This window comes from Mesitornis unicolor, unplaced genomic scaffold (assembly GCF_000695765.1).
Source record: "Mesitornis unicolor isolate BGI_N332 unplaced genomic scaffold, ASM69576v1 scaffold26663, whole genome shotgun sequence".
NCBI classification, from domain to species: domain Eukaryota; kingdom Metazoa; phylum Chordata; class Aves; order Mesitornithiformes; family Mesitornithidae; genus Mesitornis; species Mesitornis unicolor.
Genome location: NW_010175961.1, coordinates 1 through 58,457, shown reverse-complemented (window position 1 = coordinate 58,457; position 58,457 = coordinate 1). Strand labels below are relative to the sequence as shown.

At 39.8% G+C, this 58,457-nt stretch overlaps 2 protein-coding genes across 2 annotated transcripts; one reads left to right on the top strand and one right to left on the bottom strand.

The window, feature by feature from the left end:
- Positions 1 to 3,719: 3,719 nt before the first annotated feature.
- TMEM60 (transmembrane protein 60) lies at positions 3,720 to 4,157 on the top strand. Its single transcript, XM_010181604.1, has one exon. It carries the CDS (start codon positions 3,753 to 3,755, stop codon positions 4,155 to 4,157), a length of 405 nt encoding a protein of 134 aa, XP_010179906.1. The 5' UTR covers positions 3,720 to 3,752.
- A 9,070-nt stretch (positions 4,158 to 13,227) lies between these two features.
- On the bottom strand, positions 13,228 to 46,367 carry RSBN1L (round spermatid basic protein 1-like; the record flags this gene model as incomplete). Its single annotated transcript, XM_010181603.1, is given in 8 exon segments — positions 13,228 to 14,067; positions 14,070 to 14,420; positions 14,520 to 14,628; positions 16,143 to 16,310; positions 19,495 to 19,637; positions 19,818 to 19,955; positions 29,633 to 30,276; positions 46,262 to 46,367. Coding segments are annotated over 8 exon segments (1,953 nt in total), but the record flags the coding sequence as incomplete, so codon positions are not given.
- Between the last annotated feature and the right edge of the window lie 12,090 nt (positions 46,368 to 58,457).

The window sequence follows — 58,457 nt, the reverse complement described above, 5'->3', positions numbered from 1 at the left end:
TAGCCACAGGGGAGGGCCGGTTCGGGGGAGGGAGCGAGCGAGGAAGGTGGTGGGCCGGTGAGGAAGGCTGAAGCGGGGATGCCGAGGAGACTGGGCGGCCTGGGGTCAGCCGGTCCGCACCGGACCGGTAAACGGGGACAAGGAGGAGCGGGAGAACTGGGCGGCCTCGGAGAGTCCGGACTTGGCCCTGCCCTGCTCTGCTCCTCCGACAGCTGCTTGAGCCACAGCCCCCCGGGCACTGGGCGCTCCTCGCCGCCTCCGGGTGCGTTGGGCTGAGGTGGTTGAGGACAGCAACCGTGCCCGCCGGGACTAGGCCGGCCTATGCTGGGGCAGTTGGGCTGTTTCAGAGGCTGTTGAATTGCTGTCACAGGCTTTGCTTAGCCCGGCGCCCTTGAGTGCTTTGCCGGTTTCCTCGTTCGGTTCCTCTGAATAGTTTCTGATTATTTTTTTTCGTTCCCCAGCCAAATTCAGTGCTCGGCAGTCTCAAAGACACTTAAAATTACTCTTTTGCTGAAAAACAGTAGAACAAGCACTCCAGTAAAGGGGATGTTGTAGTTTTACTTTATACTTTTAAATCTACATAGATTATCTGAACTAAGAAGGCACCAGCTGCAAGGAGAACTTGTGAATACAGAACCTCTATTTGCATCAGACTAGTTTAAATGTGCTATTTACATGAGGCTACTGAAATGTTTCTTTTTAGGTGTTAAATTACTCATACCTACTGAATCAGCATTAAAATGTCATTTAATCGAGACAGAGTTCTATTTAATTTGGTTGCAGTATAATATAATTTCCTGAACTTTGTTAAATTTAAACCTTGAAGATTACTTAAATTTAGAGATCTATATTCTCATTAATTCTGAGCAGAATCTTATATGTGAGCCTCCCTCCTGTTTTTTCCTTCTAAACAGCATATAATTAGCTATCACAATATTCTCATTATGTAGATCATCCCACTAAGTTCAGTAATGCTACTCACATAGTGCTTCTCATCACTGAAAATTTTCACTTCCTACTAATTACCTGAGTCTTATAGAAGTCGAGAGCCTTTTTTTAATTTTTGCACTCTTTGACATTCCTTTAGTGTTTTCTAAAGTTCAGACTTTACCACATCTGCATCCTTTTCCCAGTGTTAACCATCCTGTGATAGCTGGCCTCTGAGATTCTGCCAATAATCTTTCTTACCTAATGAGTGATGGTCAAGTGCTCCATGTAATCAAGCCCTTCATCATTGTCAGCTGTATCCCCAGCTGTCAATCTTTAAAATTTGGTAGCTTCCTTTACTTGGACTGTAGGACTATAAGATCTCAAAAGTACACTTGGATTTTCTTGAGTTTTCATCCCAAAAAAAGCCTCTAAAATTGAGTGGAGCCTTGCAGTCCTGCCCAATCTTGCAGTTACATCTCTTGATTACGTTGAAGAAAGGCAGTTTAATGTCCCATGCTGAGTTTTCTGCCTGTGCTCTTTAACATTGTCACGAAGTGGTTCTGAACACGAAAACTGAAAAACTTTTCAAGTGAGCAACCTTCAAATTGAGTAGCCCTATCTAATGCATCTTCTGTAGCTATTTCCTCCAGAGACAGTAGCTAGCACCTTCTGTGAGTATCTAATATAACCTGATACTTCAAACAGCATCTAATACCTTTTTTCCTGTCAGGCCCAAGTTTCCAGTCTGTTTCTGTGGTTTTCACTATCTCCAGTTTGCTAATGACAGACTGTCCTTCCTGTTGTCTCTGTAGCATTGATTTCTAGAACTAGTTTTCAAAAACATCTTATGAAAGGGATGTTGAAACTTTGTTTCGGGTCATCAGTCTCTTCACTTTAGCTGCAGACTTGCACTTGAGAATACTGGGATGTTTTCAAAATACTGGCAATACTTCAAGCAGGTCACAGTGATTGTTCTGTAGTCCTCTGCACCTGCCAGCTGGTTGAGGTATGTTCCTATAGCAAGCAAAAAAGCAATGCTGTCTAAACCTCCTCCAATTCTGTCTGCTTAGCAATTAACTCCTACGTTGCCATCACTGCTAAGCGTTCTCTAAGGAGGGGGTCTCGGTTCCACCCTGCCAGTAACTGGCTTTCACCAATCCCTTTGGTGATCGGAGCAGAACTGAGACAGCAAAAAGCAAATGACAGAAATCCTATTTTAAACTTTTTTTTTTTCCTAGTTCAGCTCAAGGAACTGGCCTGCTCTGCGTCACACAAATGTCACACAAGAGAGGGGATGCACTCACAGTAACTCCAATTTAGATTATTTTAGGCTAAACTGGATCTTTTCCTTAAGAGAAATCATACTGCTATCAACTAAATCAAAATCCATTGGAACTTCAAACCCAAACTGAACAAAAAAGTAGATCTGTGTATCAGAACTGTGTATCAGCACACAGATTTAAATGGTAGGGTAATTTTAGTGGTATACAGAATGGCTATCCCCTAGCTCTCATGTGGCAGCTCATCTCACCAGTTAAGCTAGCAGCTTTTACTTCCCTCCTGGCTCCAGTGCTGATCCGAGCACTAAGGTGGTTCAGTTTGCTAATCTGGCAAAAAACTAACCCAGTTTAAAAAGGTACTAGTAGATTTCTATTTGTTTGAGGAGTTTAATAGGCTGAATTGGGTGATCTTGTGAGCATCAGTAATACCAGAGAGGAACCACCAGCCTGTGGCCAGGGGCACTGAGGAGACAGAGGAGAAGCAGGTCCTGTCCTTCCTTCGCAGCAGCATCTGGTGATGAGGATGCTTCAGAACACATCATTGCACTTGCAGTAATTTAAATATTTTTGTAATCTGGAACAAATCAAAGCTCAGTTTCTTATTTCAACTGAAGGAATATTGCTGTTCTAAAGGGAATTACCCAATTTCTATAAATCTCAATTTTTTTAAAATAAGAAGCCTGTTAACTATCCATCTTTGTAGCATGAAATCTTCAGAAAGATCACAGTTCTTCTCATCCCTGTTTTTTGTGCTTGCATTGAAAAGCTTCTGGCAGATGCAGTGGTAAAAGCCCTTCAGTTAGTAATATAAAAACTAGTTTTTATTACTGTAGTGCACTTGTCCTTGTTTTTCTTTCATCATGACTACATAGAAATTTAAATATATTACCAAGCTAATAAATTCTGGTGTTCCTGGCAGCCAGTGTCCACACACTTCAGATACTTGCCAGAAAGTAAATGTTATCTGTAGTTTTTAATAGTTGCTTGATAGAAAGTGGTAGTAGTACTCTCTTGCTCATTTCTAGCTTGGGTCATTTCAGCTGCAGCTCTACAGACTGGGGGATCTTCTAGGTGGTTTCTTACTTGTAGTTGGCTTACATTTCACTATGATTATTTGTTACAGAGAGAGAATTGTTAGCTTCATTTTCAAGCGTTAACTGTGAGAACCTCAGTATTGGAGGGAAACAGATCTAAACATTCTTAGCATACAAAAAATCTCTAAATGAGTCTGACAAGCTTGTTTTGGATTAAAGCATAGTTTGTTTTACAGGACAAATCTAGATTAAGGCAGTTTACACAGCTGCCTTAAGGCACTTGGATGGTGGACAGGGTGAAAAGACTGTCACTGAGGGTGGTAATGGGGAAATGGTAGGAAGCTTTAAGTAGGTGAGGTTAGATGGGGTGGGAAAGCAAGAACAAGAAATGGGTCTCACTTAAGAAATGTACCTAATAGTTGTGTAGTGACACCTCTTGATGCCTCCCCCCTCTTTTGTTTTGTAGGTTGTTGCTGGCAGTGCAAGACTTTCTCTCAAAGCTGTTTAAATGAGAATGTCCCTGGCCCAAAGAGTACTACTGACATGGCTTTTTACATTACTCTTCTTGATTATGCTGGTGCTAAAGTTGGATGAGAAAGCACCATGGAACTGGTTCCTTATTTTTATTCCAGTCTGGATATTTGATACTATTCTTCTAGTTATGTTAATTGTAAAAATGGCTGGACGCTGCAAGTCTGGCTTCGACCCTCGCAACGGCTCCCAAAACATCAAGAAAAAAGCCTGGTATCTCATTGCAATGCTACTTAAGTTAGCCTTCTGCCTCACCCTCTGTGCTAAACTGCAGCGATTTACTACGATGAAACTGGTCTATGTATTTATCCCTTTGTGGGCTTTGCTTATTGGGGGTATGATTGAACTTGGATATAATATCTTCTGTGTACGAAGGGACTAAGCTGTACTCTGTGGGTTTCAGCACTGAGATTGGTACCAAGTTACTGGATTATTATAGTTTTGCCACAAACTTGATCTCCCACTGAGAGCACCAAATTAAAAAAATCAAGCTGGAGACTTTACCTAAACCAGGCTGAAGACTGAAAGTAGACTTGTTCCATTTTTTTATTTTAAAACTGTCACATATGCTCTTGTAAATAAAAGTATTTGCTCAACATAAGCTGTACTAATATGATTATTGTTACAAGGAGTAACATACAGGCTCTTCACATGCAGGTAGATCTTAAGGGAACCACCAATGTTCTACTGCAGAGCATTTAGCACATTGGGTAATCCTTGCAGAGAGGACTTGAGTTTTCTACTACTTACACTGTTACTCAAGAAAGAACCAGTTAACAGTCATTTCTATAATGTGCTAAAGTTGCTTTAACAATCAGTAACAATTGATAGCTGCCAAATATGAGCAAAAAAGGAATGAAGTGACTTGGTGTTTTCTTTTTTGACTGAGAATCCACTTTCAGTCCAAAAGACTAAAAATAAGCACTTTTTTAAGCTGCTGAAACAGACAGTAGCAGTAAGTTTACCTAGCAGGGGGAAAAAGTGAGTAGCTGAACTGTGCCAGCAGTCCATCATCCAGAGAAGAGAGAGCCAATGGCAATTACCTTTCTGATTGAGACGTTACCAGTGCAGTAATAGACTGAAACAATGGAGCAGGTTCTGTAATGCCTTTGTACCTTTATGGAAGATGGTTTTTATACACCCCAGTACATTAAATCTCTGGAGGTGAAGCCTTGGCTTCATGGAATAGTGGCAAACTCAGATATAAGTAAACAAATGGGACTTCTGGGAAGAGCTGAGAACCAGGAGCATACCCTGTGGAGTGAAAGTGCTCTTCCAGGAGCTACAGTAACACCAAATTGAAGTGTATGAATGATCCAGGATATTGTTAACGTGCGTGCCAAAGATACCAATACACATTTTCTAGGTACAAAATAATGTCTAATGAACGACCAGAGCCCAGGAGAAACTCTAAGATAACAGGAGGTGACTGAAGTGTCTCTCAAATAAAATTTTAATTATGTTCTTTCAACTGTACTTGTCCTTCAAAAAAAGTCTTCCTAAAGTGCTTGGATTTTCTGTTTGCATTTCAACCATGCAGCTGTGGGCATAAATACACAGGAATCATGTTGTCAGAGACTGCTGAAAAGGCTTTAAGAAAAAACCTATTCCATTCTAAGGCAATGGCTCTTAATTCACATCATCAGGTAACAAATTATCTTTAGAAAGAATTTAAGCCATGTTTGCTTACAAGTGATTGACTCTACCTTGCTAAAGGAGAAACCAAGGAATGACAAAGACAGAAGTCATTAGCTGCTGTTAAAAAAATGCAAAATATAACCCTGTTATTTTAACATGTCAACTTTTACTAAGCAAATCCATGTACTCACCCCCAGTTTACGAGCATCGCTGGATTTATGGAGAGCTGAAACTACCATTTAGAAACTTCTCCTGGGCCCTACTTGGTTCCGACAAGTATTTTACAGAAGGACACTGCTCTATGTTTGAGAGGCTTTTTGCCCACTCATATGAGGTTCCTGGGAAAAACTGGTTTCCTTCACTGTCTGTGATTTTTCAAGTTAAAATGGCACTTGTGTTTAGGATTAACTGAGGGGATGTGGGAAAGAGTGCCCATCTCTGTACCTGCTCTTGGGCCTGCTGAATATAGCAGATTCCAGTGAGCACACACATAAATACATGCTATGTGTAGATATGCATGTATGAATGTATACAGATGGCACAAAGAATATGCCTAATTTGTACATCCCATTTAGCCCTCCAAGCAGTTCTGTCAAATGGAAACTAGGGGCACTGAGCTTCCCAGGATGCAACAGCACAGGCATGGCCCAGGGCAGGCAAGCTGGACCTCATGTGGAGCTTTTACTGGATGCTTTAAAAATTTATGGAGAAGAAAAAAGGGTGTCTGAAGACCTACCCCCCAAACTTTTATGACCCACTTAACAAACGTTGCTGCAAATACGTAACAAGCATTTAAGCACTTTAGACAAGACTACACACGCACACTCATCTGTTTGGTATGTTATGGCACCAAGCATAAAACCGAGTACCTCTTGTCTTTCTGCATCTGCGTGTTATCACAGAGTAAAAAGCAAAAAAGCCCTGTTCACACACTGCCATAAAACCCCACACTGCTCCAAAGAGCAGAGCTGCTTTCCTCAGCCAAATGATGATGGTAACAGATCCTTCTAACCGAAACCAACAAGTGATGGAAGAATAAGGACAAGCCTCATTAGGACTTGGTGTATTATTAGCAAGATGGGCCACAAATGGTGACTCTGCCTCTTTAATAAGCCCCTTCTATTCCACAGATGTAACAATTATTTGGAAGTTTGGCATCTCTAAATCTAGAATTGAACACAGTTGTTCCAAATTTCCTTTTAATTGCTGCCTCTAATTCAACAGAAAAAGACCAACAATTGCAGTGTTTTGATTGTAGTTTGGCACTCTTTTTCCCTCCTTCTCTAAAGGTTTACAAACCTTGAAATAAATGACAGTGATTTTGAAAGCTGAAGCAGACATTTCTTTCTGGTGTCCTACAGCAGTCACACAAATGGATTCCCTTTAGTACAAGATAATTTTAAGACACAGCTATTTGGGAGTGCTCAGCTTTGTTTGGTAGTTCCCAGTCCTTTCAGAGACTTTGATAAGAAGAATGTCACTTTTGACTTAATATCTTGTATCCGACAAACTGTGCTGACACTCTTGTACCTGCACTCTCACTTTTTTTGTGATATCAGAACTTCATTCAAAAGGATTTATGATCCAAAGTACACTGGAGTCCACTGTGACCTTTCCAGAAGCTGTTGCAGGAATTACAGCTACTTGTAGTCACCCTGTGCTCAAAGGCACTGCTCACAGCTTTGCAATGGAACCAGTTCTCCTAACGCTTTTTGTTAAATTTTCACACTGATCTTCATTAACTAGAACAAAAGCAGAGAAAAGCACATTTGAGGAAGCGGGCAGGGAAAGGGGAAGCTGATGCTGAGATGGCTCACACAGATTTGCAAGGAAGGGGCAGAAGGAAAGGGGTGCTCCAAGGCCCAGCCCACTGGAGGAGACCTTGTCTGGGCTGGCTGCAGCACCCAACACAGGGCACGGAAGAGAGAACTTTGCCTTCAGCGGTTTTGTTCTAAAACACAATTCAATGCTTCTTGTTCTGAAATGAAACTGGAAGTATTCCTCATATGTTGATGACATACATACATGATATGTTGATGACATTTTGTATATGGAAAGATGTTCTACATAATTTATTTTTCTTCAGATCATGTATAGGCACTGTAGGTGAGAACTACTTTTGTCTGATTAAGGAAAATACTCAATGCCCATGTGTGAAATGTCACCAAAAAAATTTTCAATTACTTATTCATACTGCTATTCTTGATTTGTCACCACTTAGACTAGTATGCGGCTGTTATACTTTAAAAACACAGTTGTGTGACATACACATCCCCACCTTCAACAAGCTTTAACCTCAATGCTCTAAGAATCTGTGTACGTGCGCCCAAGATGCATTGCTGGGCATGGGTGACAATACTAAAAATTAACCTAGCACAGGACTAAGTGACAATGATTTAAGAGATGAAAGCAGCATTATTTTCTGGCATATGGGCATTGCAGTGCAGAAACAAAATCTTAAGAGTAACCTCATGGAAATTTTCACACTTGCCCAGTTTAAAAGTTGGGTGATACAAGATACTGATGAAAGTGAAATTTATGAGACTCCCAGAAACTTAGAATTCTAAGAACATTAGATGTCACCTATTTTAACGCCACCACATTTTGGGAACAAGTAACACTGCTTTTCAGTAACACAGCTCCTGAATAACTGCATCCTCAGAAATAAGTTCTTTGAATTTATTACCGTGGAAAGCATAGCACTTTCACACAACACATCACACTTTTTAAAAAAATTAAGATTGAGGTAAAAAGAACTATGCAGAGTTGGAAAAGAGTGTTTGTACCCTTCTGTTGTACCTTCATTGTTTTAAGGTCTGGATGCAGTCAGGCCCCTGTATGAGCCTTTTAGAGCTGAGCAGGCCTGGGTATCCACTCACTGCACCAAAGCATCAGCCTTTGCAGCCTCAAGCAATTTAAGGAATGGCTGCAGTTGGACCACTCAAGTACTATTCAATATTAATTCAACATTTTCTCCTTGTACTGAAGTTGGATGAAGAGTAGAAAAAGCTGCAGCTCAGTAATGCCATCTCTTTCCATCTGCCTTTTCCAACAAAACCAACATCACGAGCAGGCAAATGTAGGAGTCCTCATACAGCACAGAGTGACAGCGTAAGAGCAAGAAAGAGGGAAGAAATGAGAACTCAAGCTTAGTTTATCTGTGTTAGTTTTTATCTCAGCATTCCTTTTCGAAGCTTATAAAGAAGTCACCGCTAAAAGATGGTTTTTGGTCTAAAAATTTCATTTCTGAGATTAGCAAACACTCTAAACTGCATTCATTAGACAGATGAGTACCTGAGCGTTACTGCATGCTTAGGACACAGCTTTAGCAGTCTTAACGTATGTTACATTAGTCTCACACGAACAGGTCTAACTCTCAAGGTTTTCTTTTTGAGACACTTAGGGAATGGCTTTCTCAGCTAACTGCCCTGCTTTGTCTCAATACAACGAGATTTAAAAACCTGCCATAAAAAGCACAGTCCTTAAAACACAGGCCTAAGCACTAACAGACACTGCACTTCCATTTGGGTGGACTGGAAATTATTTGGTAAAAGAAACATAGTATCAAATAGTTATTGAAAAAATCAAACTTGATAAAATAGAAGTTTAAACTGCTGTTTTAATCGATGTTTGTATCAGATTATCATAACTGTACACCAAATACTAAAGGACTACTCAGGACTAACACCCTCATCGGTAGGCTCAGCTGTCAGCGTGACCAGAACATGAGAAGATCAGTGTCCAGCTGGCACTCGAGTACAGCACAGCTCTGAAGCAGAGGAAACAGCGTCACAGCACAGAGAAAAACAGTGGTTAGAATATAATACACTAAGTTTGCAAAGCCAGTATCCCTGATTCTAATAGAAACAGCAACCTAAATACCGTGAAGTTAATCACTGCTTCTGAACAGAAAACAACGATTTGCATTTCTAAGTGAAATGAGTGACTGATAGGAACCAAAGTTTCTCAAATTTTCCCATGACCGCTGCAAAAATCAGTGGGATCTGCACAAAATACCAGTATCGCCTATTATACAGTTTTTAAAGTGCATTTCATCCATTTGAGAAAGTAATAAAATACCAGTTGAACACAGCGACTCACAATCAAAGAAAACACTGTCAACAGTGCCATTCACAGCAAAGCACAGATCAGTGAGAATTTGTCCTTTCCATTTTTCCACTCACAGGCAGGTAAAAGGCGCTGGCCTGGCCAAGGACAAGGTTCTCTCAACAGCCAATCACCAGAAAAAATGAGTAAAACTACACTGGAGAAGCCTGTGAAGTTCTTTTCTCTCTCGAACAGAATTAGTACAGTTTTCATCCCAGTAGGGGACAGAAGGAGTCTAATACCTCACAACAGTTTATTTTGCCAGTGAGCACGGAGAAAACAGATTTATTTCAATCAATTCAGCATCCTTATTCACATGCAGGTAGTAGAAAACAGTCATTTTGATCAATGAATAGCAGTCCTGTGTTTCTTGGAAGACTTATTCAATTTTCCAAATCTGTAACGTTCGGATCTGTTTCACAGCATTCTACTATTTTATGTTTAATTTGCAATGCCAACTTATTTACTGTGCACATGTGTATCTGCTTAAAAATCACTTTTATTTATCACCAAGGAATTCTTTCACAGATGAATACTTAAATCACCCTCTGAAATAATACTTTATTTCTAACACTAGATAGAATTAATATTTCAGTTAAAGTAGTATTGAAATATCCACTATAGTAACAAGAAAGGGAAAAATCTGCATGCCAGCAGTACCTGTAATGAAAATACTGTTTCAGAGTCAATTTGCAGGCATTTGGAGGGCTGGGGGATGACACAACACTGAGTAACACTTGTATGTAACACATGAAGTCAGTCGCCAGTGAAATGCAAAGGATTCGGTAATTTCTAAAAAACAAAAGTAGCTACCATCTCGAAAGCTACTGGTAGTGACAGTAACAATGCAATTCTTTGCTACCCACAAATATGGTACCAATATCTAGGAAAACATGTCTAAATTTCTGCACATCATGTCACTAACTGGAACACCACTGCAAACGCACAGATGTCAATACCATTGCAGCACAGGCAACAGCCCTTACGCAGATTTTTCCAACCTGCAGAAGAACAAGGGCCAAGAGAGACAACCAAAACACTGGAGATTTTTAGAAGAAATAACAGCAAGATTTTTATATAAAACTGAAATCCAGGAAGGCAGAAAAAGCAACGAGCAAAGACTAGTTTCAGTACATCAGAAGGCATGAAGATTTATTGCTGAAGCAAAAGTCTGAGGATGAAGTCGTGTGCGGCAGGAATAAAGTCATAGCACAGGAGCGCTGGCAAGCGAAGCAAGACCTTTGTCAGACTGATGAACAATTCGGGAGCTGAAATTCTCAGAAAAAGTACTCCCCTCTTAAGAAGCAACCACATCAGAACAAATACACCACAGGCAGAGGACAACTGGATTTTTGTCTTTTTAAAAGCAGAGTCAGGAGTACACACAACACAGCCAGCCAACCCAGGCTGGTCACACCCTTCAGTACAAAGGGAGTGCTGGCAGCCGCTGGCAATCCCGGTGGTGTTCATATTTGTCCGCAAGGAATTGTGTCTAAAACTGAGACACTAATCTGTCTCAAAAATCAAAAAAGTAAGGGATGCATAAAAATTGCAAAAACTAACATTTTTTAATATCTTAAAATTCTGAAAGTGATTAAAGGAAAAAAAAAAAGGGTTGAAGATGTAGGCAGTTTAGAAGCAAAATTCCAGAACCAAGACATACCTGAGCAAAAGTCTGAGGCCGTATCAGCCAAGACCACTAAGCAGATCTTCAAAAGGAAACAAAGTTCTACTCTTCAGTGTAAAGTCATGTTTGCTAAAACATTTTCAAAGACTTATTTCTTCAGTCTGGACAGGGCCTGTGACACAAAGTTGTTTGCTGTCACGGGGGATGTATACGCTTTACTAAAATCTGACCAGTTAAAAAAGAATACTTGAATCAGAGTGAATGATCAGCATACGGATCACCAGCATACAAGTTGTTGGTTTTTATAATTAATAAACTAAACAGGCTGGTTTGGGTTGTGTTATTAAAGAAAAGCAGTATCTGGCAAGGCAAGTTTTGCTAGCAGACCCACTTGGGAAGCTGCGTGCATGGTGCAAACCACAACCTGCAGCTCCTCCCTCTGACCGTTCTCCACCAGCGGGCACAGAGGACGGGAGTGGGAGGCTACGTCACTGTGTACAGACATTCATCAGCCAAAGGGATTACGGGTGGAAGTTTCCAGATAATCCAGAAAACACAAAGGGAGCTGAGACCACATTTCTATCAGGAAGGCTCAAATTCTTATATGAACCAATTAGTTTTTGAATCAGAATCTGCCAGAGTAATAACTTACCATGCCACACGTGAATCATTTGCTCATGGCGTGAAGGGAAAGCAAGAAGATCCCTGAGGCTGCAAAACTGGTAGTAATCTCTTAGCCAGCATTAAAGAAAATAGCAGTAAGGACGTATTGGCCACATCCAAGAGATTCTCGCTTCTATTGCTTCTCTAATACGTTAATTATGGCTACACAGGAGTAATGTTTAGCAATTCAAATACTGATTTAATTAATAATTCCTTGACAGACCTATCAGGGCACTCATCCATTAAATGGATTATTTTAGTGCCGAGTGTAAGTATGCACTAACATTTTGAATTTTAACAACTATCAGCAAAAAAATGTTTGCAACAAAAGGGCCTCAGGTAGTTGAATTAGACATCACCTGGAAATCTCATTGTTCTATTGCTACAAATGAAGCCAAAATGATCACTAAGTGCATCAAAGGTCCTAACTGGGTAGGTAAGGATGTACAACTTTCAGGAAGTTATAAGGAAAAATTAAAAAAAAAAAAAATCAGAGATACAGAGAGATTTAGAAATAACAGGCCTAGGATCTTAAGCTTTAAATACTTAGTTGAAAGACAGGCTGTAGGGCAGTTTACTGCTCTTTGTAGCTACCTGAAAAAGATAGATCATTCAGATGTGTTTGAACTATACAGTAATACATTACACAAAGAATTAAATAAGTTAAACGGCAGAGTTTTTGCCATTACCACATCAGATGCTAGCTAGCCTTGAAACCCTCTTCCCTCAGAACACAGCTCAAGAGAGTTCAAGCGTTCCCTAGGCAGGGAGAGAGGAGCACAGTTAACCTGGGTGCCAATTATTACTTTCCTACTGAAACCACTCTTGCTTCCAAACTGGGACTCATGAGGAATCTTCCTACTGGACACATTGGCGAGTGTCTTTATTGCCTGGCGCTACCAGTACAGGGAGCAATTCAAATCCAAATAGGTCTCTGTTAATTACAGACTACTGCTAAAGTTGAGGCCCTTATAGCTTAATAAGTAACTAATAAAATATTTTTGTTTTCATTTTAGGCAGATAACTGATTTAAGTTGAGAGGAGGGGGTGGTTGGTTTGTTGGTTGGTTGATTTTTAACGTGAAACAGAACTGCTTTAACCGTGGCTTGAGCAGGGAAGAGGTAAGCAGAGAAGGGAGCTCACTGCCTCGCACCAGCTCACCTAGAGATGTGCAGTTACTGGCAGCGCTCCCAGAGCCCAGGAGGTGCCTGGCTGTCCCCCACAGTAGGGGAGGGTCTGCCTCTGTTCCACCTTAGCATCTGACAGCAGGAGTTTGGGGAGTGCCTTTAGCGAGCAACTGTAAGGAATCCTGGAAGGGAGAACTGATTCTGCATCCTGACTGGTCTCCATTTACAAAGAATGCCTCAGCTCTGCCTCAGTTTGCTACAGCTCCTCAGCACACAGCAGCCTAAGGGCATCCTATGCATTAGTGCAGGTAGAAACATAATCATTTAGAGAGGCAGTTTAACTGAATTATTTTTTGCAGACCCAAAAATAAAACCAATCTGTTATTATGAACCTTTATTAAGCGGCTCACATTTCAGTATAAATCACACTAAAAAGATTTTTAAAAAAGATATTTACACTACAGTGCTGACACATTTAAAATGAAAAAATTGGTATAAATAAGCTCTATGGAAAAGCCTGGAATTGTCAAAAAGAATTCTGGCTCATCTTACAAAAAATATATATGTTAAATGTCAGCTCTACTCTAAAACCTACAACTCAAAATTATTTAAAGACTTCTTTATGTTAAACCTGCAGTGTTTACAGTGCATCTGGCCCTAAGTGCTTTGATACTTCACAGTTATGGACAGGCACTGAGGAATGTTACAAAGCTACATAACTATTTTCTGTAACAGATGCGAAGGCAAGTCACAAACTCGCCTCACCAAATTTATGAATCTTTACATTATTACATCATTAAGTTTAAAAAGGAATTTAAAACCATATATATACAAATTTAGCACAAAAAATCATCCTCTCTTTGTCCATGCAGTTTTGGATATGATGAACTGTGTTGTCTTGTATCGTCTGGATGGACGTGACCTCCAGGGCATAACTTGCCTTGTAAGTCCTTGTTGCCAGGTTCAAATTTAGAATCCATTTCCAACTTAAACGCTGTCAACTCGACATGCTCCAACCTAGTCTGAACATTCGGGCCCCTGACGTCGTTAGGTGCCACCGTCTTTTCAGCAAGATCAACATTCACGGGTTCGTCTTTTATTCGGTGAGATGCAATAGGTTCATGTTTTATTCCTGCTGCAGATACTTGGTCTGCAGAACATCTGAAAATTTGGTGTCTTCGGAGGTATTTTTGCTTATCGTACAAACTCTGCTGTCAGTCTGAAGTCCAATAACCGAAGACTTGGGGTCTGCAGAGGTCCCTGCTTCAACAGTACTTGTATTTTGAGAAAGTTCTTCCTCTGAATGATACAGCTTGAGCCGGATATGCCAAGCCAAACTGCACACAGCTGAAACTGTTTTGAACTGGTGCACGACATTCCTTGGGATAAAATAGATGTCATTATCGAATAACTGAATTCTGGCGTATCGAATGCCTTCCCTTCGCAGTTGATTAAGTTTTGCATCATCAACCCACTGGACACACTGGAGGAAAAAAAAGGGGGGAAAAAAAGGGGGAAGGGGAGGTGAAAACTCTGATTTAGGACTCAGAGGACACGCTCATACAGCTCATAGTGTGCTTACCTGTGAGAGTGGAGGCTCATGCAAATCTAATTGCATTCGCTGAACTACCTCTAAGAAGTCTTCAGCATGAAAACAAATTACATCTTTGGTTATACGAGGCTGCTCAGACCTACAGGAGAATGAGATTTGCACACTCAGAGGCTGAAACGAACATGCTACAGAAACTAATTTTAAAATCTGCAAGTAAGAATAAAGCAAGTGCTCAAAAAGCCCCCAGCAATACAACAATTCTAGCGTGACCTACGTTTTGAAGAAAAAAAGTTTGACTAAAATGGCTAATTCTCAAACACAACATTAAACTGGTTAAATTAGACAATTTCTTTACAAGTGACAGTAAAAGCAGCAATGACAGGTCAACAAAGCTCACTGTTTCTTGATTTATTTTTAATTGACGTCTGTCTGCCTTGATGGTGAAAGACAGATGCCCCAGATACGCTGGGCTTACTCTGCCAACGCTCTGCCATGATACGCCCATCAGGTACCAGGTTTGGATTTCCTGGGGCCTGCGGGAGGAGGGGATAGCAAAACAGTTTGATACACTTCAGAATTCATTTTGTGGATGTTCAAGAACTCTTTTTAAAAAAAAAACCCAAGACAATAATAAATTTTTATCTATATGGTGTTAACATTCTAAGAAGCTGGCAATGACGTACAGTTTATTGGGCTTTTTAAACTGAGGACACATGTTTATTTTATTTGGGTCACGACCTCAATAAAGCAAAAATAACCAGTTTGAAGCTATTTTCAGGGGAAAAAATCCCAGATCAATTACTGAAATTATGCTAGGGAGAACTCTCAGACCATGCATTTTACTTTCAATTTTACAAAGATTAAAATGTCTCTGTATTTTGGTCTATATACTCCTTCAGAGGAGTTAAGAACTGAAAGCAAAAAGCTGACAGAAACACCTCTAATCTGTACCATAAAAAATACTAGCTACATTAGTCTACTTTTTATAATGTAGTTCTGTTTTTTTATTTTTTTTTAAGAATATGTATGTGCATCTGGAGCCAATATTTGTAAAGGAAGTTAGGAAATAAAATGCATACAAATAATATTTGCATACTAAAAGAAATTCAAACCAAAACAACGTTTTCACAGCCGAGTCTACTCTGTGTTTTATGCATTATACAAGGCAAAAAATATAGCTCTTTCTTTTGAAACCATTCCTTTTCTCAGTCCCTATACATATGTGCATCAGCATGCGGCACCAACTCTGTGCTACAATCCCGTCACAAAACATGACATTCCTTTTGCAAACACGGAAAAATATTGCCAGATAATTTTTAATTTAATAAATAACTTAATATGCATTATTTAAAGCAGAACAGTGTAAACTTTTCACATCTGACATTAACTCAGTTGCAGCAACTCAATTACGGCTATTGCAAGGCACCTTTCTAGTTTTAACCACAAAACAAAACTGTACCCAATTGAGCAAAGGGCAGACAAACACATCTAGCGCACAGATATAGAAGAAAAAAAATAAGCCCGGTATTTACTAAGTCTTCAGCAAATTGCTAATACTAAATTAACCTATTGTGTACTCCCTCTACCAACAATCAATGGAAATTCAGGCAAATGTTTTTCAAACAGCTCGGTGAGTAAGTCAGTAACACGTACCACTCTCCACAGTGCACAGCCTTCAATACTCCCACAGCAGCTGTAGTCTGTCGTTCAAAACCTTGTCCTATGTGATCTGCATGGGCTCTTGTCCGGTCTTCAAATAGCATTTCACGGGGTTCACTGGTTCGAGGTAGGTACTGCAAGTTTTTTATTTCATTGGTAGTTCTGTACAAGAACAACAGTATTAGTGATACAGAAATGTCTCTTAACTACCTGATTTCCACTCATAGCTACAAGGACTGTTTTTCTTTCTTCAGTGAGAACATACAGTCAAATGTGAAAAACAGTAACACTTGGGACAAATTAAAAATGTAACAAACTACGCAAAAAATCAGAACCCTACACAATTAAAAAAAACCCACACCACAGTGTCAGGCCAAGTGCACTAAGAGGCCCTAACGACTGAGCAGCCTCACCTGCAGTCTCCATCCACAAACCCAAAGAGGCCAGGAGCTCTATTTCAGCTCAGGCCTGGGCCTCCAGTCCCAATCTGAGCCATGCTGCAGGGGCAGTGGTCTTCACACCAGCAGAGGTATCCTGGGCCACAGACTTGCTTCCCAGCTTGACCTCAGGACAGCTTTGTCATGATGGACCTGATCCTCACTGGCAGACTGACTTCTCAGCTTGAACTTGGACCTGCCCCATCACCACACACTTGCCTGATGCACCAGAGTCTGGGCTGAATCTGGTCCCCAAACCCAGGTCTGGCCTACCTGCCTCCTTCAGGCATTGTGAGACTGGGCCCCACCATGATCAGCCCCTGGCAGGGCACTACCAGCCGTTGCTGCTTCCCGACTATTAGAAATAGATTCAATTGTCCGTGAAGTCAATTTTCATCATTCACGTTTCTATCAAACTACTGGGAAATGTGTTGTGTCTATTTAGTTCCATGTTGTAGAACTGGGAATGAGAAGCAGCTGAAGATTATTTCTCCAGGGTTTAATAAAAGTGAAGGAAACACTGCAGAGCAGGAACAGAGCCACACCACCATTTTCTTGGCCATCTCAAGCCAACATCGTGTGTCACATTTTTTCAAGAGCTCATCTAATTATAGGATAGTAAGGGTTGGAAGGGACATCTGCAGGTTGTGCAATCGAACTTCACCCACCCAACTAAAGCAAGTTGCTCAGGACTGCGCCCAGCTAAGTTTTGAGCGACTCCAAAGATGGAGACTATGCAAGCTCTCTGGGCAACCTATCCTAGCATTCAGCCATCCGTACAGTAAATTTTTTTTCTTTATTTTAAATGGAGAATCTTGTAATTCAGCTTGTGTCCATTACCTCTGGTCACATCACTAGGCACTGCTGCAAACAGTTCTTCCTACAACCTCCAGTCAATGCTCATACACACTGATACGATCCCACTGAGCTTTCTTTTCTCAAAGGTAAATCCCACTTCTCCCTAATGCCCACCTTTTTCCTGTCATCAGACTTGCTCCAGTACGTCAATGTCTGTCTTGGCCTGGCAAGCCCAGAACTGGAAATGTTACTCCAGATGCATCTCACCAGTGATCAGCAGAGGGGAAGAATCCCCTCCGTCAGCCTGCTGGCAGTGCTCTTCCTAATCCTGTCCAGGAGGCTGCTGGCCTGATTCACCACAAAGGCACACTGAGGACCTACGGTCAACCTGACTTCCAGCAGGACCCCCAGATCCACCCCTGCTGGGCTGCTGTCCAGCCAGCTGGTCCCCAGCCTGTGCTGCTGGTGCACAGGGTCACTCCTCCCAGGTGCAGGGCCCCAGTGTTAACTTCATGAGACTTCTGCTGGCCCATTTCTACAGCCTCTCTCAAGCTCCTTTTCACTGGCAGCAAAACACTGTGGTGCATCAACCACTCCCAGTTCTGTATCACCTCCAAACTTACTGAGGGTGTGCTCTGTATTGGCTGAACAGGATTGGCCCACGGTATCAATGTCTGGGTTACTCCAATAGAGACCGTTTTCCAGCTGAACTTTATGCTGCTGATCACAACCCTTTGAGCACAGCAGCTAAGCCAGTTACTGAACCACTTCACTGTCCATCAGTCTAGTTTGTCCTTCATTAATAGGGTGTTATGGGAGCCAAGTGTCTAGCATGGAAAGCTTTGCTGAACTCAAGATAAACACCACCCCTGACACTCCCCTCATCCTCTGAGCCAGTCACTTTGTTGCAGAATTCTATCAGAGCATAAAACATGATTTCCTCCTTCATAAACCACTGCTAGCTACTCCCAACGATCACCTTGACCCTCGTGTTTGAAATGGCATCCTTCCAAGGATGAAGGTGAGGCTGACTGGCCTGTACTTCCCCAGGTCCTGCCTCTTACCCTTCTAAATGACTAGAGTGACATTTGCCTTCCTCAATTGCCATGATCTTTCAAAAGTGATCAAGAGTGGCCTTGCAATGATACTGGCCAGCCTCCACTCCACCTGTGGGTACACCCCATCAGGTCCCATGGGCTTGTGTCTAATTTGTATGTCCAATACATTCTTTAACCCGATTCTCCTCTACTGAAGGGAAAGTAAGTCCTTGCTCCAGACTTTCCCATTATCTCCAGGACCTGGCATTCCTGAAGGTAAATCTAACCAGTAAAGACAAGGGCAAAAAAAGCACCTCATCCTCTTCCATGTTTTTTGTCTCCAGGCCCTTTGCCCTGTTCAGCAGATAACTTCCACTTTCCCCAGGCTTTCTTTTGCTGTCCTGTAGAAATCCTTCTTACTGCCCTCCAGGTGGTCTTTGGCTTTAACTGCATCCCCTTCATGGTCAGACAGTGTCTCTATCCTCCTTCTGAGGCATCTAACCCTGCTTCCACTTTCTGTATGCTCCCTCTTTGTGTCTGAATTTTGAATAAGAGAACTCCAAAGACATAACTTCTTATGACATACAGTATTAAAGTTCCGCAAGGACATTTCTACTCTTAAGCTAGTACTTATACACAGTACCACAGCAAAGCTTAAAGGTGTCATTTAATATTGGAGGTGCCACCTTTCAGATGAGAGAGAAGCCTTTTTCCCTTGAGGTCTTTAAACATCCATTCACATTCAAGAACGGAGGCATTCATTTCAGTCTCCTGGCATACATCAGTACTTGTATGTCTGTGCACATTTCCCTGCAATTTTCACCTTAAATTCCTACTAAAGCTCCAAAATGCACCAGCACCTTACTTAGCCAGACAGTAAACAATTTATTAAAAAAAAACCTCAAACAAAAAGACCCACACCACATCCTTACAAAAAAACAACTTAAAAGTGTATTTTGAGATTAAGATTTACATAAACTTATACTAAGATACAGTATCAACCAGTAAAAGGTTTGAGATAAAATAAATTTGTGAAGATACCAGACACTCATAAAGCAAAATAGTTTAACATACCTCTTCCTTTTGAAAGGTGACTTTGGCATGTCAGCCACAGGGATCATCTGTTCTCCTGGACGTACCCACATAATGGGACCATCATCACTGTCTTTACGACTCTCTAATTTTAAACTAGAAAGTGTTCCCCATGGCAGTGTACACTAATGGGAAATACAAGCCACAATTTTGCAGTGAGTTACTTTAGAAAGAAAAAGCAGCCTTTATCTGTCACAATGAAAACATTTATTAGATCCCTCAATTATCTTAGCAAGTATCACATACACTCACTTTACAACAGTACTAGACAGCAAATCCTCCAACCCATTCCCTCCTGTCCTTACTTTTAAGAAGGGTGATTCTTCCAACATATCAAGGAATTCAGGGAAGTAATCCCCCACTTCCTCATCAACTGCTCCAACCAGGCTGATCTGTCTCATTGGGCCAGCTCTATACGTACCATGAGAGTATGTTCTTTTTACCTACAAGTAGAATATGACAGCAAAAGTTATACCAAGTCCACTACTGCTCAAAGCCTACATTCAATAAACACCTTCAACCTCTATGCTTATTTTCTGATTCATTAGTCCTAGTCTTCAGTATACTTAAGATTATTATGAAGCCAACTACTACGAAGTCATCAAAGACAGAAGTTCTAATTAAAGATACATAACAACTTGTATTTTATTTCTTTTCAAGTCTGAAGGTAAGACTGTGTAACTCTTTATTGGCTTTCAAGAAAATAAATAACATTCCAAAGCAGTAACTGAAAAGCTATTATCCTATATTCTGTTCAATAACTAATAAGAATTCTTCTCTGGATTTGTCAAGTCTAGCTGAACTTTCACCTTTTTCCTGTAACAGTTAGGTAGAACCCAGAGTTACAACTAATTAAACTCTAAACATTTCCTCCGCTAATCATCCTCTCCAGTGACCTCCGTGCCAGCCCATTAACCAGAGTTAATTTTCACAGCGAAGACAAGGCTCATGGAGTTACTACAGGAGAGAGAGAATAGCTGTCATTCCTTCATTTCTCCTGTGCTGTGCTAACACATCTTGTGCTCTCTTAAAACTTGAAAGGCTGTAATGTTCAGCCCTCGTGAAAAATCTTTTATTTTGAACTTGAACAGAAACACATACTGTTATAAAGGTTTTTTCAATTATCTGATCTGTTGTGTTACATCAACAAAATCCTTAGGCATGAGATTGATGAGGATCACTTCCCCTTCAGCTTCCGATCTCCTATTTAACAGGCTGAAAGACAGTGGCATTATTAGATGACATATGACCAGAACAGAACAGAGGGAAGAGCAGATGGATTTCTGGACAAACCAAGTAAGACTCTTGCACTGCATCTCTAGACATTCTGCATCCAAAGCAAGAAAAGGAAAAAAAAGGTTCAAGTTAATGAAGTGCTGCTTAGCTATGGTCCTCACTCAAACCCACCATTAAAACTACTAGTAATTATGGGGGTGCAGAGGAGAATTAGCAGCAGTTCCTGAAAATAAGGACGAATCATACCACATGGAACAATGTTGCACCCTGCTGAGAAGCCAGACTGATGTCACCAGGTTCATCCCAGAAATACAGAACCAAATACTTCAGATCATCTCAGTCATCACACAGCCAGGAAGCAGAGGACTGACTAAAAGCAGGATTTTACAAGTGTCTGAGCTAATGTAATGGCAAGCCATCCAGCTGTAGTGAAAAGAGTAATACTGCTAGACAGTACTATTCCCCTGTTCCCCAAATCCCTAGTCATACATTCCTGCAGCTTTTTTTTTTTTTTGCACTGACACCTGATGATTTTGTGATAAAACATCAGAGAACACTGATTTCTGCTGAATCTGCATCAGCTCAGTCCTCAGCTGTACCTGCACTGGCACAAAACATCAGAAGCTCACACAACTGAAGCACTGGGACAAGGAAGGGACACTCACTTGTCATTACTGGCTTACCAGAGAGACCAATTCCACAGCACCCTGTCTGAGGCTACAGAAAATCCTAAGTCTGTTACTCGCGGTTTACTGATAAACCTAACATGCAAAAGGATGGTTCTTCCACTGGCATAAGCAGCCTAGTACTGCACCCTTCCAGGCCAGCAGCTGTCTTCATCCACAGCCCTGATTCAAGTGAACCATTTTTCTGCCTTCATCCTCACTTCCTTCTGCTACACGACCATTCCCATAGCGTATGTGGAACTACTATAACTCCCCCAAAAATAACAACTGAAGTGAAGTTAGCAGAGGCTGTGAAGCTTTCACCTGATCAACTGTGTAATGGAAAACTGCAAGAGTAAAACCACCACCAAATTCAGAATTAGTAAAGCTTGGGAAATACCTGTCTCTATGACTAGGATGGCATCAGCTGATTTTTTTTTTAAGTGTAGCTTAACTTGCTCACTTTAAACTAAGGAGTTTTAAAAAGCAAGTATTTTGGAATAAATATCTTAGTGTCTAAAAGAATCTGAAGACTAAATGTGAATACATATATAATGCTGACAACAATGTATTTGAGCATTATCACCATATAAACAGGAAGCCTTTTAGACACTACATTTTAAAGATGTTTTCCGTTTCTGTTTGAAACAAAAACACAAACTGAAAGGAACAGTCCAGAGAAACCAAGCATTTCAAGACCTTAACTTCGAAAATGTGAACTTGGGCAAGTCACAACTGAATTCCTATTTTTAATAGAATAGGGTTGGTTTTATTTTGTTGGGGGTTTTTTGGGGTTTGTTTTTTTTGGTTGTGTTTGTGGGGTTTTTGTTTTGTTTTGTTTTTTTCAGTTGAGGTTCTAACATTTTCCTGGAAGAATTTTAAAGGTTTAAATTTTTTCAGTTATCCAGCTTGAAAATCAGGAGGTCTGAAAAAAAAAAAATCCAAATCCAAACCCACCAAACCCAAGAAACGCACAAAGACCAACAAAACCACTAAACATCCATAAAGATACACTGAGATCAGAAGGAACAGTGGGTTTCCATTTCACCACACAAGTGCACAAGCAATGCACTTACACATCTCTGTCTTAGAACTGAGAACATCCAGCTTCGCATTCACCGTTATTCCTCCAAATCTGTTACGTCAAATGCCACGAAGGGGCAATGTAGCGTTCTTTCTTATTTGGTACATTTTGAAAGAGCGCCCAAGAGGCTTTCTGTTCTTTGCCAGCTCTCCTCAAACCCTTAAAAATTGACATATCTTCAGTTCCAAATGGCAACTAATACAGAAGTACAAAAAACCCACTGAACGAATATTCATGTTCATACTACCTTTTTTTTTTAAGTTAGGGTTTTAGTATCAGAATCAAATGCCTAGACAGTTCAACCGTTATTCAAAGGGGATCCATTATAATTAAAGCTTTAATTTTAACAAATATACCATTTCCCTACTGGAACTTTCCAGAAATGTAATCCCAAGTATTTTTTGCTGCAGTAGAGTTCTACCAGTGTCCTTTTACCACTGCAGTCTGTGCACCACTTCATGTTTCACCTTGTAGATGAAATCCTCAAATAATATGATGGATGATGGACAGACATTTTCAAAAGCAAGACGACCCATTATTCTGAATCCTTGTGCCACAAAAACTGTGAAGCAGTCAATAAACAAAAAAGTTAAAAACAATTTAATAACTTCAATTAGATACCTTCATGGAAAACAGTTTTGTGAAAGCAGAGTAGCTGTTGTGCTCCCATAACTCAGGAAGATCTGTCTCAAGGTTCAGTCTCAGGCCCTGTCCAAGCTGTCAGCACAAACCTCTAGGGTTTTGTTTAGGTTTGTTTTTTCTTAATACAAAATATGACCAACACACAACTGTCATTTCATACAGTTGGCTGAGTTTCAACATTTCATACAGTTTCTTATTAGCTGAGACTGTCAAGAAGCAATCTGGAAAGGTAACTGTTTTCTAAGGGGAAAACAAATGATAATGAGTTACAAATTTCTAATGTCATTCCACGTGAACTGATGCTTTGTTCAATGCTATTCAATAAGTGGTTTTTTTTTTCTTTTTCTTGGAAGACAATAGGTTCCCATCATCTATCAAAACTCTCTTACAGACTTATGGATAATTTGATAAATAATGAACATGGTAACATATGCGCTTCAGAGTTAAAATTCAATTTTTCATCATCCACAAGGAAAAAAGAAGATAGAAGCTATACTTCTAAGAAACTTGTGTTACAGCAAGCAGTTGCCAAAAAATATTAAAACTTTTTAATAACTAACCAAACATTCAAAGATCTTAAAAGCAAGAAGCTAATTCTATTGAAAGCAAAATTCTTCTGAAAGCTACTGAAACCACTGAAGAGACACAGTTCCAACAGAAACAATTCTTTCCAGAACACAGGAAAACACCACAATGTGTGGAAATAGACACTACAAGAAAACAAAACACTATTTCAGATTTTCTTTAAATAGAAATATTTTCAGCAATTCCCCTCAAACACTAGAAGAATGAATATTTTCAAGCAGGATTTCACAAATTAGAAAAGGAGCAAACAGCAAAAGCTGCTCTGAGTTTAAGAGCTTAACAAGGAAGACAGTAAAGAGAAGATAATATCTAAAGGGGTCAAAAGAACCAGAATGAAAAGCTCCAAGGCCAGAACTTAAGTAGGGAGGACAGCCACAACATAAACATGAATTACCATTATTGTTGCATTTCTTCCCCCAAAATATTTATGTTATTCTTTATCTGAATATCCAGTCTCCATCACAGCTAACAAAGGCAACATTGAATTTTTGTTGTGGTTTTTCCCTGTCTAAAGTAATTTATTCCTTCTCTGAAGATGCAAACTGCCTGTGGCTATGGTCTGGGGCTGGTTGTGCAGTCACACACACATCCTTCAGCTACCTCTAACATAGTCAAGTAATATAATTTGCTAACCCAGCAATAAAACCAGTCCCTCAGTAACAGGTGAAGTTTTCTGCTGGATTATCAAAACAACCTGGCTTACCAGCTCAAGCACCACCAGGGCTTGGCACAAGAACATGCGGCTGGGAGGAAAGCAGCAAGGAGGACGTGCAGGTTCCAGCAACAGGTGCTGGGGTGGCTCTGACAATTTCTCTGCACACTGAGCAGCGGGTGACTCCTAAACTGAACAGGCCCAATGATGAGTGTCCTCACATACCCTAGAGTGCAAAAGCAGAAGCCACACAGAAACAAAGCTTTAATAAATCAATGAGAACTCCAAACAGATTCTTCAAAGTTGGAAGAGGATAACCATGCCATCTTAAAAAAATAGGTGACAGGAGAAGCACAAGACCGAAGACTTAGAGACTATTTAGTCTAGTTTCCATTTCCAGAGAAAAGTTAGCTGGATACTCCTCTCTCAACCACTTAGAAAATAAAATGGTAAAAGCTAATAAATATGGACATGCAAAAAAAAAAAACCCCTCAAAACAGAAAAGAATAACCACAAAAACCCATGCATAGAACACAATCACACCAAATAAACCTTCCTTTCTAGAACAGGATAGGCTTTTTCAGGGAACCAGTACACACCTTGACATTTGCATTATGTCTTCAAAACTGCTACAGAAACACGGTCAGGTAACAGCAAGCAGTGGGCAGTTTTCATTTGTCTGTGTTCACATAACTTCCCATATGAAAGGATGAATTTTGTGGTACGTAGCAAGAAGCTTTCCTTTGAACACAACCTATGCTTCTGAAACCCCCAGGTAACACAAAGCTGCAAACCCACTACAGGAAAGGATCAAAAGAAGCAAGGTCTTTGATAAACTGGAAAAGGGATCTGCATTCACAGGATATAATTCAGTTTGAATAAAAGTACAGAAGTACATGCAGATATATATAACTGCATAAACATGAAAAGGAGAGTGACTCACTTAGCAGGAGCTGCTGCAAAAGCAGACCACAAACTGCTCTGAAAAAGACAGGAATAGATAACAAGGAACAATCATTTGCTTCAATTTGCAATTGCAGCAATCTTCTCATACTCCTTGACGACAATACACCAGGCATGAACTGTCCATTTTCAGTACTGAATTTTAAGAAAAATAAGAATGACTAAAGAGAGCATAAAGGGGGAGCAGTAAGAGCAATAAGAACATAGTATACTATGGTAGACTGAAATAATTCAACTTACTTCATCTAGAGAGGGGAAAAAATGAGCTGTTAAGCCATCTTCAAACACAGAGAACAGTGACAGAAAAGCATAAACTTCCTTGTCCACTAAGGAACAAAATAAAATGACTGGCAAGAGGATTAAGGTAAGAGCAGAAGCAAGGAAAAAAAAAAAAAGACTGCTCAACAGATTTCTTTGGGAAGTGTGGAATCACCTAAAGATCTCCAGCAAACAGATCAGGACAAGCATTTATTAAGATAAGACTTAAAAATTGTCAACTTTGTCTTGAAGCACAGAAATTGTTGTGTTTTGGACAGCATTTTACTTCACTTGTACTAAGAAGTTGCTTCTGGGCCAAGCCTGAAGCACAGTAAAATCAATGCACTAAGCACTGTTCTGGTTAAACATGAAGCGCGTGTGCTGAGGTTTCAGCACAGCAACACAAATTTACACTTGCCTAGCAAGAAGACACAGTAATGGGTTGAAAATGTTAGAGGCACTTGCCTTAACAGCACCAAATACCTTAACAGAAGTGATGTAAGCAGCAAGTAGGTAGCAGAAGTTGATTATTTACATTCTTTGAAGTCACTGTGAGAGCATACCAAGTAAATTCACAGCTATCAGGTAACTGATGCAGCTGCTGCCACCAGCACAAGTGATGGAGCCCAGAGATGTCCCTGCAGCACACTCTTCTGCCACATGAAAGACTGACTTGTGGCTACAAGGATACCCAGACTGACTCCATTTTGCCCAATTATAGAAACAGCATGATTAGACCTTGCAGACAGTTCACTGAAACAGAGCTGTTCCACTAACCTAAAAAATGTAAAGAATTAAGGAATATTTAAACACAGGTCCAAGGTAGGTGGTGACAAGTTCCCCAATTCTTCTCCCTTTGAAGTTTAAAAGCTGATTCTGATGAGACAGAACCAGGTCCAACACAAACTCCTCTGCTGTAACTACTCTCACAAGCTTCTACTCACTTCTGATCTCCTAACAAGTGAAACAGTATTTCTTCTGTCTGACACAGACATTGGGAAGCTGAGAGGAGTTCATTTTCAACTCTACAGTTGTGAAAACTAACTTACTAAAATTACTTGAGAGATGCAGGCTTTCCAGGCAGACTTAGGATGACTCCAACAGTTTTGATCGCACCAACAGACTTTACTGTGGATTCTGTCTCTTACCACAGAACTCAGTGACTTGAAAATGTGCATTACTTAAAACAAAAAAAAAAACAAACCCCTCATCTACCACAAAAAAGGAGGTGGCAGCTTATTGAGTAGTACTGAAAGAATCGACTTTAAAAAACCCTCTGATAAAATACTCTATAATACTTCCCATTTCACACTCAGTTTATCCTCCTTTTGATTTTTATACTTTTTAAGATTTCTTTCAATACCTATATTTGTCAAACTTGTGCTACAATGAGTTCTCAAAACAAAGAACCTCATGTACTGATGTGAGCCACCTTTCAGTGTCTCAGTTGAAGACAGCAAAGCAATACCCAGGTTTCTTAAGGCTAAAGAAAGTTGAAATAGCTTTATCAAATCGGCTTTGAGTATCTAAGTTGCTACCCAGACAACAGAAAACAACTCGCATCTCAACTGAGACAATGCGACAACTGCTTGACATTGCTTAGGACAACAGAGAACACAGCAGCACAGACCTTTTGCAATGTAGGAACAGAAAACTACATTTAAAATCTCATCACAATATACTGGAACAGTCCATTAGAGTCGCTTTAAGATTCACAAAAAACTCAATGAGACAGAATAATACTATCAATCTGCACAAAACATAAGTTAACCAATCATTCAGTATCTGTTATAAATGAGAGGCAGGAAACTGAAAAAAGAGGTAACTGACACTAATGAATCAAATTTACACGCACACAAAATACAGCTGAAGGTTAAAACCACAACATTCACAACTCTCGTATTCAAAAAGTGCTCACATCCCTGGAGGATGAGCACTCTAACACAGTATCACTGTGACTATCACTCTCCTCCTTGGGCATCTTTGTTACTGGCCCCAGTCAGAAAAGGGGAATATGAAACTAACAAAATCTTTCAACTGCAGCAGATGACCTGATTAAGACAAAATAAGCAGCCAGAATACGACAAAAATTAATGAAATAATAAGGAAAAAATTAATCAGTAGCTAGGCAACCAAGGTAACTGACTTAAATATTCTGGAAAACAGCAATGCTGCACCAAAGATTATATGAATAAGTCTGGTGTACACTCATATACATTATTTATACACATTACACACTTTATGCTAGCAAAAACACAAGGAGCCAAGCATTTTCTATCAAATAACTGAACTGACAAGTGATAAAATGCTATGAAACTAAACTGAAAATCAGAGAAAACAAATGAAAAGAAAATACCAGAACTAAACCTCCAACCAAGTAAAACACAGGTTAGAAGACTGACTATGGAGTTGGCCAGCTGGATGCTATAGTAATACAGTCTGGCTTCTTTCACCTACTACATTCTTCCTTCACTTACAGAAAAAAAGGAAATTATGATCTCAACCCCTTGACCAGAGGACTGATTTAACTACAGCTATTGATGATACCATTGTAATACAAGTTAATCCATCCTTTCAGTAAAATAATTCCATTACAATTCACAAAAGCAAAATTTGGGCCTTTCTTAACTATTTCTGTAGGGTAGATACTAGCACACAGCTATGCGTGCATTAATGCTGCCCAAGACAACAGGCTGGACTTAAAGTATACACTTACAAGAACAGACCCAGCTTTTTTATCTAAGACCACTTAACACAGAGCACTATGGGCAGGTACCCAGAGCTAAGTCCTGCGATTTCTACTATGAAAGTAATGATTCAGTTTACATACTGAAAAAACAATTCAGTATTTTTCACAGAATATTCCATGGTAGGGGATGTTTTCCTCACCAGCACTGTAAATGTTCTCTTGCAGCAACATTTCAGTTCTGGATAGCCTTGTTGATAACACACCTGAGACTTATCAATTAATGCAGTAGTGTTCCATGCAAATGTTTATGTAGTCAAAGAAAAAAAAAAAACGTGTTTTTCATGAAAAAGATGACAGTATAACTTGTACTTGAACTCTTCATAACTGTCTAAAAAGCAAACACTAAAAGAGTTTAAAGGTGTTCCATACAGCATCTAAACTCACAAACAGGGAGTCAAACAGGCAATTGGGAGCTAAAGCTGATATAATGAAAAACAGGATTGAGTTTCTTGATAAATTGTTCCAGAGTGCATGGGCTTTACATAATACCCTCATCACCAAAGTGTCAACCTAAGAAAGCTAGACTGTTTTCCCCCCGAACTTAAAAAGACCTGAAACACAAATAGCTTACATTAGCAGTAATGTATCTGCTACAGAAAGTTGATAAATAGCAAAGATTATGTTTTATCAGCAGCTGTTGTTAAGAGTACACAGTCATTTCATTCCAAATTAATTAAATAAATAAAGATTAAAAAAATAAATCAAAGCTGCCTACCATTTTGCCACAAAACAGCCTTCAATAGGATACAACTAAATGGAGGGAAATGCAAGGGGGTAAGAATCAAATTCGCAGGTACATTAACCACCAACCATTAAGTTCTTCAAGGATGGATTTAGAAGCCTCAGACTACAAATGCAACAAATTAACTGTGCCCATATGTATGGGTTTATGTACAGCATTGTTCTAATGTATTTAAAGCATTTCAGTTTTATGAAGAAGTTCATACAGATAGACTACAGTCCAGATGGCCAGAAAGCCACAGCTAAATCATTTTAACCCTCCAAAACCTCATGGTTAAGCTTCAGCTCCAGAAACAAACCCAAAGAAACCTACACACAAACATGCATGCAAACACTGCCCCTCCCCCATAAAATCCAACTTGATGTCTCAGTTAATAGGCTCCTTATCTTTAATACTGTAGAACTAACTTAGTCCTTAAAGAATTCCCTTGTTTTCAGTCTTCTGTGTCACAGCTAATCATAACTGTATTAAAATAAACAAAACCCATTTACAGTTGTTTGAAACCATTACATGACTTTAGAAAGTAAAATGTATAACCTCTTACCTGAGCATGAAAATTTGACATAGTCGTTGTCTCTATATCTTTCTTTCCCAAAATCTCCATTTTCACTGGTGAATTGGGAAAATTAAACGAAAAGTAGTCTAAAAAGTCAGGTAAATAAGTAGCTGCCCCATGAACAATACCCATTACATAGTAAGCTGCACAGTTTTCATTTTCACTAAAAACCAGACCCACAAACTCTTCTGCAAATCTCTCCATCTCCACAGGAGACAAGTGGGAGAGTTCATTACTGTAGGCATGGATAACTGATGCACCTCCGTTAGGCTGGTGCTCAATATGAATCAGCTGTTTGAACTCCAATGTGTCCAACCTTTTGAGTTTATTTTGAACCCGTGGCTCCTTTAACGAGACAAATGGAAACTCACTGTTCTCTGGTATCTTGGACTCACAGTCCTTCTTGGGATCCATATTTTTCCCATTGAAATCCTTAAGATGATCATCTAAGATGCCTTTGGCTTCCTGATCCTCAATATCAGAAACCAATCCTGAGCAGATGGTCTGAATGGATTTGCTGTACATTTTTGGACGCTTCCTCTTCTCATTCTCTTTATGTTTCTTTTTCTTTTTCTTCTTAACTTTTTTAATCTGTAGCTCCTCCGCATTGGTTTTTGGTTTCTCCTTCCCAGCTGTTGAGAGACAAAAAAAATCTCTTAACTATTTTCACACACAAAATACATATTCAAAGATCAGGATTCAAAGTGACCAAAACCCTCACTGTGGCACACAAAGATCAGAAGCCAATGAGGGTTACACTGTGTATCTTACTGAAGAATGCCGTAAGAGGCACCTGCCATGTTCGTATTATGACTGACAAGTAAGATGGGGGAGGAAAGAAAAAAAGCAAGTTTCCCAAGGCTGCTTCCAGGATGAGTCCCTTTTAACCGCTCATCAGTAATTGCTACACCAGAAAGTTCAGAGACTTTATACAACATACGACAACTGTCAAACATTGCAAAACAAGGGCTTTACAAACAGTCAATGAACACCAACCACCATCAGCAAGATGTTCACAAGGTGCCACTGCCAGAACCTACCTTGTCAGATGGCTTTACATGGTCGTTCTTCCAGAGCTAAATAACATTTGTTGAAATACAGGTGGAAAGATCAAAAAACTGACCTCACACTTCTTCAAAGAAATTACAATAATAATCTAAACGAAAGCAAAAACCACAAATCCAAACAAGAACAAAAAAACCCCAAACAACCAACCACCAAAACAATCAATCTCACAAACCAGAAACCAGCTTCAAGTTCATAATAAGCAAGCTGAACTGAAAACAAACTGCAATGGCCTAAAGCCAGAAGAACTCATCTGGGGAAAACTTGTTCAAGTGATTCCCAAGGGTAACATTCTCCCTTGTTTGCAAGTGCTTTCGGGTTGGTTTTTTAATGTTTTGCAAGTAATAAATGCAGTAGCCAAAAAACCTTCTGTCACTATACTGCCCCACTGTCTCGCAGCTGAAGTCATTTCATGATTTGACAAATCAAATTACTGAGCATATGTTACAGCACGAAATTATACCCACAACAAGCGGTTCCAGATGAGTAGGTTCAGACACAGACGTTTAGTCTTGCAATGAAACACAATTTCCAAGTAATCTCAAATTCACAAAAGTTAGCCAGTATCTACTACTACACTGTAGTAACTATTTTCAGCTTGCAATCCTCAACCCAAGCAATTCACAAGAGTCCTTAACAAAACAAAACAAACAAAAAAAAGAAAAGATCAGAAGTGTTAGTGTATGAATTACACATTCTTGCTGATGAGATTTGGATATGGAAGGTGCAGATCCTGGAAAGGAGAACAAGCAGTTAAGCCGCTGCCTCTGGGCCCCTTGAGGCTTGTGCCAGCCGGTGCATACCTCTGGGATTGCTCAAGTGGAGGCAGGAGAGCTACTTATCTCTTGAGCTTCTATTGTCTCATCTTGTAAGGGGGAAGAAATGCCCTGAGGTCACTCATTTCTTACTTAGTCCAAACAAGAAAGTGGGCTCTAGGATTTCTTAACCTCATCAACACAGTTAAGAGCTACAGAGACTCCCTTCACTCTAAATCAGATTTAACATAACATCCTCTAAGAGCACAATTTCACTTTTAGCTAACCAAGTTCAGCTGACAAAAGGCATGGAAATCTGTCCTTTCATAAGGCTAAATTTAACGTAAAATGGGCCTCCGAAACAGGACTCCTTCATCTGGTAGCTGCAATATTCACCACTTCTGCATTAATATCTTCCATCTACCACAAGAGGCCTCAAATCCAGTGAGCATGGAAAGAGCAGCAACAGTTGACGTACAACCAACTACCTGAACCTTAGAAGAGTCCTGAGAATAGTTCATTGGTGGTGCCAGGGTACTTGAGTGAAATGTCATCACCAGACAGAAACCACCTACAGCTCACATTCTACAGTGCACCATTACAGCACCAGTTCTGGCTGGGGGTAAAATGAAAGCAAGTTTTAAAAAGAGATTGTTTATGTCAGTTCCATATTATAGGCTTAGAAATCTCAATCCAAATCTCAAAATAAGGATACAGAATAGGCAATTTTTTCCCTCCTCCTGACTGCAGGAATACAGAACTAGACAGCATCCAAGGGTTTACAACTATTTCAAACTCTTAAAAATGCTTTAACTTACCATTTTAAACTTATTTCACTCTACGCAAGAAAAGTAACTGCTATAATGATAAACAAGTCTAACATTTCCAGATACTATATTAGTTTGAGTATAGAGAATATGGAATTATAGCACTGAACGCTGCAGCAAGGTGAGGCAGGGGAAAGCAGGGATTCCCTGTCAACCCACTTCACAGTGCTCAAATAGAGCTCAGATTTTTGTAGGGACCCGTCACTCAGATCTGGGACCTCATGCATGGCAGGGAAAGGATGGAAATTTATATTCCCCGGGGTACAATCAGCAGCGATATAACTGGCAACAAATACAGCAACGTCCAAGTTTAAAGCAAGAAGCTATTTGCTATGGCAAGAGCCCAACTGCTCTCTCATACTTCAGAATGTCTATAAGCACCAAAGAAAACCTTAAGACTGATGATCAGCATCCGGATGTCCTTGCTGAACATCCAGCTGTTAAATTACATGCCATTATTACCTATCAAAATGTAAAGTACTTACATAAAAGTTTGGTATGAACCTGTATCTGTGCAAAACTACCTCAAAAATTGTTGGCTTCATTTCTACAGTACAAGAAGGAAGATAATCTAATACCCCCTTTCAATCTGTCCCATTCCCTGTCTTTGATTGTATCTCCAAGAAGTTTTGCTGACCAACACTCAATTTCATCCGACAGCTGCAGGCCACAGTGGCAAGCAGCCTGTCAGTGCAATGTCCTTAACAAGGTGCTTTAACTTCTGGTCAGCCCTGAAGTGCTCAGGCAGCTGGACCCAACGACCATTGTTGGTCCCCTCCACCTGAATAGTTCGTTCTATTCTAATCATCAGTAAACAGAACTCAAAAGAGCAAAGCCATGGTCTCAAAAGCCATGGTGCTTTTAAGACAGAAACAACAATAAAAATGACAAACCCAATGTAGCAATTAAAATCAGATCGAACATAAATCAGTGTCAAATTATACAAAGTTCACATAAACATATGCAAGGTTTGCACTCAAAATCAGTTGTAAAAATAAGTTTTAGTTAACTTGATATACACCTATGTAAGTACTCAAAACCTTCTTAAGAGGGATGACAACACTACGACATTTTTAAAGTGAAGAACATTTATCATTCTCTGTATTTGTTTTCACACCATCTCCACAAAACCTTCATAAAGGGAAAAAAAAGCTCTGAATCACAGGATAAAAATAACTCTTGGTATCCAACACAGTCCTCTGTCCAGCTTGAAAATAAATTTTCTGTTCAGCTTTAAATACAGAATCACAGAATGGCAGGGGCTGGAAGGGACCTCTGAAGATCATTTAGTACAACCACCTGCTAGAGCAGGATCACCCAGAGAAGATCACATGGGATCCCATCCAGGTAGGTTTTGAATGTCTCCAGAGGAGGAGACTCCACAGCCTCTCTGGGCAGCCTGTTCAGTGCTCTGTCACCCTCACAGTATCGCTTTTCCTTACATTTAGGTTGAACCTCCTGTGTTCCAGTTTGTGACCACTGCCCCTTGTCCTGTCACTGGGCACAACCAAGAAGAGTCTGGTCCCACTCTCCCAACACTCACCCTTTAGATATTTATAAGCACTAATAAGATGCCCTCTCAGGCTTGTCCAGGCTGAACAGACCCAGCTCTCAGCCTTCCCCCATATGGGAGACGCTCCAGTCCCCTCACCATCTTAGTGGCTCTACACTGGACTCTCCAGTTGTTCCTTGTCCTTCTTGAACAGGGGAGCCCAGAACTGGACACAGTATTCCAGCTGTGGCCTCCCCACAGCTTGATCTCTTGACCCACTGGCCACAATCTTCTTAACACACCTCAGGATGCATTGGCCTTCTTGGCTGCAAAAGCACATTGCTGGTTGGTCCATGGTCATCCTGCTGCCCACCATGACTCCCAGGTCCTTTTCCCCTGCACTGCTCTCCAGCAGGTCAACCCCCATCCTGAACTGATCCATGGAGCTGATATTCTCCAGATGCAGGACCCTACACTTGCCCTTGTTGAGTTTCATTAAGTCTCTTCCTTCCAACTCTTCACCCTGTCCAAGCCACACTTAATGGCAGCACAGCCTTCTGGAGCGTCAGCCACTCCTCCCAGCTTTGTATCATCAGCCAAACTACCAAGGGTATGCTCTGTCTCACAGTCCAGGTCATTGATAAACGTACTGAACAGAGCTGGACCCAGAACCAGCCCCTCAGGCCTCCAATTAACTAGACTCTGCCCCACTGACCACAACTCTAAGTTCTGCCCTTCAGCCAGTTCCCAATCCACCTCAAAAATTCAACTATTTTAATAATATTAACTGGTTTTACTTTAATCACAGACTACAAGGGTTATGCCATTTACAAATAAAGTAATAAAGTTCATCAGTATGCACTTTCCCAAATCATGAGAAGTTGCAATCATGAGATGGTGCGTACAGCTTGGAACCAAGTATTTGCTAGCATCTTTCTTCTCTACAGAATGTTTTGAATCTCTATATACAAAAAAAAGTATTGAAATGAAGCCATGGTTAATTCTGAAACACCTGGAAACCAAGAGAGCAACAACCACTGAAGGAATAAAAGGCTGTATAACAAAAAAACACCTGAAGATCTACAACAGGACACAGCAGAGACCCCTGAACTGCCATTTGCAACTGGGCAGAGACAGAAACATTAAAATTAGGGTGTCTATCCTTGGGAGACAAAATATGGATCTGTTCTTCAAGGGTCTGAGCTACTGATCACAGAATCACAAAATGTTAGGAGTTGGAAGGGACCTTGAAAGCTCATCTAGTCCAACCCTCCTGCTAGAGCAGGATCACCTAGACCAGGTCACACAGGAACGCATCCAGGCGGGTTTTGAATGTCTCCAGAGAAGGAGACTCCACAACCTCTCTGGGCAGCCTGTCCAGTGCTCTGTCACCCTCACAGTGAAAAAGTTTTTCCTCACGTTCAGATTGAATCTCCTATGCTCCAGCTAGCTCCCATTTCCCCTTGTCCTGTCATTGGCTGTCACTGAGAAGAGCCTGGCTCCTTCCTCCTGACACTCGCCCTTTACAAATTTATAAACATTAATGAGGTCACCCCTCAGTCTCCACTTCTACTGATGCCACTGGAGAGGAAAAAAGCCTTAAAACACACAAGTCAGAAGAGAAAGGGGAGTCTAAATGGGATAAAAAAAAAAAACCCAAATGTTACTACAATTTAAGATTTACCAAAAAAATTACATACCAACAAAAAGTTAAATTTACTTCTTTAAAAGCAGTTCAAGCAGAAACTGAAAGACAATGACTTCAAGAACCAATAGCTGTTTCAAGCCTTTTTCAAATTCACACAAGCTTATGCTACTGCATAAACACAACAAATTCTGTCAAGAACTCTACTTCATTTTCACACTAGGAGCAAGTGACATACACACTTCAGAAAAGTTATTTTTAGACACTTAGGACACCGCATTTTATAAAGAAAATTATATTTCTAATACAATATTGAAATTGAACACTGAAAGACTGGGAAAATGTTAGATTTGTAATTATTTGTGAAGCCTTCAAATGTGGATACACGATACAGCTGAGCAACCTCAGAGCTCATTGCCAGAGATGGGCAGAGGCCAGCTCCCCACTCCTCTGCCCCTGCCCTGGCACACAGCCCTGCACCATTTCTGTGCTGACTGGTGCTCATCTGATTGCACAGTAAATTGATTTCAGCAGAAACTTTTCTGCTAGATCAGTGAACGGAATTGATTCACAGCATCCGACAGGAACTAAAGCATGGAGACCAAGAGCAGACAATGAGGAGGAGGAGAACCCACCCGTCACCAGTGGCAGAAATCCACTTCATGTGCGCAGCTACACTGCCCACCCCAAGCACTGAACAAGGCGGAATTTTTAAAGGTAAAAAAGTCTCCCCAACCACACACAACGCTAACTTAAGTAGTAGTATGAGGTTGTAAGCTCCTAGCAAACCTTAATAGAAAGTTTCTTAATCCAAAAGCTTGAATTTTTAAATGTAATAGTTAAAAAATTATTTTAAAGGTAACATTCTCTAGTACCCTTAACTGTAATACAGACCAGACTACATTTTTTCCCTCTGACCTTTATTACAGCGAGTGGTGCTGTACAGTGCTTGTTCCCAATGCTGCCTTGACCTTAACAGCAATATATGCCCAGCTTTAGCATACAGCCAAAGTTTTCCTGAGGAATAAAAACATGAAATGGAAAACTGCTTTCTAGAAGTAGCATTTCTCAAAGCTTGAACAGAATTTCACAGAATGAGGAGGCACAATTCTAGCCTAAGGCTTCTGCTCTGCTAGATTTCAAAAATCAACTCTGAAGTAGGTGTTTAAAGCTGCTCAGAAGTTGCAAAGACTTCAACAGCAAAAGGAATTAGTTTACTTTATTGGGCATTGCTCATAGCAATCTCAGTATTTCAGCACTTTCATCCTATTCTTGTTTTGCATTGCTGCAGAGGAGCAGAAACAGACTCATTCAGTCATTCATTCCTCTGCTGCATACATCTAAATACTTTAAAAAAATGTGCTGCTTCTTCCAAAACCAATGCTGCTGCTTTGACACTTGGCTAGCAGACACCAATGAAGAACGGCTGCCTGCAGGGTCTCCTCAGGGCAGTCACCAAATTGCCTCACAGCAGACAGAGAATTTGGGAAAGATGTAAGAAAGGGATCCAAAAGACTAAAGATCCAAACATTAAGACTGAGATATCCAAACTGACTTTGTTTTAAGCAAGATTTGGCAGCAGCAGCGCAGTGCATGATGCAAGCCAACCGACTTCACCTCTGAAATAGTTACTATTGAGGCACACACTCGCAACCCAAAATCTTCAAGACAGGTGTTTGTCTTCACCAGCACTCATAATAAAGGTGCACGCATGCATTCACATACGTACTGGAATTCAACCCAACTTCAGCCAAGACTAACCATTTTGAAGTGCAGGGCATCTTCGGTCTCTATGTGTTCCAAGATACATTTAGACAAGCACAGCTACTGAAACAACTATAAATAATACAAAACACATTCCACTGTGCGATTCAGAAGCATGAGACAGAAGTAAGAATTTTCACTTGTATTAAACACATCTTTTAGTTAAGGCAAGTCAGAGAACGGCTTTGAGACTCAAAGAACAGGGGCAGAGGGTGGGGAGAAAAACCCTCAGCAGCTGTAGGTATTTACAGGACCTTTCTCCTTGATCTGATGTTAAAAAGCAAACTGAGCTCACACTTTACCGGAGTCTACAAGATCAAAAACCAGCAAAATGTTAGTGTTGCTTCTGCTCTTATTTGGCTAGCAGTATCTGCACAAGGATACAGAGTTATAAAACTTGCACTGTATTTTTAAAGACATTAGAAGAATGCAAATCCATGTTCATTCTGTTCACGCATGCACATACTCAGCAACATCAGAACTACCTCTAAACAACTTTTAACCACCTTCTAGGCAAGCCAGGCTTTATGGACCACAAGTACTTCAGCCACTGCATACATTTACGCGATGTGTAGATCCTTCAAGGTAACTCAGTAAATTTATTTATTGTGGTGCCACAATATCCCTGTCACTCACAGCAGAGGACCTATTACCAAGGATCGAGATTCAGAACTGTTTGAATTTTATTCCAAGAAGCCAATGCTCTGTTATTACTAGATGATACATACTTGTAATTTAAATTGATGCTAGACAACCTGAACTACAGATTCCTTCCAAATGTGAGTTTTTATACGAAGAAAACTCTGAATTACCTGAAGTTTATTTTATGTTGTGTTTTGTTCATGAGATCATTTCATCTAAAATTTTAAGTAAGCAGAGGCCACAAGGCTTTTAGTTCATTCAGTTGTTTTAACCAGAGCAGTGTTTCTCAACTTTGAGTTCAGAGCCCCCAAAGCTATTTGGGGGAATTTAGAAAGTTTAAAAAATAAAATTCTTAACAATCCTAAATTATTCTTTTCCCACAGCTTTCTAGCTGGCAGCTTGCAGCAGGAAGATGCAGTAAAGAGTAACTTCCCATGATCTTCACTTTCCTCCCATAGTCCCACAGGCCAGACATATGACTCAAGCATTTTCTAGCATTCTCACTGCAATTCAAACTAAAGCTACTGACTTATTAAAAATCGATGATGACTCAGCTCTGCTACAGCTCTTCAGGCCGAGTCTTGAAGAAGTCAACACAGAAATCCTAGTTCAAACCACAGAAGTGTCCCCCTGGATCTTCCAGTGAGTTTCAAGTTCATAACCACAAACAACTGAAAACCAGCTCAGAACAGGAGCAGCCAAAACATCATCCATCAACCAGTAAAGAAATAAAATAACGCAGTCACAGAGTACAAAGTGTTCTTGGAGGCACTGTCACCTACAGTAGAGGAAAAAAAAACACACACAAGAAAAAAACATGAGAAGCTTTTTAGATCCTAAAAACCTCTCAAGTTTGTACCAGCCAGATAGTTAAATAATAACTGACAGAATTTTATATTTTGATTTTTACATAACTATCATTATGTATTACAAATTTATTTTTCTATAACACAGTAAATGTAATTTTAAATAATAATTTGATGGGTTAATAAAAAACATCACAAAATAGTTCAAAAGGACTAGAACAACTGACTTCCTAATAGAGTCAAAACATGCACAAGGAATTCTGAACAGACACAAAACGAACAGTCACCCCGCAGTTAAGGAGAACAAGCAAGATCAACTGCTGACAGGTTGAAAAGCTAACAGACCTTGTGCTGAAACAAACCTAACTTCAGGGTGTCTCAGTACACAGCTCAGAAACAAATTGAACAGCAGGAGTACGACTGAGAACTGACAGCTAACTTGTTCTATTTATAGGCTTGAAAGCTGGAATATTAAACGTCAGAAGAGTCAAGTCTGAAATATATCAAATAATCCTATTTTATGTTGTCTCAGCTCTCCTGAAAGTTGAACAGTCACAAGCACCTTGAGAACAGCAATAGTATGTAACACAGGCATACAAACACAGGATATGATAAGTTGCTACACGGATATACATTGACTTCTACTATGTTTAGCTCATTACGATAAATCTTATCCATCAGAGCCACACAGGAAGATCCTAACATGCTTCCTGCTATATCCTTCCCAACAACTGCACTTACCATGAAAGCTTCAACGGGAAGTTGTAAGATAAGCAGAGATTTATGAAGTGATTAATACAATATATAAAGCTCTGAAGTATTTTCAGTTAATTCTTCTACAACAGCCTGAAAATACAAAGTTTGCAAACAGTCTCTGGAGTCTGGTCACCTGAGTTGCCACATTAAATATATAAACCTAAAATTAGAGACTAACTGTTTTAGGGATTTTTTTTAAGTACTTACAAAGCAGCAAACTATTATTCCTTCCATACTTCTAAATCTCTACTCTAAATAAATCAATAGCCAAAGTAAAAATCGTAAGAGTAATCCCACATAGACTGAAAGCAAGGATAGAAACTCGTGGAGGGGAAAGGTGCAATGGAAGACTTCTGTTCAAAATTATTGGTCTGCATATGAGAGGAAGAATCTGGAACAGGAGTCACGAAGGACACAATTTGTGTGTAATTCCACAGGCCTAGTCCTTAAAAGTGCCAATCTCATCATCTTAATTCAGTGAAGTTTACCACTTCAAGCAGCAAATGCTCTCCTCTACCAGCATTTTTCACCCTGCTATGGAAGAGCTTTAAAGATAGCAGAGTAACCCACACAGAACCAGACCTCTTTTCTGAACTGACCATCACAGTACTGTGATTAATCTGTGGCATGGAAATTAGCACTGAAGCCCACTTCACATATACAGTACAATCACAGGGCGAGGAAAAAAAAATATTTCGCATGCACCCAGCATAGCTACTTATCCAAAGACTTTTACTAGCAATAAGCCAGAGGTCGAAACACTGCTCTCAAAGGAAGAGCTCCTATAAATGTGAACACATTGTAATTCTCTCTGAAGTCTTATCTTTGAAATAAAGTAATTAAAAATATACAATTATTTCCACAGTCTGAATTCACCATAAAAAGAAGTGTCAAATAATGTTTGTGTATATGCTACACACAGCCTATCATAATTTTTACCCACAGCCTTCAAATCTCTTCCAACAACAACAACAAAAAAATCATCTGGAAATAATTTAACCTGCACAGATTTTGCTGGCAGTGGTAGAGAAAGACTTGATGTTCACTCTTCACTGACGTACCACTTTGTTTGAAGCTGCAGACCCCCACCTCCAGCAAGACACACTTCAAAGCCGTTACAGCACAGCTCTTCCTCCACTGCCACCTACACCATCCCAAAGCAGCATGTGATGGCAGTGTCTCAGCCTGCCCGAACAACAGCAGAAACTGCTTAAGTCCAGCTCTGTTGGTTCCTTTTAGGTTCTCAGAGATTTGTGTAGCTGGATGCATGAGCTGAACAGGAGTAATGGAGGCAGCAGCAACTTAAGGGGCAAAAATCAATCAGTAAAGCGATGGGAAGAAACCAAGAGCAAGCAGCGGCAAAGATGTCTCCAGAAAACTTGGAAGAGTGATCCACCAGCTACACAAAATACAAGCAAATGATTTAAAGCCTTCTTTCTGAAAAATGTTTGAGGCTCACTGGTACTGAGAAGAGCTTTGCTCTCAGTGATCTCAGCGCATGTATCCTACCTGCATTTTACATCTGTCTTTCACCTTGTACTCACATATTTTATTGGTAAAAGTTGTTAACTCGGTGCATAGGGACTGTGAACCAAAGTCAGCATCACAGGCAAATTAGTGTGAAGGACTGTGTGCCCTGCACTCTTACCCTCAGTCTTTCCCATGCCCTCAGTGTCCCCATCAACTAAAGCACATTGCATACAAATCCTTCAACATCTTCCCTGAAGACACACAGACAAAAAATAATGGATGGGAAAAAAGCATGTGGTATTACTCAGTGGTAGGCGTCATCTTAAATATACCAATTTTTCATTACTTCTGTGCAAAACCCGTCTATAAAAAGTTTTAGAAGTTAGTAAGTATGTACAATTAAAATAAATGTCCTTTCTCCCAGAAGAGTTTAAAAAAGCTTTGAAAACAATTTGTACTTACAGATGTACATACCAACACGATGAAGTTGTTCATTCTCCCTTCTTTCCTGCATTTTGGCATTCCATAAACTAAGCCATTTAATCTTTCATAAACACATACTAAGAATTTCTCCTACTGCATTTTTAGAAATTGCTGTGCTCTCATATAAATAATGAGAAAAACAGGACTTTTCTTTTTTAAAGGGAAAACAAAATGGGACTGTTTTCAAATAACCCTATTAATCCTTTTTCTTTTTGCAAGACCTCCAGTAACCCTCAGTCATGTCACACTGCTGTGATTTTTTTTTTGTATGAAACTTTCCATTTCTAAAAGGTAACTTTATCATGATCTTTAAAAGCAAGTTTAAATCACTTACATTTCCTGAATTTTTAACAGCACACATGCATCAAGAAGCTTTTTTCTAAGAACTGAGCTCTTCCTTCCACGTAACAGATTGAGAAAAAAGAAGCAATTATATAGCCTTATTCTACAGAGAATACATCTGCAAGTGTGTAAGGAGAACAAAAAACCTTTTTACTCTAGATGCATAAGAAAAGTCATCAGGCTTTCTGAAAAAGCTAAACAAAAATTTCCTTTAGCAGCCTCAGAAACTGCAAAAATACCCTTTTTAGGAGTTGCCCTTCTCCAACGTGGGCAAGTTTTATCATTGCTTTCAACACAACAGCAACCCATGGTTTAGGCAGATGAACAGCTTACAACCCTGAGCTTTCTAATATAAGTAAACTTCCACATTTAGCTCAAAGCACCAAAATCAGGCTTATACACCAACTCTCCCTCAAAAGGCATCAGTCCCCCAGTACTGACCTCTTCTTCTGTAACTAGCTACCTTTCATCTTGGTACTTTAACTGCCTGAAGTCAGGCAGGTCATTACCTCCACCCCTTCAATGAAAGTCACAAACAGAAGAAAAAACACCAAAAATTAAAAACCAAACCACTAACAATGTTCACTAACAATGTTCTCAGCACAAGAAGAAAAGCATTCAACAGGCGTTCAGAGTAACATTTGTAAGGATTGTCTGGCTCATAGTTTAAACAGGTTTCAGTAACGTCCAGTACAAGAGGTGACTCATGGGACGGTTGGCAAGAGCAACTCAGCCTTGGATTGCCTTGAGGCCCTGTGTCTGCAGAGAGGGGAGCTGTATAGATAGCTCAGCCCTGAGTTGTCTGGTAAGCACAAAACTAAACAAGGCAGTGCTGCATCATTCAAAGAAACCAAACCTGAGTTGAGCCTTGAAATCTCCCAACAAATAATATGCCCAGAGTTCCAATCAAACCGCCATTCAGTTATCGAAAAGTAAGACAACGCTAAGCTGGAGGGTTTCCTTTTGGTTTCAACTGACCCAGACAATACAGAGATATGGAAGAGATGAAGCATACAGAAGGGAATATCACCCATGAATAAATAAAGGTAAGGGGAAACACTGCTAAAGACAAACACTCCAAGTGGTGTAATCCACTCAGCTACACTCCTGCCCACTGTCAAGTAGATCACAAAGTAAAAACTCTAAGATTCAGGCTGGAAATTGGGAGTTACTTCTCTATGATGCAGCGGCATGTGATGAGATCCATCCCCCTTGGTCAGGATGCTGGCCAAGGTAACTTACGTGGCAGTCCTTACCTGAAGGGGTAAGTAAATATTAGGGCAGGCTTTAAATTTGTAGTCGCAGGTGACTGACTAACACAAGTGTAGTGTTTTGAACTGTTTAAGTTGTGATAGCGTGTTCCACAAACCGTCCGAGTTGTAACAGTGAATTCTGTGAGTTACCTCTGAGTTGTTGTGAACTGCATACAGGCAGGGAGTTTTGTGCGTGGTCTGCGGGCTGTCATGAATTGTCTATGGGCTGTAATAGCGCATTTTGTGACTCTGTTGTAGCTGCAATAGTGCATTTCGTGAATCTCTTGTGGTTGTAATAGAGTAGTCTTGCTTTTAAAACTGCAATAGGGCATTTCTCCATTGTATCCGTAAAACCTGCAATAGTGACGTATTGGATCTGCACGTGTTGTTCAAATAAATTCTGACTTTGAACCCGGCAGTCAAGTCTCTTTTTGTCACAACATTTTACAACAGCATAAAGATCTAATGCCCAGAAGGAGGAAATACGCAGTCTTAGAGACCAGCACTGTAGCCTCTTAAGACACACACACAAAACAACCACAAAACCAAAAACCCAAAGAAAAGGAAAGTAGATTAGTCCCAAACCTTTGTTCTTAAACTCACACAGTGAATTCTGAGCTCAGAATAAAAGGACTTGGATCTTAACATTTGTTTCACAGGAAGATATCCTTAAATGAAGAGTTAATGTCTGAGAAGGTCACAGAGGGATTGACCACTGACACATACAAGAAGTTGTATCTTAAAGCACTTTTGCCTTTGCTCTCTTGCCCTAAGCACCCAGGATGTAAAGCCAGATCAGACGGGATCAGGAAATGTTATACAAACTTCACAGCACATACAAGTACATCGAGCCAGACTTTGGAGGTCTGGAGAAGACATCCAGAGCTGCTGTTCCGAACATGGTAAATTCAGTGAAGAGGATCTGACTCCTCTCAATAACAGTTCTGCTGACATGCTCCCCTCTTTCTCTGAAATAGGAGTCAATTTTGCAGGATACTGGTAAACCAAACATAACCTCTACAAAACACTTCCCAGTAACATCTTAAAGAAAACCTATAACGTGACACTAGACTGATAACATATCAGATCTATGAAATAGAGATAAGGCACCTACTGCACTTGTACTGCTCTTCTCGGTAAGAATAACCCAGCCTGCTACTCAACTAGCTCAGTAAAGCAGAGGTGTTCTAACACAGCTTCTGTGCATATGCTTTTTTCACATTGACTTTAAAATAAAGCACCACTTGAAGCCAAATACCCTCATTAGGAATCATTTATTAGCTCTCTGTAATAAGATTTGCTGCCTTTGCAGCTTCCACCTCAACTGCTGAACAGCAACAGGAATAGGACACACGGTAAAAAAAAAGGCTGGTATACAAAAAAACCTGAAGAACTTCACTGTTGAGGCAGTTAAGCGTTGCCCAGTATCTCAACCACCAACTTCCTTTCATGCTTGACAAAGACAAGCCACATCTGTTCTTTTCATAGGAAGTCACCAGCTTACACACTCCTCATGGTCTAAGCTGATACCTTGAGATCAGATCAACACAGGTTTTAAGCTGTCAGAGTTGCTAATACAGTTACTTGGAGCTGTACACAGAGTATAATACGTGACATAGTAATTGCAGGGTTCTGTGTCCCTCTGACCTCATATGAACATGCTGACGATAATTTTTTGGTTTGCAGGGTTCAGGTTTTTAGTTTGTAAATGAAATCCTACAGCAGATAAAGTAGTAGAGAAATATATCAGGAATTGATTCCTAACTTCAAAAGTAGAGTCTGAAAATAACAGGGAAAGAAACATTTGGTTTACTTAAATAAGCAACATCACAGAAAAAGTGATGACCTAGATAAGTGCTGAGTGAGGTGGATCAAGAACTGACTTAACTGCCATGCTCAGAGGGTTGTGATCAGCAGCACAAAGCCCAGCTGGAAAACAGTCACTACTGGAATAACACAGACATTGATACCTTGAGCCAATCCTGTTCAATATCTTCATTAACGGCTGGGATGAGGGGACAGAGCACACCCTCAGCAAGTTTGTAGGTGATAGAAAACTAGGAGTGGTTTTGCTGCCACTGAGAGAGACCTTGAGAGGTTGTAGAAATGGGCTATCAGAAGTCTCATGAAGTTAACACAGGGATGTGCAAAGCCCTGCACCTGGGAGGAGTGACCCTGTGCACCAGCAGCACAGGCTGGGGACCAACTGGCTGGACAGCAGCCCAACAGGGTAGGACTTGGGGTGCTGCTGGAAGTCAGGTTGACCACAGGTCCTCAGTGTGCCTTTGTGGTGAATCAGGCCAGCAGAAGGATCAGCTCCCTCGAACTGCTGGTAATGCTCTTCCTAGAGCGGCCCAGGATACCATTAGCCCTTTTTTTGCCACGAAGGTGCACTTCTGGCTCACGGCCAGCTTGTTCTCTGCCACAGCCCAAAGGTCCTTCTCAGCAAGGCTGCTTTGCTGCTGATCAGCCCTCAGTACATACCAGTGCTTGGGGTCATTCTTCCCCAGATGCAGGACTATTCTCAGAAGTACCCAGTGACAGGACATGAGGGAAAGGGTACAAATTGAAAAATAAATTCCTTTTAAACATAAGACAACACTTTTTTTTACTGCAAGAGTCACCAGATACTGATACTGGTTGTCCAGAGAGACTGGGGAGCCTCCACCCTTGAAGATACAGAGAGTCTGATAATCCTGGGCAGCCTCCTTTAGTTGACCCTACTTGGAGTAGCAGCATTGGCCTAGGTCTCTGCCAACCTCAACTACTGTACAACTCTAAGATTCAGTGGATGTACAAGCAAGTGTGAGAACGCAATCTTAATTACGTTCCATTACAGTGAATGAAGTTGAAGAAATTAGCCAAAATTAAGACTGCCCACTGCACATAATTTTTCAGTACTTGACAAAGTTTCTGAATTATAACTCCTTAGTTACTCAGTTTTGTGCATTTAATATTGGATATAGAATGTGACATGAATTTGGATTTCTTATCCACAATATATAAAATAACCTTCTTCAGTAACTGCAGAGAAGATGTAGGCAGCACCAATATTATTCCTCTATGTACTAATCTTTACTACTACTGTATAAGCAACATTGTGGTGACAGTTATATTTTTAATCTCCAGTACCCAACACTGTTGACAGAAAAAACAACATTTATAGTTAAGTTTGAATTTGCAACTCTCGTACCAACTAATCAGTGAAAATGTAATTTAGGTTAAATGAAAAACATAGCATTAAAACTCACCATCCACTCCAACGACAAAGATTTTAAAGCATTAGAATGAAATACCACCAGAGAGTTTGAACCTACCTTTCTGCAGTAATTTGACCTCTCCATTTTCTTTCTTGATTTCATTCATTATTTTGTGCTTCTTCTTCTCTTTTTGCTTCTTTTCCCTTTCTTTAATTTTGTATTTGATTTGAGCTGAAATGCAAATATTTTACAATTAAGTTGGAGCAGAAAACTAATTGCTGCATGCATGTTCATGTTACTCTTATGTAAGCTCTATGAAGAGGATAAAAGGAGGAGTTACACGGAAATCACAGTACTTATAAAATGAAAAGCTAATATTTATCTATTGCATAATCCAGCATAAGCTTATTTAACTCAGATGAATTTTGTTGCTATTATATTAGAACTGTATGCAACAACTCAGTATATTAACTGCATATAAGTAACAATTTTTACTTACTCTTATTACCCTCTGCTCTTATTTTACATCTGTAATCGGCTCTTATTTCTTGAAATTCAAGTTACATGCATTAGATAAGAAATAGGGAAAAAGAGCAGGGTTTGTATTTTCCTGAGTGTGCATATACACTAGAAACCTCACATAACTATCGCTACATAGTCTGAAGTTAAAGGCTTTTGCAAGTAGCTTGGAATGAAGACTTAATTTGTCAGCTGCAAAATCTTTCACATTAAGGTCACAGGCTACACTAATGCACTAACAGCAGTAAGATGATATTAACATAGGCACATGAAGTGTGCTGTACTTGCACCGCAGGTACAATGCATTAGTGCTTCCCTTGCTTACCTACCATCAGCAACAGCTTATCTAAGCAGTCTCATTCATCTACTTTCTTGTCACTCCAGGTTTTTAAATCGTTGCCATACAAAAGCAGAGCCTTTAGGCATGCTTTCTACATAACACTAGACCCAGAGGAGTTCATACTTTCAAGGAGTAATCCTTGAAGCCGAGTTTAGATTTACTTTTGAGGCCAAGCATTTAGAGAAGTCAGATTTTACCAGGCTTAGATGCACTGCAGCCAGCACTTCACGCCTAGTTTCTTGGCCTGAAGCCCAGTACTGCTCCAACAGATTACTGGGCTTTTTAACCTCTGCAGGGAAAGAAGAGATCTGACTTCAAGCTTCTGCATAATGTTATGCTTCAGAATGCTTTCTCAGTAACACAGCTGAGAGACAATCCTGATGTTTTATTGATGGTACTTGCATTATAAACCCCATGTGGAAGCAAAGAGAAATCCAATTACGTTTCCTCAAACATTCACATAAAGCAGTGCAGATACCTGTTTCTTCCAATAACAGATCAGAAATACTTATCAGAACCAAACCAATTCTTTAGTTCTAGAAGGCAATATGGAGTGTCCCATAACCAATTTATGAAGCATGTTAATAGTTAAACAAAAGGCACAAAGGGTTAACAGCAATCCACATAAATGAATACTGCAGTAATGTCTCCACAGCATCCACATCTTTCTTTTAAGGAGTTTTCTAGTGAGGTTCAGAAATCGAACCCTAGCAAAATTGTTAAGATGAAGAATGCATTTTAGGAAAAGCCTAAGAAAGAAAATAAAACCCAAAAGAGATGGCAACTGAGATGCATCTGTTGTCTATCCACAGATAAGCACTGGGGAGAGAACAGAAACTGTGCTCGCACAAAAATAATAAGGAATAAGGTAGCTGTGCTTAAAACTGTCTGTAAGTCTTAGTTCCAAGCGACTGAAACAACCACGTTCAAGAACAGCCCTCTAACAGCTCATGGGGAAGGGATGACAAAGCAGATTCATCTGTGTAATACACCATGGAATCCAAACAAGTTTTCTTAAGCAACACAAACCTGTACTTTCTAGGAATAGGTCGAGCAAAAAAAATCTTCCTTTCCAGCCTGCTTCTCACACAAAAAACACAAATTGTAAATCCTCTGCAACTTAAAAGAGTATGAAGTAGGAAATTATATAACGGGAGTTTAAGGAACACTCCACAAGCAGTAACACCAGGCTTGATTTGTAACCTCCACTTAATGTTCAACTAAGCCAGGATAATAATTATCAGGGGAAGACCTAGATTTTATCTCAGTATCTGCACACTGTTAAGAGGCACACTTGACTTCTGCTATCATTAGGAATCAAAGACAGACTGAAGAGCATATACAAATGCTGAGCCTTGTTGAAAGAGGATGAGAGGAAGACTGAAAGAATCCTTTTTGCAGGCTCATGAATAGCATCGAAGGCCAATGAATCTTCCCGTTTTGTCAGCAGCAAGACATAAGAAAGGACAGAAGACAAGCTGAAACCTTTCAAAGAGCCTCTCGTTTATTCTCACATCTAGAAAGCAATTAGCAGAGTCAATGGGGAGACAAAAGAAACAATGGAAGAGTCCTGTGACCTCCTCCAGCAACACCACAAGCAAATCCTACCTGAAGCGACTGCAAATACAATGTAAATGGAGCTTAGGGAGGTTCAAAATAAATTAAACTTAACTCTTGCCCTTTTAGAAATCACAGTACTGTAACAGAACCAGTGTACAGCCTGAGGCAAGTTAAGAACAGTAGAGAATCCCAATTTAAATGTACAAGTTCTCAGGTTCCCTCCCTCAAATCCCACAGAATAGATAAGCAATAGATGGTAGAGTTCTCCTTAAAAAAAACCCATAAGTATTGATAAAAGGACAAAACATAAAATAATTTTTTTAAATAATCTGTCAAAGTGAGAACCATTCCATGGATTAACACCTGATCTTAATTCTCTGTTCAAGTGTCATCAGTTCATGAGTAAAAGTAAGTATTTTCTAGTCTGACTGGCAGAACTCAAACACAACTCTCAAACCAAATTCTGCAGATGATTCTCCTCAGTGACAGATACTCAATTTCACAGCTACCAATGGGATGCAGAGATAAAAATCAACCAGATTAAAGATTTAGTTTACTACAAAACCTATTGCAATTTAGCTATGCTGACTCTGCAAAGGCAGGTATGGCACAAGGGTGGGCAACTGCCAATCTCAAAGTACAGTCTCCACGCTAACTGCTGCCACCACATGATGCTGCCCAAAAACGTTGACACAGTTCAATACAGGCTAGAGCTCCTCGGGACTTTGCAAAATGCCACTGACCAGTACCTCCAAGTGTCTTTTCTAATATAAAGGTGTATCAAGCTCCTCTAGCCATACATCATTACAGTCCAAATCTCATTTTCTCCACCAAGAAACATGAAAATTCTTCACAAAAAATCCTGCTTTAAAATGAATGCCTCTAACATTAAGCAATTTACAATCTCCATGTCATTGAATAAACAACCAGTAAGCAAGGCTGGCAGCTGAAAACAAGACAAAACTTGTTCTGTCGAACGAGTTAAGAAAACTTGGAATGCTCTTGCACAGCTTTCTTGAGGTTTACCAGTAGCAGCTGCTACTGATCCAAAACCTTAGATGTCTGCCTCATTTGTAGGGCAACAGTATCCCAAAGTAGTAAAAAGACAGAGATGTTTACAATAACCTTTCTACAGCCACAGAATATTCTGCAATTAGCTTTCACCAATAGTACTCCTAAAAAAATAATTAAAAAATAAATTAAAAAAATAAATTAAAAAGCTTGAGCTGCTGAGGGAAGAGGATGAAATGAGTCCCCAGGGAAATAATGTAATCCAAACTGTCAGCAAGCAAGCCATCAGGACAAGAGAACATCAAGTAATGAGAGCATTTACCTCTGTATGTGGTAGCACTGCAATAGCCCCTGGAATAGTTTCAATTTTCACAATTATCAAAACCTGATGCTTCAGAAAAGCAATTAACAAATTTAAGTTTCATATGCTAATGAGAAGATAATTTGAGTTCAAAGTAAGGTGAAGGGGCAATATGACTTGAACAGAGAATACAAGTTTTATTTAAAAGGTTATCATTCTAAAAAACCAACATAAAACTATTGATTAAAAGCAAAAGTCTGACATCCTTAGTCCATAAATGATTTTTTTTTTTTGTAAATAGAGGCAAAAGTTAGTCACAAGAACAACTTAAAAAGTTGTGGTTCATTATTGGGACATTTTCCACTAGAGTCTGGTTATTTTGTTTCAGTGGCTGTTTGTTTGGTGGTAGCTTTGGAGCTTTGGGTTTGATTAGTTTGTTTGGGTATTTGTTTGGGTTTGGTGGTTTGTTTGGGTTTTTTTGTTGTTTGGGTTTTGGTTTTTTTTTTTGGGGGGGGGGGTGGTGTTTAAAAACGTCCTGCTCTAATTAAAAAGAACAAGCACAATGTAAGTTCTGCAGGAAATCACAAAAACATATATAATAACCCTTTCGAAATTCATCAACATTATACAATATTTTTAAGTGATTTTACATTTCAACAGCTATTTTTCCATTTTAGTAGATACTAAAAAACAGCATTCCAGCAACATAAGCATCAGTTTTCTTTCTATCTGCTCTCTCCCTTTTAACAAAGTTGTTCTGGTAAGGGATAAAAGACTAATCAGGTACTGAATATGAGGATCTGTCTAACTTTTCTTCTGTTTGTTGGGGGGGCTGTGGGTGAATTTTTAAAATTATTATTGGATCGAAACAGACAAAAAAAATTCTGTTATGTCTGCTCTCCTTTGAAAAGGGTGAAAATACTAGTATCCTGACAGAGGGAGAAAAAGTCAATCATGATGCCATGAAGCACACCAAAAGTGACAGAAGACTTAATAGCCACATATGTTACCAACAAAAATGCAACAGAACAAGTCTCTCAAGTAAAATGCCAGTTCCTCTAATACGGACTTAAATTAACACTTGGTTTTATCAGCACATTGCTCACACCAAAATCCTTAACGTTAAAATCACCCAAAACCCTAGGGCAATGCACTAACTCTCAACCTGGCCAGAACTGGGATGGCTGCTGTCTTTCCCCACTCACTGCACTGTACTCAGACGACAGCCACTTTTCCTTAGCCCAATGCTTACCACTGCGGCAACAGTTTCCTTGTGACACTCAACACCCAAACAAGTCAGTGCTCCTCAAAACGTGATCTTACTGTTCATTTGTTGAATTTTAGGGACAGAGTACATGATATATTCAGGTCTGTCCACATTAACGCTTATTTTCCTTTTTTTTTTTTTTAACTACTACGCTAGGGACAATTATGACTAAACCACAGTAATTATTAGATACAAACTTTTCCTGCATACATACAAACATTACTGTAGCAGAGTAACCCTTAGAGTATTCTTCCATCGTTTTTCATTGCACTACACACTCGTCCTGCACACACACAGACTTCCTACTCTTTTACATACCTCTAAATTTACTATAACTAGAAGCCAGAAGTTCCAAGTAATTTGTATTCGTGGGAAGACTGAAGAAGCATCTTTTAATTAAGTTTTCCCCTATCAAAATGCACTTTCACTTCATTTACTTGTGACAGAGCAGGAAAATAGCTCAGGAAATAGCTGGTCACAGACTAAACAGATCTTGTAAATACTGCCCATTAGGGTTAAAAACAAAACAAAACAAAACAAATTCAAAGCACAGCAGGAACCAGCTCTGGAAGGCCCAGTAAGTTAGGCTTGCTCCTTAGCTTTCAAGCTCTGCTGCCTGAAGAAAAACAGTCTCTATTATTATAGAGTTATTTTTTTACTCTACTAAATAAGCCAATGTCATGCATAAACTTCTTAAAAGACAGAGTTCTGTAGGACAAGCATCCCTGCCTGAAGGAAATACAGTACCCGGGGAATGAAAAAGACTTATAGATGCCTCACTGAGGTTCACAATGTGAGCGTCACCACAAACTCCATATTCTTTGGTTTTAATGTCATAGAAACAGTACACCCATGAACGAAATACAGCAACAACAGTATATTAAAAAAGAGTGCTACATACAGATAGCAAGAATTCTGTGATGAATTTCCACCTCACCTTCCTAACTGTCATCTGAAGAATGTTTCCACTTTACAGTGAATCCACACGATTAACTTAATTTATTTAGAGTGATATGCATACTTCCTCCTCAAATCTAAAAGCTTTCTGGATGTTAGCCTAAGTACACAAATAAAGAAATTAAACATATACTGTATTTATAAGGTAAACAGCCATTTACAACTAAAGGCTACAGAATAGTGGGTTTTTTTCCTGTTTCCTAACCAGGCAGGATACTTTCTCATGCTTGCAGTTATTTCCTAAGCACCAAATAAAGAAACACAAATCAGAGAACTCACCATCTGGATTTCAGAAATTTAACCAGATCTTTGCCTCTACTTCAAGCTTTGTACACACAAAAAGGTAAATCAAGTACACAGAGAATGAGTTAAGGGGAAATGCTGTAATCTGTAATGGATTACATGCAACATGGTTGCTGCCACATTGTGAAATTTGCACCTTGAAGCTGATGCAGGAGCCTGAATAAGTCTGTTTCAGCACCAGAAGAAGGAAGTTTTACAACCTCAGCAGATGCCAAAAGCTGCAGCTGCTTTGCATCAGGTTTCCAGATGGTAACCCACATTAGCAGTCAGTCATAGATTATGTTCAAAGTATTCTGCCTCTCTCGCCTCCCTTTGATTTAAGGGCTGTCACTGCACATCAGGCAAAATATTTACAAACTACTGCTAACGGACACCATCAATCTGGTTAACACCAACAGCACTGTAACTGAAGGGAAGGGCAAGGAGGAGGGGGGGAGCAAAAGAACATCAGTCTCTCTTTATACAGATACCCATAAAAATAAAACCTCAAGAAGCAATGTTTATCTGGATATGCAGATACATGAAGCACGCCTAACACCACTACGGTAACGGTTCTGACACCTGCACTTTTATCAAGTCATGCAAGGTGCACAGGCTTCCTGACTTCACAGAAAACCCATGCAGTATTACTGAGATACATCTCCCCTCCCAGAAAAATGCATTCTAGATTTCTCATTCCAATAACTAGGAACACTTAGCTGACATCCCTTTCAGTAATTACAGTTTAAAATCCAAGATACAACTAAGAAATCCCCTTACCAGGCAAGAATATTTCCCCAAGCTCCCCAGTGAACGGGAAGGAAGACAGAATCAGAATCAAAACACTTCCAAGAAATTTAAATCCAATCTTTGCAATTACTCTTAATATTTGCACTTCTAAAGGAGACCTTCTGCGTGCAGAACTGAACAAGCTAAAGTTTAAGCTCAACCACTGGGGAGTTGCATCAGAAATCGGCAGTGGAGAACATGACAGCTGCAAACAAGGCCTCTGCCAGAGGTTTCAGATCTGGTGTTTCAGCCTACTGATCTCGTTTCAACTAAGAAAAATTATGTCTTATTCCATAATCAGAATAAGTTTCTGCTGTGTAAATTACATAAACAGCTGGATTCTGGGGTACAGGAAGGGCTTTCTCTGTCTCTCCAGCTTAAAAAAAAAATAAAAATATTTTATTCTGTCTAGCAAAGGTTCTTGGTTATTTCATAGCAACGAAAAAGAGGGTACGATACACTTCTGAAAATCTACCTCAACATTAATATCACTATCAGCTCTCAAAACTAAACTGCATATAAATCTGGAACATTCGAAGAAATTTGAGACGTCCCTCCTCCTCCTGTATACAACATTTCAAACCCTGAACACTTTCTGGACATTGCTGATTACCATGAACTGTCTAAATAGAAATATATTGAAAAATTCAGAAGATAGCAATCAGGAGGCCTCACAAGCATTAAAATGACGGCGGAATTTAAGGAGTTTGGCAGGGAGGAGAGGGGAAGTGAGTCGAGAGACACAGGACAAAAGCAAAGCAAAGGAAACAGAAGTAAACAGAAGAAACCAGAAGGAAACATTTAGCAGAGAAAAAAGACAACCTAACTAGCAAGATGCATGATCCCAGTTCTAGAGGGGAAAAGAAGATCCAAAACTTTCTCCAACCTACTCCAGTCAGTCAGACTATGAAATGAGCATCCCATCAACTGTAAACTGAACTGAACAAGCCTGAAGAACATAACTTCTTGAAAGTTTAGAACCCAGAAGTGGCATGCAACCAAAGCAACAAAGTTATCAGAAGAATCACCGGTAAATGCCCATCTGAGATCTAATCTCATCTAACCTTCAAAGAAGGCAGGAGAAAGGAAGAAAAAAAAATACCAGAAATAAAACCAGGGCTATAGTACCATGTTCAACTTTCTTGCTTATACTGGCAATCCTCACGTGCAAATTAAAACTATCAGTCTCCTTTTTTAATTGCTTGCACACTAAGATAATCTTATCAGCAAATGGATCAAGGAAGAAAAGATGGAGGGAGAGGAAAATTGTACACAGAAGTGACAAGAAAAACAAAAGGAATGGTTCATGCATCTGGATCACACCTTACAGAAAGTCTCTATGGCCCAAACCAAAAAACTTTGGGCAGGCGTTGTCTGATGAAGCGGGGAGTGGCTGAGCTGAGCTTTGCACTGTTAAGAAAACAATTTCAGCTATGAACTGCTCAAGCAGAGGATCAGTGAAATGACTGAATCAGTACAGTCATCAACTGGAACAGCAATCACTCCTGTCAGATTACACAACTTTTAATTCCACTATCAGAATGTACTTGCTAAGTGAAATTTAAGCTTATTTTAAACAGCCCAAACCTCCTATCTGCAGGATAAATCACGCATATGACAAAATGGCCTTCCAGGTTCTCTGCTAGATCATGCTCCCAGATTAATGGAGTTGAGTGAACCCTCCTAACTGAAACACAAGCTGTAAGACCTTGTTATGACTCTGCAAGTCAAAGGTCTTTCCAATGAATTAAAAGATCAGAGAAATCTGTAAATGAAGACTTCTTCAAGGAAGAAAATACAAAAAATTTTAAACATCTTTAAATGCATCATCCATTCTAACTATAAGCAAGCTTAACATCTTACTATCGCTTAGGAAAGAAAAGTGCCTCAAAACTATGCTCTCTTACCTAGTTATCACTATTGCAAGCGAAGGACAAACATCAGCTCCTATAATCAGCTTTTCTGAACAGTAGGTTCAAAAAATTATTTCCTCCTTAGTGTCAATATCCCTTATCATCACAGTAATTAAACCAAAATTTGGAAAGTGCTATTGGTACTACTCAAGGTCCTATAATGACAGCTTACCAAGTCCAAATCTCCCATTCATTCACTCTGCATCACCGAACACCCCGATTCCTTGTAATACGTTGTCTACACCACAGTCCCAGCAATCCCACAAGATAAATTTTGCCATTCTCCTCCCAATCCCCCTAGCTTCACTCATTTTTCTTCAGTACCAAGGTCTGGGCAGGCCCACTCTCCCTCCCTCTCTCTCACCAGGGTGAAGTTTTCTCTCCTAGCATCATACCTGCTATCAGTAGCAGAGCAGAGACACAGTTTGCTGATTACAAACACAACTCCTCCCAATTCCTGGACACTGGCACCCCATCAGTACAGAGATCCAGTGGGAATTCCACTCCACGCCATGGACCCACTTGCAATGCATCTCCACTTTGGCTGCAAAGAGGAGGATGGAGTTTTTCACCTTCAGAGCCTCAAAAAAGGAAATCTCACCCATTCCACCTGCTTATCTTTTAAAAAAAAAAACAAAACAAAAAACAACAACAACTCTTTTAGAGACCTCTGCAACTCTACTCTCCTCATCTGCCCCATTTTCTTCTCGGCAATTACAACACCAATACATGTATCAGTTCTGAGTGCTAGGAGAGAAAAAGTTATCAATATTGTCAATTCCACGTTGCTGCTTATTTTCCATCGCACCAAAAGCAAAAAGGTTTTCTAATTGCAGACTCTAAGAAAAGGAGACTGCACTTGTCTGCATTAAGTTGATTTTTAGGATGTATTATCAGTGGCACATATGACAGCTTTTGTGAATTCATCTCATTATACCTGGAGTGGCATATTTTATTCCTGCCTTCCCCCTATATATTCTGTGCATGCAAGTCTCCCAGGGTTTTTAATTATATAGAATCCTCTAAATTCACCCTGGTATCATATCTGTAGGCTGCCTAAATTTTTCACTCTCCTTGTATCCTACCATTCTTCTAACCTTCTTTGCCTTTTCAACAACACTTATGTATATGGATTTTGCCACAAAAGATCAGAATTACTTCCCTCTTACACAGCTTTTACATGCTATTTCCTCCCTCTTTCATGTCAATATCTCAAATCCACTTATTTCATGTTCATCACTGCCACCAGAATCCCTACATAGCTTCTTCTCATCTATGCCATAGTCCCAGCAATCTCAACACACAAGTTCTGCCTATTCCACCTTCGTATATCACTTAGTTTTCCTCTATACTTAGAAATCTGCATGCCCCCCTTCCCAGTCATTCTTTTGTCCCAGTAACGTAACTGCATTTCTCCTTTCCTATCTGAAAAGTAAATTATTCACAGGATTACTGCTCTTCAATCTACAGTGAAATACTTTAAAAAGGTTGGATGCTCTCAGCAGAAGAGTCAGTGCACTCCACACTTTCTTACAGCCCTCTCTGCAAACATACATGGCTTAATGAATATAAAGTTTTTCATTTATATAGAAAACTACACCACAAAATTTTAGCTACAGAAACCACTTCCTCTAAAGAGAAATCTGGAGGCCCAGATACCACACAGGCACCATTTGCCCTGGAAAATGCTATCTGTTGCCTGTACTTCGGTTTTCAATAAATAAATTATAAAAAGACCTGTTCTGAGCAAACAGCAACTAAAATATCAAGTATTTGTGCTTGTCAGTATATAAGCTTTGAGAAAATATTCTTTCCAGATAGAAGGTGCAGAAACTCCTCTTTAAAGACAAATCACGGCTCTCAGGAAGGTTCAATTAACAATTATTCAGTTGACACCACAACTGTCATCATTTTTTTTACCAATGTTCAGAAAACATTTCATACTGTTATTGTAATATTGTTCTCAGATATTTATTAACATGATTGTGTAACACTGGTAGAACATTATGAGAATTTAAGTGAATGTGGTTATTATTCCCATAGCTTTGCTAGAAAGATATTGGGGGAGTTTCTTAGCAGCTACTCTTGAAAACAAGGTAGCTTCACCAAAATCAAACATGTACTGAGTATCATTTGCTAAGTCATCTTTTGGACAGGAACAAGAAAAAAAAAAAAACCTGAAATGAAATACTTGGAAGCACTGAAATGAGATACTTCAAGCCCACCTGTACACCAGCAACTAAGATCCCAGGAACAAAAAGATATGTGCAACATGCTGACCAAAAAAAAGTAAAAAAAAATTACTCAAAAGTAAGTGAATCAAAGACTAAGATACTAGTGGAAACTAGTGGAAAACGTAGTAAGGCAGTCAGACAATGTTATCAATAGACAAAAAGGTCTAATGATACTAATAATTGTTCTCTACTCATCCTGTAAGTACAGGTACAGCCACAACCAAAGTAACTTAAGTCTATATAACAGCTATAATTTATCTTTCCTTTAAAAGAAGGGAAACTTGCTTAAACTAGGTAATGCAGTGAATGCTTCATGTTCCTCGTATTTTAATATAAACGCAGAAGTATCAGCATCTGCTTTAAGGTCACTGGAGACTGGGAAAGCATACACTGGAAATAAAAGCATATATTCTTGTATTGTCTTCGTGTATCTTGTATTGTCTTTTACTTCTTAGGCATCTACTATTTATTGATCACAGTCAGCAAGAACCTAAGCAAGAATCTAGCCTAGCAGTTTAGCCTAGCCAGGTATGGTCATTCTTGTCCAGCCCCATTAATAAACTAACTCAGCACACCTCCCCTTCAGAAGGCCTTGAGCATGTCTTGGAAAATTTTAGCCCAGCGGTCTTCAGGAAATAAAGCAAACTTGAAGCAGCAACTAAACGAAATGTCAAAAGTCTAAGTATCTAAATTTTAAGTGTATGTTCTCTAATACTTGAGGACTTAGCCTGTAAAAATTAACAGCCTAATAAGCGAGATTGTTCGGGATTTAGTTTTAAAATCAGGGTGTTTTTGTAACGTGTGGTCTTCTCCATTTTTTCCTCCTACAGAAACGACAGAAAAATCAGTTGTCTCTGCAGATCTTTCACGAATTACTAGGCACCCTTATTTCCCTAATAGGTAAGAAAACCTAAGGCCTCTGGCAGCTTGTAGCTGACGCCATCGCTAATTCCACACCCCCTTTTTTGACAGGATTGACGGCAGACCAAGCCGCCACTGCTTTCTCCACAAACTTACACAACGCCAGCAGTCCCCTAGCGGAGTCTCAGCCCACAAGCCCCTCTATCCCCGGCTCTGCAGAGGGCACGGAGAAGGGGGCAAGCAGGTAGGGCCCCTGTGAAGCGGCAGTGCCCGGGGCCA

What these genes read in the sequence shown, in the direction of transcription:
- TMEM60 (XM_010181604.1), top strand. Translation starts at nt 3,753, where the DNA reads ATGAGAATGTCCCTGGCCCAAAGAGTACTACTGACATGGCTTTTTACA.